Source organism: Oncorhynchus kisutch, linkage group LG1, assembly GCF_002021735.2.
Source record: "Oncorhynchus kisutch isolate 150728-3 linkage group LG1, Okis_V2, whole genome shotgun sequence".
Lineage (NCBI taxonomy): Eukaryota > Metazoa > Chordata > Actinopteri > Salmoniformes > Salmonidae > Oncorhynchus > Oncorhynchus kisutch.
In genome coordinates, this window is record NC_034174.2 from 47,514,589 (window position 1) to 47,586,623 (window position 72,035).

The following is a 72,035-nucleotide window of genomic DNA, read 5'->3' on the forward strand; positions in this document are numbered from 1 at the left end:
AAAATAAATCAGCTAAGACCTCAGAAAAGAAATTGTAGACCTCCACAAGTCTGGTTCATCCTTGGGAGCAATTTCCAAACACCTGAAGGTACCACGTTCATCTGTACAAACAATAGTACGCAAGTTAAAACGCGTTCTGTCTCCTAGAGATGAACGTACTTTGGTGCGAAATGTGCAAATCAATCCCAGAACAACATCAAAGGACCTTGTGAAGATGCTGGATGAAACAGGTACAAAGTATCTATATCCACAGTAAAACGAGTCCTATATCGACATAACCTGAAAGGCCACTCAGCAAGGAAGAAGCCACTGCTCCAAAATCGCCATAAAAAAGCCAGACTATGGTTTGCAACTGCACATGGGGACAAAGATCTTACTTTTTGGAGAAATGTCCTCTGGTGTGATGAAACAAAAATAGAACTGTTTGGCCATAATGACCATGTTTTTGTTTGGAGGAAAAAGGGGGAGGCTTGCAAGCCGAAGAACACCATCCCAACCGTGAAGCACGGGGGTGGCAGCATCATGTTGTGGGGGTGCTTTGCTGCAGGAGGGACTGGTGCACTTCACAAAATAGATGGCATCATGAGGTAGGGAAATTATGTGAATATATTAAATCAACATCTCAAAACATCAGTCAGGAAGTTAAAGCTTGGTCGCAAATGGCTCTTCCAAATGAACAATGACCCCAAGTATACTTCCAAAGTTGTGGCAAAATGGCAACAAAGTCAAGGTATCGGACTGGCCATCACAAAGCCCTGACCTCAATCCCATAGAAAATTTGTGGGCAGAACTGAAAAAGCGTGTGCGAGCAAGGAGGCCTACAAGCCTGACTCAGTTACACCAGCTCTGTCAGGAGGAATGGGCCAAAATTCACCCAACTTGTTGTGGGAAGCTTGTGGAAGGCTACCCGAAACGTTTGACACAAGTTAAACAATTTAAAGGCAATGCTACCAAATACTAATTGAATATATGTAAACTTCTGGCACACTGGGAATGTGATGAAAGAAATAAAAGCTGAAATAAATCATTCTCTCTGCTATTGTTCTGACATTTCATATTCTTAAAATAAAGTGGTGATCCTAACTGACCTAAGACAGGGAATTTCTACTAGGATTAAATATCAGGAATTGTGAAAAACTGAGTTTAAATGTATTTGGCTGAAGTGAATGTAAACTTCCGACTTCAACTGTACATCACATGCGATTTGTAATAAGACTTTGCAATTAATATGATCAAAGGTTAATAAACTGAATATTTGAATACCGTTTAACATTATAGTAAAACCATGTGCAATAACTTTGTAAAATTAATGGATTCACATACTTAAATTACAATGCAATTGTAACAACGTGTGTGTAGGTGGCAGGGAAGTCAGGCGCAGGAGAATCGAACTTGGTATAAATGGAGTCATTTAATAAACTATAACAAAACTCCAAAACCAAAATACAAAATAAATAAAAGTGGGTACAAGAACCCGTCGCGCACCAATACATAATACACGAACATACAAACAAACAATCCCAGACAAGGACATGAGGGGAAACAGAGGGTTAAATACACAACATGTAATTAATGGGATTGGAACCAGGTGTGAAGGAATACAAGACAAAACCAATGGAAAATTATAAATAGATCAGTGATGGCTAGAAGGTTGACGACGTCGACCACCGAACACCGCCCAAACAAGGAGAGGGACCGACATCGGCAGAAGTCGTGACAGCAATACTGACATTAACAAAACCTAATTCTAGGCATATAAATCCTAAGGTTAACTTACAAGACAAAGCATGAGCAAAGAGATGCCTACTAGACCAGAGTCCTAGAAGCCTGGGAAATGAGAATTGATCAACTTTCCTCCATAGACTGGAAACAGGATAAGAGAGAGGACAAAGGAATTTAATTCCATCCATAACATCTTCAGGTGAAACTCTTTCAACCCACAACCAACCATCATAGACCAATCAAACGATACCAAGTTTAGCGTGACCTGACCACCAAGCCCAATCTCCACAGGGTGTGACAGCATAGATTCTAAAGGTTTGTGTGGGGGATGAGACCAATTCCAGAGACGACCATAAAACTCTTGCATAGAGTCATTTAGAGTTCACCCTTTATAGATACAAGTTACTACATAGACCATACATCCATATAGATAGCATCAGAGTTATCCTCAGTGAACACATTTCAGACAGATACCAAACATGGATACTATAGTATTATTATATCACACATTCAATAGTCAGTCCTCTGTATACTGTAACAGAGAGCATAACATTTTGGCTCCTCATAAGGGAAATGGCTGTCTAGTCCTTAGGCATTGTCCTTTGTGCTTTCCTTGTGTTCCTGGCCATTTGCCATGCGGACCCAGAGGTGAAGGCATTGTCCTTTGTGCTTTCCTTGTGTTCCTGGCCATTTGCCATGCGGACCCAGAGGTGAAGGCATTGTCCTTTGTGCTTTCCTTGGGTTCCTGGCCATTTGCCATGCGGACCCAGAGGTGAAAGCATTGTCCTTTGTGCTTTCCTTGTGTTCCTGGCCATTTGCCATGCGGACCCAGAGGTGAAGGCATTGTCCTTTGTGCTTTCCTTGGGTTCCTGGCCATTTGCCATGCGGACCCAGAGGTGAAAGCATTGTCCTTTGTGCTTTCCTTGGGTTCCTGGCCATTTGCCATGCGGACCCAGAGGTGAAGGCATTGTCCTTTGTGCTTTCCTTGTGTTCCTGGCCATTTGCCATGCGGACCCAGAGGTGAAGGCATTGTCCTTTGTGCTTTCCTTGGGTTCCTGGCCATTTGCCATGCGGACCCAGAGGTGAAGGCATTGTCCTTTGTGCTTTCCTTGTGTTCCTGGCCATTTGCCATGCGGACCCAGAGGTGAAGGCATTGTCCTTTGTGCTTTCCTTGTGTTCCTGGCCATTTGCCATGCGGACCCAGAGGTGAAGGCATTGTCCTTTGTGCTTTCCTTGGGTTCCTGGCCATTTGCCATGCGGACCCAGAGGTGAAGGCATTGTCCTTTGTGCTTTCCTTGTGTTCCTGGCCATTTGCCATGCGGACCCAGAGGTGAAGGCATTGTCCTTTGTGCTTTCCTTGTGTTCCTGGCCATTTGCCATGCGGACCCAGAGGTGAAGGCATTGTCCTTTGTGCTTTCCTTGGGTTCCGGACCATTTGCCATGCGGACCCAGAGGTGAAGGCATTGTCCTTTGTGCTTTCCTTGGGTTCCGGACCATTTGCCATGCGGACCCAGAGGTGAAGGCATTGTCCTTTGTGCTTTCCTTGGGTTCCGGACCATTTGCCATGCGGACCCAGAGGATGAAGGCATTGTCCTTTGTGCTTTCCTTGGGTTCCGGACCATTTGCCATGCGGACCCAGAGGTGAAGGCATTGTCCTTTGTGCTTTCCTGGGGTTCCTGGCCATTTGCCATGCGGACCCAGAGGTGATAGAGAGCACATAAATTAGGGCAGAGCCTACAATGGTAAGAAAGATAGCAAACTAAATATATAAAAACTAGCTAACAAAGGAAATGACAGTGTAAAAATGATAGTTATACAAAGTCAAACATTTCTTAAAAGTATAAACATTACTGTGATTAAATAGTTAGTAACTTATGGCGAAAAAATGCAACAAAACATGAAAAGCATAAAACCATTAAATACAGTTGGAATGTAGTTAGAACTCTCCAACTGTTTCCATCAAACAGAAAAACAAAAAGTTGGATAAATATGTTTAGATTGTTGATATTGCACTATATACTGAACAAAAATATAAATGCAACATGTAAAGTGTTGGTCCCATGTTTCATGAGCTGAAATAAAAGATCCCAGAAATGTTCCATACGCACAAAAATATTATTTCTCTCAAATTTGATGCACAAATTTGTTTACATCCCTGTTAGTGAGCATTTCTCCTTTGCCAAGATAATCCATCCACCTGACAGGTGTGGCATATCAAAAACTGATTAAACAGCATGTTCATTACACAGGTGCACCTTGTTCTGGGGAAAATAAAAGGCCACTCTAAAATGTGCAGTTTTGTCACACCACACAATGTCACAGATGTCTCAAATTTTGAGGGAGCATGCAATTGACATGCTGACTGCAGGAATGTCCACTAGGGCTGTTGCCAGATAATTGAATGTTCATTTCTCTACCATAAGCCGGCTCTAATGTTGTTTTAAATAATTTGTCAGTACGTCCAACCGGCCTGTACCCTCGCCAGCCCAGGACTTCCACATCCGGCTTCTTTACCTGTGGGATCTGAGGAGTATTTATTTCTGTAATAAAGCCCTTTTGACTCGAAAAACTCATTTTGATTGGCTGGGCCTGGCTCCCCAGTGGGTGGGCCTATGCCCTCCCAGACCCACCCATGGCTGCGCCCCTGCCCAGTGATGTGAATTCCATAGATTAGGGCCTAATGAATTTATTTATATGGACTGATTTCCTTATCTGAACTGTAACTCAGTAAAATCGTTGAAATTGTTGCATGTTGCGTTTCTATTTTTCTTCAGTATAGTTGTTTAAGGTCATACAAAGGCAGAGTGCAGTATCTGCATTTTATGGGTCATAGGTCAAATCAGTGGTTGATATGCATAACACATTACTTCATAATAAGATAATACATCAGTGCATTATCACATACTGTATCTACCTACAACATGCTGAATTTGGCTGGACAGCAAATACACTTTAAGACATTTTTCTCAGTTTCACTGTTTGCATAGTTACTGCTCATTGCCTTTGTAGGGCATCATAGTGAAAGCCATATTAGGGGAGCAGCTCATCTTATTCCCTATATAGTGCACTACTTTTTACCAGATCCCTATTTTTAAATAGGGTGCCCTTTGGCCCTCTTACCTGCTTTATTCGTCACATATTTACTTTCTGTGTTAATCATTCACTTGCTGTGTTTTTTATTAATGTTAGCACACGCTCTTTCTGTTTCTCTTTCTAGAAGACGAATGTCCCGCGAGCTCACTGCAATAAAATAATCATGCTGTTCACTGATGGAGGAGAGGATCGAGCTCAGGACATCTTTGAGCAGTACAATTGGCCCAACAAAACGGTCTGTTTCTCAGAAACAAAACACACACACACAAAACATTTCAATCACTATTTCATTGGTAACTTCATTATTCCTTATTTATTGATGACTTCATTCTTGGAATCCATAAAGGCATCACCAGGGCTTAAAACATTCCTGCTTATTTCCTCCTGATTACAGGAATCTTCCAAATGGGATTTCTGGTCAAAGGACACCACAATTGACATCACAGTTGGCCGTGTATCTCTGTGTTAATGTCCCAGAATAAAGATGAATGTGTTCTTTGAATTCTCTTTCTCCTAAGGTGCGGGTCTTTACATTCTCTGTGGGGCAGCACAACTATGATGTCACACCCTTGCAATGGATTGCGTGTGCCAATAAAGGTGAGTGGGATCTGTGCAGGGGCTATTTTTCCTAACCAGCATCAGTGAAGATCCCTCTTAACTTGTCCAAAAATAGATGCCATAGGGGATTGTAACAAAATGGCCGTTTTCATTTCCTTGTGCCCTAATAAACATGACACTTGTTTGCTTAAGAGAAATTACTGTAGCCTTTCAGTTTATAACCCCTAGCCTAGGTTATAAGCACCTGATACACAACATCCATCTTCACTCTCCCTCATCTGTGCCATAATTGTGAGCTCTGTTTCTCCTCCTATCTCTCTTTTTATCCCCCTCTCTCTCTCTCTCTCTCTCTCTCTCTCTCTCTCTCTCTCTCCTCTCCAACTCTCTCTCTAGGTTTCTATTTTGAGATCCGCTCCATCTGTGCCATAAGGATTAACACCCAGGTGGGTTTGTCTAGTGCCTCTTACACAGCTGATCCTGGGTCAGCCAGTTCTCCTCCTGGCACTGCTTCCTGGAATTGTTGTTGTTTGCCGGAGACTGACTCTACTGTAGCGTATATATTATTACCCTGAGGTTATTACTCTGAAGTGTTTTCACTTACAGCTGGATGACAGGCAAAGATATCAAGTTAGACAAACTCCACTGAGCATCTTTCCATCAGCAACAGCACGTAGTCATGTGAAATACTTTTCAGTTTCCTGTGTAACATCAGCATGGAGGCGTCCCCAAATGGTACCCTATTTTCTACATAGTGCACTACTTTTAACCAGAGCACTGTGTGCCCTGGTCCAAAGTAGTGCACTATAACGGGAATACAGTGCCATTTGGGACAATAGCTACAGAATGTGTAACATCAGAATTGCTACACAGCTGATGCCTGACTGTTTGCTATTCCTGTGTGTTGTTACCAGGAGTACCTGGATGTGCTGGGCCGCCCCATGGTCCTGGCAGGCAGCCGTGCCAAGCAGGTTCAGTGGACCAATGTCTATCAGGATGCCTTGGTGAGGTCACCTAGCTCTGAACATTCAGCTATATCTAATCTATAGCCTGAAAGTCAGTCTGTTTGTGCAATCATGCCAACTTCATTGCAGTCAGTCGCTGTTTGGTATGACATTGAGTGACAAAGAGTTGGCATAATAGCACAAACAGACTGGCACTCATGCTAATTCATCTACATTGGGCTTAAAGGGCTTTGGGTTTGTCTTTGCCACTCAATCACAACAAACAAGGAAAGTAGCTCGCCATTTCTTTGACATTACCAATTAGCGAGAGGCTATGTATTTAGTTAGTTACATCACAGTATCACAGCCTAGTATCATAGCAGCGTAGCCTATAATGACATGTAGCTGTTTGATGGTTGACAGCCCAAGAAGAAACTAGTCGGATGTAATCCATATCCTGGCCATCTGCCCAAGATTGTTGAACAACTTTCTGGAAGCCCATTTTCTCTAGAGTAGCTACTAGCCACATGTCTTGTCTGGGGAAGAGGTTCCAGTGGGCAAGTTCGTTTTGCGCAGTGGTGGAAAAAGTAGGCTACCCAATTTTTATACATGAGTAAAAGTAAAGATACCCTTGATAGAAAATGACTCAAGTAAAAATGAAAGTCACCCAGCAAAATACTACTTGAGTAAAAGTCTAAAAGTAATTGGTTTTAAATATACTTAAGTATAAAAAGTAAATGTAATTGCTAAAATATAAAATGTATCAAAAGTAAAAGTAAAAGTTGAATTTCACATTCTTTATATTAAGCAAACCAGAGGCACCATTTTCTTGTTTTTAAAATTTACGGATAGCCAGGCTCACACTCCAACACTCAGACATCATTTACAAATGAAGCATTTTTGTTTAGTGAGACCACCAGATCAGAGGCAGTAGGCATGACCAGGGATGTTCTCTTGATAAGTGCGTGAATTGGACCATTTTCCTGTCCTGATAAGCATTTGAAATGTAATGTAAGTACTTTTGGGTGTTAGGGAAAATATATGGAGTAAAAAGTACATACATTTCTTTAGGAATGTAGTGGATTAAAAGTAAAAGTTGTCAAAAATATAAATAGTCAAGTACAGATAGCCCAAAAAAATGACTTAAGTAGTACTTTAAAGTATTTTTACTTAAGTACTTTACACCAATGGTTTTGAGTGTCCCGGGTGGGCGGGGTTTGCTCATTTTCGACCATTCCATTGGTCCTCCTAAGGAGAGTTCTCTGTCCACCCAGGGCACCGGGACATACAAAGCGAACTCGCCCAGTATTTTCAACAAAATTATGGTGGCACCATGTGTTAAAAGGCAAAAGGGGGCAAGAAATGTTGACAGAATTATAATCCAAACCAAACCAAACCCTCAAGTAATCACTTACCAAACTCAAATTTGGACGAGACTGACTTCATGACCAAAATTATCCTATTTACACCTTGTAGTCAATTTTGACACTATAATTAATGTTTCTGACTCATATCGATGCCACATAGGCTGTTTTAAAACCAGAGAAGTTGATTCTAAGGGGCAGTTGACCCTGCAGTATATACACATAGTCCACTGACAGAGACATACCATTGAGTGCTGTCACGCCTGCTTCCACTGCTCTCCCCTGGCACTCGAGGGCGCCAAGCTCCTCAGTATTAGGCACTCCTGCCATCATCATTACACACACCTGCCGTCCCCCCATCATGCACATCAGCGATTGTTGGACTCACCTGGACAAAATCATCTTTGTCATTACGTTCCCTATATCTGTCTGGTTCCCCGCTCTGTTCCCTGCTTCTGCATTGATTGTCATACGTCCTTGTTTACCCATGTGCTAATGCTGGTCCTGTTTTGTTCTATGTCTATTCCCGATTCAATGTTTGACTCCCCGTACCTGCTTCTCATCTCCGGCATCGACCCTGACAAGTGTTCTGAAGGTGGATGATAATATATCCACATCTGATTTCTAAGCATTACAATCTCCTGTAATCATATAGTCAGTTGCCATTGCTCAATGTAGACACATTGGGGCGGTTTCCTAGACACAGATTAAGCCTAGGCCTGGATTATGATGTCTTATGTTGGTAGTGTGGGGGAGGACTATTAGGGAAAACACTTAAAGTTTTGTTCTTCTGTTTCTCTTGTTTCTATATAGGGTCTGGGACTTGTTTTTACTGGGACCATGCCTGTTTTTAATCTCACCGTGGATGGAAACTCACAGGTGCAGTCATTTAAAACAGTTCACGTTGATCTAATCGACAATCTTTCTTTAATGAATCACAATTTCTTGGGTGTTTTTTTTACTGGTTGTTTTCTCCACAGAATCAGCTCATATTAGGTGTCATGGGGGTGGACGTGCATCTGGACGAAATCAAAAAGCTGACGCCCCGATACAACGTCAGTATACAGCATCACATCTTACTTCACGCACGCTTGCATGCATACAAGTAATAATTTATTCTCTGCTCCGTACCTTTGCAGCTTGGAGCCAATGGGTACATATACGCCATTGACCCAAATGGATACCTTCTCCTGCATCCAAACCTTCACCCAAAGGTTATGTATACTTTATTCCCCCACTGAAAGATCACTGTGCAGTTTATAGGCAGCATTGTAAATAGATTGTAGATTTCGATTTTATACAAAGTGAATGTGGTTGGATGTAGGTTGGATATAGAATCTAGTGTGTACTGCTTATTGCATGTCATTCCAATTAGCTGAGATAAGACTGCCACTGCATGTATTAAACTGAAAATAGAATGCAACTGAAATGTATTCAACTGAATGTGTTACTGTAAAACATGGGGATGCTGTGATATCCCTAATGTGACCGGTGCTTTTTCGCAACAGCTGCTCGACCTACCAGAGCCTGTAACACTTGACTTCCTTGATGCTGAGGTGGAGGACAGCTCCAAACAGGAAGTGAGTATAATGACATGCACTGTGCCATAAACTATATACACTGAGTATACAAAACATTAAGAACACCTGGGCCCAGATTCACAAAACACTTCTTACGCAAGAACTTAAGAAGTTTCTTAAGAAAAAAAAAAAGAAGTTCATAAGATAGTTTGTAAAATCAATTCCTCAACAATATTTTAAGATTCAATAATTTTCTTACGAACTTCTCAAATATCTTCTTAAGAATCTTCTTAAGATGTGTGTTGCTAGGCAACCAATTTAGCTAGCTATCTAGCTACGAATGGCAATCATGTTAGCTGAGATTACTTTTCTAAAACATGTTCTTGGGTTAGACCATAGAGATGCGACAGCGTATTTAAATAAATAATAATAATAATTTCACCTTTATTTAACCAGGTAAGCTAGTTGAGAACAAGTTATCATTTACAACTGCGACCTGGCCAAGATAAAGCAAAGCAGTTCGACACATACAGCAACACAGAGTTACACATGGAATAAACAAACATACAGTCAATAATACAGTAGAAAAAGTCTATATACAGTGTGTGCAAATGAGGTAGGACAAGGGAGGTAAAGGCAATAAATAGGCTATAGTGGCGAAATAATTACAATATAGCAATTAAACACTGAACACTGCGTAGGTAACATACTATCTCTACATTCCAGATCCGCAAACATATGATTGATGGCAGACCGGGTGACATGCAGATTAAGACGCTTGTAAAATCAATTGATGAGGCAAGTGTGTATATGTGTGTGTGTATTTGTTAATTACTTCACACCTAGGCAATATATCAGGTATACTTCACTTCACACTTAATTCACAGTAATGACTTTGTCAGCCCCAGTAACCCAACAGCCATGATCATGTGTGGTTGATCAACACACTTACGTGTAAGCGTACACGCAAACCTATTTTAATATGTGGCTTTTCCCCCTTCATTGCAGCGATACATAGATGAGGGAGTTCGGAGTTACACCTGGACACCCATCAATGGTACAGACTACAGGTGAGGAGGCAGGAGATGGAGGTGTGGGTTGAAGGGTAGAGGATTAGTAATTGTAACCATAGCAATAGGATATGAACTGCTGAAGATGACAAGTTTGAGAGTGTAGGTGGACGGACTCTATACCATAGCTGCTTAATGGCGGTAGTGTCTTCTATTGAGCCTCAGACTTTGATTACTTTCCTTTGTTTTCTGTTGGGGATGCTGCCCCTTGTAGTCTGGGCCTGGTACTGCCGCCCTACGGTGAATACTACATCCAGGCAGACCTGAGTGATGTGATGCTGCAGCTCCAGTGTGAGTATCACTGCCCACCCAGAAAGCCGCTGTCTCCCTTTAGCTCAGGTCCAGGGCGTTATGTGCGGCTTGATGACACTGATCCCGATGACATGGGCGGTTGATTACTTTTTCTGTCTGTTGCAGATCTGCAATCTTTGCTGCCCAGCTCCTTTGAATCAGGGGGACACGTGTTCCTGGCTCCCAGGTACAGAGATGTGTGTGTGTGTGTGTGTGTGTGTGTGTGTGTGTGTGTGTGTGTGTGTGTGTGAGAGAGAGTGTTTTGTGTGTGTAATCTCATCTCTGTCTAACCATCCTTATTTTAGGGAATACTGCAAGCGTCTGCACATCTCTGACAACAACACACAGTTCCTGGAGAACTTCCTATCTCTCATGGTGGAGATCACACCAGAATCTGAAGACTGTGAGTTTCTCTTCTTTATGTCAATGAGTTTGTAGAGTGGTTAGGGCCATGCCATTCACCATACTACACCAGCTTTGAACTGCTGAAGATGACATGGAAGTATACAAAAAGCACATTTTTTCACCTATGATATTTTATCAAGCCTGACGGGTTACATTAACTGTGTGTGTTCACAGGTGATCAAGGCCTCATTCACAACCTGATCTTGGATTCTGGAATCATCTGGCAGCTAGCATCTAGAGTGTGGAAGAACAAGGATATCCAAACGTGAGTGAAATCAACAAATAATTGCCCTATTTCATTGATATTAAAACCAATTCACTTGAATAATAACAATATGTGAAACGTCTGAGTGAATTAAATTACTTTTTGCTTCAGGTATGGTTTCCTGGCATTATTTGCAGCCACAGATGGAGGTATAACCCGGGTCTTCCCCAACTCGTGAGTGTGTCTTTGAGTAGTTACAGATATCACTCTGGCTAATAAAATATACTGTGTTTGTTTGTTTGTTAATAATTGCATGCCTTTCCTGTCTATGAGCATTATGGCAGTTGAATGTGAGTATGCTTGAATACTTACGCATTACTCAAGCAATACTGTTGAATACTCAAGCAATTACTTGAGCAATACTGCTTGAATACTCAACCAATACTGCTTGAATGTGAGTTGTCCTGTGCTTCCCAGGGCTGCTGAGTCGTGGGATGAGGACCCTGAGCCCTTCAACTCGAACTATTACCGCCGCAGCCTTGACAACAAGGGCTATATGTTCAGAGCTCCACCCAGAGCCTGTGAGTAACACACACTGATATACGCTACACTGATATACGCTACTCGTACTGAAGAGCTCAGTGACTTTCAACGTGGCACCATCATAGGATGCCACATTTCCAGTTCATAAAATGTCTGCCCTACTAGAGCTGCTTTGGTAAACTGTAAATTATGTTATTGTGAAGATGAAATGTCTAGGAGCAACAACGGCTCAGTCGCGAGGTGGTAGGCCACACAAACTCACAGAATGGGACCACCGAGTGCTGAAGCGAGTAGCGCGTAAAAATCGTCTGTCCACGTTTGCAACACTCATTACTGTGTTCCAAACTGCCTCTGGAAGCAACGTCAGCACAATAACTGTTCGTTGGGAGCTTCATGAAATTGGTTTTCATGGCTGAACAGCTGCACACAAGCCTAAGCGCAATGCAATGCATTGGCTGGAATGGTGTAAAGCTCGCCGCCATTGGACTTTGGAGCAGTGGGAACGCGTTCTCTGGAGTGATGAATCACGCTTCATCTGGCAGTCCGACGGATGAATCTGGGTTTGGCAGATGCCAGGAGAATGCTACCTGCCCGAATGCATAGTGCCAACTGTAAAGTTTGGTGGAGGAGGATTAATGTCTGGGGCTGCTTTTCATGGTTCGGGCTAGGCCCCTTAGTTCCATTGAAGGGAAATATTAACGCTACAGCATACAATGACATTCTAGACGATTCTTGCTTCCAACTTTGTGGCAACAGTTTGGGAGCAGGCTCTTTCATTTTTCAGCATGACAATGCCCCTGTGCACAAACCGAGGTCCATACTGAAATGGTTTGTCGACGTCGGTATAGAAGAACATAACTGGTCTGCACAGAGCCCTGACCTCAACCCCATCTAATACCTTTGGGATGAATTGGAAAGCCGACTGTGAGCCAGGCCAAATCGCCCAACATCAGTGCCCGACCTCACTAATGCTCATGTGGCTGAATGGATGCAAATCCCTGCAGCAATGTTCCAACATCTAGTGGAAAGCCTTTCCAGGAAGGTGGGGGCTGTTATAGCAGCAAAGGAGGGACCAACTCTATTTTAATGCCCATGATTTTGTAATGAGATGTTCGACGAGCAGGTGTCCACATACCTTTGACCATGTAGTGTATATGACCTTGGAGATAAAGTCAGGTTTTTAGATAGCAAGCATGTTGTAGGCATTTAAAGACATTTCACTCATATAACATGAAAATATGTGATTCACACATTTTGTTTTACCTGTCAGGATATCACAGATCAAATCACTGCTTTCTGTTTGCATGAACTTTGACCCTGTTAACCTTTGTCATAGCCATGGATGATCCAGTGACCTCGGAGAACGGCACCATCGGAATCCTGGTCAGCACTGCCGTGGAGGTCAACCTGGGAGGCAAGAACCTGAAACCGGCAGGTACAGCTGTTTTGGTTATGAATAAAGTAATTGGAGGAGGTGTTATCTGTTAATGTCAATGTTCCCTAGCGTGGCAAAATTCCAGGAACTTTTCCCAAATTCCCAGGAAATCTGGAATCCTCCAACCAGGATTTCTGGAAAACCTAGGAATTTAGGGGGAAGTAACTGGAATTTTGCAACTCTAATGGCCTCAGATCCTGGTTGCTTTGTCCTGCTCCATCGTCTTAAAGTAGAAGTTCACCCAAAATCCCACAACACCCAAGTGATTCCATAAATTGAAACTAGTTCAGTGGATGTTGCCCTCTCCCTCCCCTGTAGTGCTGTACTGCTGTACTGAAACAGCTGAAAAAATGGGTCATGTTACTCATGAAGTTGCTGGATGCAGGCCTCGCTCTGATCCGTTGCCAGTATGGGCGAATGTTTTGTTTTGTTGAAAGCGTATGGCCGAATGAGCTATTTTTGTCAAAAGTACTATCGGTTTTGAGTCAGGGAATGTGTACTTTTCCATCTAAAACATTTGCTATTATTTTATGTAATTATTTTACGAAGGAGACTGCCACAGCAGCGGAGATGAGTAACAACTGCGCATGTGCGCCCTCGTGGGGAAGGACCCTGCTACAAAGGAACGTTACGATATGCCTTTATATGGAGCTTGATGTCACAGATTCATTTTTGGGGGGCAAGAGAAGGTGGTAGTGCGAAAGTTGATAGAGCATATCACAGGTAAAATTAGTTACGCAAAATGGAAAAGAGATGGCAGCTAGAGCAAGCTGGTGTTCGGTCCAGCGTTGCCAACTTAGCGACTTTGTCGCTATATTTAGAGTATTCACACCCCTCTAGCAACACATTTTCAAAAAAGCAAATAGAGACAAATCTAGCGACTTTTTCTGGTGTTATTGGAGACTAAGACTCAGACGTGAAAGCACGTATCGATCGTTCTTAGTCTTCTCAACGAGCAGCGGGTTCTGCCGTGGGCCCCACCCCGTCCCAAAGCACTCACAGGCGGCCCATTCCTCACGCAGCAGTACCTCCCAGCTGCAGTCAGAGCAGGAGATGTTCACCCCTCCACGCCTAGACTGCAAATGAATCGCGCATGCGGGAGGCCGCCGCTGGCTGATCCCACCCTGGCTTACATTCAGGATGGGATGTAAATGTAAAATGTTCTTTGTCTAAAATAAATCACTGCACAAAAATAAATCACTGCATTTGACTCACACAGCCTCAGTCACTTACTCACCTTGTCCACTGTGTGTGTGCCTCTCTGTGACATAAGCTAAACATTTAGCTGGCTAGCTCATCATGTCTCAGTCTAAACTGTATACTCAAAAATACAGAAAGGAGTGGGAATTAAACCCTGAATTCAAAGGCTGATTGAAGCCGTTTATTGGAGTTGATATACAGGCATACGGCCTACCTGTATTGTAAGGCTGATTTCTACGCCAAACATAGTGATGTAAAAACACATAACAACTCAAAAACATACTCAAAAGGCAAAGCCTTATAACAGTTCCACCAAAACAAGCTGCCATTTATGGTTAAAATATTTACTCTGCAAAAAAGGCTGGGGCCACCATGGCATTAGCTATCGCTGAACACTGTTCCATGCTGGCATGTGATCACATTGGAGAAGCATGTAGAGCTGCATTCTCATACTCCACTGCTGCTACCCACTTCAAAATGCACAGGACAAAGTGCACAGAAATGATTAATGGTGTTCTAGCACCATACTCTCTGAAAACGTTGGTCGCAGATGTGGTTGACCAGCGTTTCAGCCTCCTCAATGAGTCCACGGATGTAAGTGTTTAAGTACCTGGGGGTTGTGATAAGGTACTTTAGTGACACCAAGCAGACAATTGTATCAACATTTCTGGGGCTTGTTGGAGGGAGGAGATGCCAAATCTATAGCCCGTGCTGTTGTGGCTTTCCTCGAGAAGTGTTGTCTTAAAAAAGAGAAACTCCTGGGGATAGGGACTGACAATGCCTCTGTTATGACGGGGATTAACAATGGGGTCCATAAAGTGCTGAAGGAGGCATATGGCCTCAAATATCTGGTTCTTATTCGCTGTGTGTGCAACTGTCTGCAGCTTGCTCATTTGTAGTTCTCAACATATTTAGGGTGTTTTTTACTCACTTTTTACATTATTCCTTTCTCCTACAGCGTCCATTACAATTACATGCACATGGCCAATTATGCAAATTAAGCGATTAAGTCATTTAGCGACTTTTAGGACAGCCCATAGCTACTTTCCTTACTGAGGAGTTGGCAACACTGGTTCGGTCCCTGGTGTCACTTTATATAGGAAATTGGGTGAAGAAGGCACAAAATGTCACTGTTTTCCATTAGAAGATACGGAGAGATGCTGAAGATGGTTAGTAGCAATTCAAATAGTAAATGTGACTCACCGCCTCAATTCGGTATTATGTAGCAACATTTTAAATTGTGTTTTTTACATTTAATACGATGTAAATACTCCTGCCGCCAACCTTGCGTCGCTGCATGTGTGTAGCAAGCACTTCAGCAACAATGCATATGAATGCATATGAGATATGCAATCTGAAACGATGGGGACAAACAACTGAAGGATACTGAAAGATACAGCTGTTGCTACTGTATTTCCATGGACTGGATCTGGCGCAGTGCCAAAATACAAAGATGTATTTGAGAAGAGAAAGCGACAAAGCAAGCGTGCAGAGGTAGGTAGCCTGATTCTTGACGTTCAATGTGTTCTTATTGTGTTATTACCATTGCACCATATCATGTAGACATATAGGCCTAGGAGCTCTACAGGTTAGCATATGTGCTCCATGTATTTATGACAGTTGTGTCACCTTACATTGCAGAATAGGATATCCTCAAAACATTGTGATAAATTAAAATAGGCTATATAGTGTTTTGGGCTAATGTGAAAAAATAAACCCACTAACGGTCCCGCTCATAGAGGTTTATGTTAAACGATCATTCAGGCTCATCATCATCGGCGCCCCTCAAATGAAATGAAATCCAATTTTATATTTAGAAGATGTTATTGCAGGTGTAGCTAAATACTTGTGTTCCTAGCGCCAACAGTGCAGTAGTATCTAACAATTCACAACAATACACACAAATCTAAAAGTAAGAGAAATGGAATTAAGAAATATATAAATATTAGGATGAGCAATGTCGGAGTGGGATTGACCAAAATACATCAGAATAGAATACAGTATATAGATTAGTAAAGCAGTATGTAAACATTATTACTGTGACTAATGTTCCATTATTAAAGTGACCAGTGATTGCTTGTCTATGTTCAACCGGTTTTCCCCATTAAGCAGCGAGTCGGAGTCAGAGGCCGAGCCTTCTCTTGTCTCTACTCCTCTCGTTACGGGGTCTGAGACGCCGAAGCTTCCCACCATTAGCTCTGACAAATTGAAAACTCTAGTCATTGGTGACTCCATTACCCGCAGTATTAGACTTAAAACGAATCATCCAGCGATCATACACTGTTTACCAGGGGGCAGGGCTACCGACGTTAAGGCTAATCTGAAGATGGTGCTGGCTTAAGCTAAAACTGGCGAGTGTAGAGAGTATAGAGATATTGTTATCCACGTCGGCACCAACGATGTTAGAAGGAAACAGTCAGAGATCACCAAGCGCAACATAGCTTCAGCGTGTAAATCAGCTAGAAAGATGTGTCGGCATCGAGTAATTGTCTCTGGCCCCCAGGGCTCTAACTCCTCTAGCTCCACAATGAAATAGGGTGCAGGCCAGGCAGCAGGCTGTTAGCCAGCCTGCCAACATAGTGGAGTCTGCCACTAGCACAGTCAGTGTAGTCAGTTCAGCTATCCCCATTGAGACCGTGTCTGTGCCTCGACCTAGGTTGGGCAAAACTAAACATGGAGGTGTTCGCCTTAGCAATCTCACTAGGATAAAGACCTCCTCCATTCCTGTCATTATTGAAAGAGATCATGAAACCTCACATCTCAAAATAGGGCTACTTAATGTTAGATCCCTTACTTCAAAGGCAATTATAGTCAATGAACTAATCACTGATCATAATCTTGATGTGATTGGCCTGACTGAAACATGGCTTAAGCCTGATGAATTTACTGTGTTAAATGAGGCCTCACATCCTGGCTACACTAGTGACCATATCCCCCGTGCATCCCGCAAAGGCGGAGGTGTTGCAAACATTTACGATAGCAAATTTCAATTTACAAAAAAAAATGGCGTTTTCGTCTTTTGAGGTTCTAGTCATGAAATCTATGCAGCCTACTCAATCACTTTTTATAGCTACTGTTTACAGGCCTCCTGGGCCATATACAGCGTTCCTCATTGAGTTCCCTGAATTCCTATCGGACCTTGTAGTCATAGCAGATAACATTCTAATCTTTGGTGACTTTAATATTCACATGGAAAAGACCACAGACCCACTCCAAAAGGCTTTAGGAGCCATCATCGACTCAGTGGGTTTTGTCCAACATGTCTCTGGACCCACTCACTGTCACAGTCATACGCTGGACCTAGTTTTGTCCCATGGAATAAATGTGGTGGATCTTAATGTTTTTCCTCATAATCCTGGACTATCGGACCACCATTTTATTAAATTTGCAATTGCAACAAATAATCTGCTCAGACCCCAACCAAGGAACATCAAAAGACATGCTATAAATTCACAGACAACACAAGATTCCTTGATGTCCTTCCAGACTCCCTCTGTCTACCCAAGGACGCCAGAGGACAAAAATCAGTTAAGCACCTAACTGAGGAACTCAATTGAACCTTGCGCAATACCCTAGATGCGGTTGCACCCCTAAAAACTAAAAACAATTCTCATAAGAAACTAGCAGATTTTAAGTGATGTGTACGCTGAGGAATTTGAAGCTTGCCTCCTTCTCCACTGCGGTCCCGTCGATGTGGATAGGTGCGTGGTTCCCTCTGATGTTTCCTGAAGTCCACAATCAGCTCCTTCGTTTTGTTGATGTTGAGGGAGAGGTTATTTTCCTGGCACCACTCCACCAGGGCCCTCACCTCCTCCCTGTAGGCTGTCTTGTCCTTTTTGGTAATCAGGCCTACTACTGTTGTGTCGTCTGCAAACTTGATGATTTGAATCTGAGGCGTGCGTGGTCACGCAGTCAAGGGTGAACAGGGAGTACAGGAGGGAGCTGAGCATGCACCCTTGTGGGGCCCCTGTGTTGAGGATCAGCGAAGTGGAGGTATTGTTTCTACCTTCACCACCTGGAGGCGGCCTGTCAGGAAGTCCAGGACCCTGCTTAATGATGAGCTTGGAGGGTGCAATGGTGTTGAAGGCTGCGCTGTAGCCAATGAACAGCATTCTTACGTAGGTGTTCCTCTTGTCCAGATGGAATAGGGCAGTGTGCAGTGAGATAGCGATTGCATCGTCTGTGGATCTATTTGGACAGTAAGCAAATTGAAGTGGGTCTAGAGTGTCAGGTAAGGTAGAGGTGATATGATCTTTAACTAGCCTCTCAAAGCACTTCATGGTGACAGAAGTGAGTGCCACGGGGCAATAGCCATTTCGTTCAGTTACCTTTGCCTTCTTTGGTACTTGAAGCAAGTGGGGACAGCGGACTGGGATAGGGAGTGATTGAATATGTCTGTATACACTCCAGCCAGCTGGTCTGTGTATGCTCTGAGGACGTGGCTAGAGATTCCTTCAGGGCCGGCAGCCATGCGAGGGTTAACACGCTTAAATGTCTTGCTCACATCGGCCACGGAGAACAAGAGCCCACAGTCCTTCAGGAGCGAGCTGCGCTCAAAGCGGGCGAAGAAGAAACTACCTCCAGTAGTTTTCTTCACCACTCACAAGTATTTTGTCATCAGACATATTTGTAGGGTGTTGTTTACTCTGTATAACTAATGTGTAACGCTATCTTCACTTCTCAGACATTTATTTAGGGCATATCAGAACGTTTCGAAGCAGCAGGGATTCCCTGAGAATGCACATGCGCAGTTGTTACCCATCTCCACTGCTGTGGCAGTTGGCTACATAAAAGAATGTTTTTAAATCATCACAAGTGTTTTGGGTGGAAAAGTACACATTTCCTGACTCAAAACAGATAGTACTTTTGACAAAAATAACTAATTTGGCTGTACGCTTTCAATAAAACAATGAATTTGTCCACACTTTGCGGATTTCTGAATCATGAATTCACTGGCAACGGGAGCAGAGCGAGGCCTCCTCCTTTAATGGGCTCTCTCTTACTCTTCTGTTATCTCTATCTTTCATGCTCTGGTCTCATGGTTTTGTTTGAACTCTCCTGATGACCAGTGGTGGGGGTGAAGCTAGACTTGGAAGCATGGGTAGACAAGTTCAAGATCTTGGCCAGCAACGTGTCTGACAGTCGTCAGGGCTCGCAAAAGGTACAGTATGAAAGGCTGGGTAAAAAATGATCAGTCCTCTATGTGACTGCTGTCAAGTGACTTGAACAGATCCAGTCTAACGTTATTATGTTATGGTGACTCTGACTTCCTTTGTACAGTGTGGGCCATCCAGAAGTTGTGAGATGGACTGCGAAGTCAACACTGATGTAAGAATTCATCTCCTTTCACATAGCCCTAGCCCAGGAAGAGTAGCTGCTGCTTTTGCAACAGCTAATGGGGTTCCTAATAAAAATACCAAATACCAAAATTGTACAAACTGCTGTCACAGTACCCAACCAGACACAACCTACACACACATACAGTTTGACTAGTTCATGTCAACCAAGCGTCTGGGGAATTATGGCATGATTTGTTTGTGTGTGTGTCCAGTGCTGGTCTGTGTGACAGAGAGAATAAGAGAGAGTGTGAGAGTCTGTCTGTATGTGCCTGTCAGTAGTGATATAATAATCCAATACAATTCCCTGTCTCTAGGACTTACTCTGCTATCTGATTGACGATGGTGGCTTCCTGGTGATGTCCAACCAGAGGGATCACTGGAAAAAGGTATGGAGGGTAAACGTCAGTAGGTACCAACCATGTCAACTTACACAATCTCTAAATGGTCAAATAGCACAATAATGTTGATTATCGAAGATATTGAGAGATTCTTTGAAAGCTGTATGTTACAATTATAGCATTTAGTCTGTATTATTTGACTCCCATTAGTTTTAATAGGTGCAGACCAGTCACAAAGCCTTACCCTTGTTTTTTGCTATAGCTCAGTGTGCAAATAATACAGACGGATTGTTATCAAATATATTGAATGATAGATCTGTGTATTAAAGATATGGAGGTCTGACAAAGAACTTTTCTACCTGCCTGTCAGTTATCCCAGTATCTTTCTGTTCTAGGTGGGCCTTTTCTTTGGTGATGTGGACCCCTATCTTATGCACGCGCTGTATAACAACTCCATCTATGCCCGCCGGCAGTCCTTTCAGTACCAGTCAGCATGTGAGCCAGTCAGCAGCAGCCACACAGGGGCAGCACCCAGGGGCATCTTTGTGGTGAGAGTTCAAGGACCAGGGCAGTCTTACCTTACCTTACTTACCTTATTTAATCTCCAGGGTCCATATTTGTGAAGTGTTTCAGAATAGGAGTGCTGATCTAGGATCAGTTTAGCATTTTCCAGGGGGTTCTGATCCTAGATCTGCACTCTTACTCTGAGACGTTTTACGGGTGGATACAGGCCCAGAGAAAACGACTAACTATTCCACGTAGCCTATCAAAGATGCAGCTACCACAACATTGTTTATGCTCTCAGATCTACACAGACTCTTAGAAAAAAGGGTTCTTCAAAGGGTTCTCCTATGGGTACAGCCAAAGAACCCCTTTCGGTTCTAGATAGCACCTTTTTTTCTAAGAGTGTAGGGGGGCTAAAGGTTGTTTCTGGAAGGGGCTATCAACTTCAATCTCATAAGGCTCTGGTCAAAAGTAGTGCACTATAGGGAACAGCGTTTGGGACTTACTTATTCTAAATCTTTCAGTGAGTAATGGCTTCTCCTTGTGTTTTCTTTTCTTCTCCTGTCCTCCTCGTCCCCAATGTGTTGTGTCTAGCCCTCCATCGCAGACATGCTCAGTCTGGCCTGGTGGACATCGGCGGCAGCATGGTGAGACTATCTCTATTTTAGCACAGATCACATGACCTAAAGAACAAGTTGTATGAAACGTAACCCTTTAAAGAGATAATCTGGGATTAGTACATACATTTTTGGAATGATACAGCCATAGATTCTTGGAGAATATAACTTAGAAATAGTTCAACTTTCTTACTCCATCACAACCCAAAATAAAACCTTGTTTAACAATATAATGAATAAACGAGTACTGTGTAACTTCAAAATAGGAATATAATTTTGATCTAATGCATGGTCAGTCCTTGCATCCATAGCTCCGTGTTTGAATTTGAGAGTAGTTAGATTTCTCCAGCTCCATCCCTCAGCTGTTTACCAAAACGTTGTTGTTGATTGCCCCCGCAGAAATCTCATTAGGCTAATAAAAAAATCCCCATAAGAATCTGTCAGTTTAAGCTAGAGATATGTTTTTGGCATTGGATGCGTCTCAATCCACCGCATCTGCCTATTTCGCACTTCCGCATCTGCGGTGAAAGGTGACAGAGCTAGAGCGGTGTTTATCAGACCATGAGACACCACAAAAATCGGTCTTCTCACAGAATCGTCTGTAGTGTACAAACTATTATGACCCCTCTATGGAAAGATGAGACTCTCAAGAACACGATGATGGTGTTCTCCTCTCACAAGCGTCTTGGGACTTGTCTAAAATCAGTACAGCTGATCTGCTAACTTTTGGCTGTAGTGTCCGAACAGTTTGAGCTACACACTAATATGACGCCTCTGTGGAAAGGTGAGACTAACGAACATGTACATGTCGGTTGTTTTGCTCTAGGATGCCTATAGGCCTCACAAGACTTGTTGAAGGTCTCCCAGTACCAGTTGAAAAAATGAATGGAAGTATACAGTGCATTCGGAAAGTATTCAGACACCTTTCCTTTTTCCACATTTTGTTATGTTACACCCTTATTCTAAAATGGATATCAATCTACACACAATATGCCATAATGACAAAGCCGGAAAAAGAAATAAAAAGTGCAAATTTATTAACAATAAAGAACAGAAATACCTCATTTACATACGTATTCAGACCCTTTGCTATGGGACTCGAAATTGAGCTCAGTTGCATCCTGTTTTCATTTATCATCCTTGAGATGTTGCTACAAGTTGATTGGAGTCCACCTGTGGTAAGTTCAATTGATTGATCATGATTTGGAAAGGCACACACCTGTCTATGTAAGGTCTCACAGTTGGCAGTGCAAAAACCAAGCCATGGGGTTGAAGGAATTGTATGTAGAGCTTGAGACAGGATTGTGCTGAGGCAAGAGTCTTCCAAGCTGGCCGCCTGTCCAAACTGAGTAATTGGGGGAGAAGGAGTTGGTCAGGGAGGTGACCAAGAACCTGATGGTCACCCTAACAGAGCTCCAGAGTTACTCTGTGGAGATGGGAGAACCTTCCAGAAGGATAACCATCTCTGCAGCACTCTACCAATCAGGCCTTTATGGTAGAGTGGTCAGACGGAAGCCACCCCTCAGTAAAAGGCACATGACAGCCCGCTTGGAGTTTGCCAAAAGGCACCTGAAGGACTATGACAATGAGAAACAAGATTCTCTGTTCTGATGAAACCAAGATTGAACTCTTTGGCCTGTATGCCAAGCGTCATATCTAGAGGATACCTGGCACCATCCCTATGGAGAAACGTGGTAGCAGCATCATGCTGTGGGGAGACTAGTCAGGATTGAGGGAAAGATGAACAGAGCAAAGTACAGAGAGATCCTCTTGGTGAACCTATCCCTTTAGCGGGATAATTTTCATCAACTTCCGTAGAATTGCAAGCACCAAATTCAAATTAAATTACAAAAAATATTTAATTTTCATGAAATCACCAGTGCAATATAGCAAAACACAGCTTAGTTTGTTGTTACTCCACCACCCACAAAACACAAAGGAAAACAGGCTACCTAAATATGGTTCTCAATCAGGGACAACGATTGACAGCTGCCTCTGAGTGAGAACCATATCAGGCCAAACACAGAAATAGAAAAACTAACATAGACAACCCACCCAATTCACGCCCTGACCATACTAAAACAAAAGACAAAACAAAGGAACTAAGGTCAGAACGTGACAACCAAGCATTTATGTAAGAACATCTCTCTCAGTAGACCAAAATTTACTACACCTAGTAGCAAAGTAGATTGGTCACAGAAGTCAGAAAAGCAATAAAATGAATCGCTTACCTTTGGTAATCTTTGGATGTTTGCACTCACGAGACTCCCAGTTACACATTAAATGTTCCTTTTGTTCCATAAAGATTATTTTTATATCCAAAATATCTCCATTTGGTTGGCACGTTATTTTCAGAAATCCACAGGCTCGAGCGGTCACAGCGGGGCAGACAAAAATTCCAAATAGTATCCGTAAAGTTTGTGAGAAACATGTCAAACGTTTTTATAATCAATCCTCAAGTTGTTTTATTTAATAAATAATCGATAATATGTCAACCGGACTGTAGCTTCTTCTGTTGCGTATGAAAAACGCTGCTGGAACCCTGCCATCCTCTGACGCGATCTGATCTTTCTCGCTCATTTTTTTAAATAAAAGCCTGAAACTATGTCTAAAGACTGTTCACACCATTGATGAAGCCATAGGAAAAGGAATTTGGTTGATATCCCTTTAAATGGAGGGAAGGCATAGAATGGAACAGAGAGCTTTCAGGAAAAACGGCACTTCTCCTCAGGTTTTCGCCTGCAATATCAGTTCTGTTATACTCACAGACAATATTTTGACAGTTTTGGAAACTTTAGAGTGTTTTCTATCCTAATCTGACAATTATATACATATTCTAGATTCTGGGCATGAGAAATAGGCAGTTTCATTTGGGTACGTTTTTTATCCAAAAATCAAAATACTGCCCCCCAAGAGGTTTTAAAACCTGCTCCAGAGCGCTTAGACTGGGGCGAAGGTTCACCTTCCAAAAGGAAATCAACCCTAAGCACACAGCCAAGACAACGCAGGAGTGGCTTCGGGGCAAGTCTCTTAATGTCCTTGAGTGGCCCAGCCAGAGCCCGGACATGAACCCGGTTGAACATTTCTGGAGAGACCTGAAAATAGCTGTGCAGCGACACGCCCCCATCCAACCTGACAGAGCTTGAGAGCATCTGCAGAGAAGAATGGGAGAAACTCTCCAAAAACAGGTGTGCCAAGCTTGTAGCGTCATACTCAAGAAGACTCGAGGCTGTAATCGCTGCCAAAGGTGCTTCAACAAAGTACTGAGTAAAGGGTCTGGAATACTTATGTAAATATGATTTCAGTTTTTTATCTTTTACAAATTTTGCTAAAATGTAGATATATTTTTTTTTGCTTTGTCATTACGGAGTAATGTGTGTAGATTGATGAGAGGAAATATGAGGGGACCAACTGTTGTTCCATGTAGTGAATCTGTTATTCAATGCGTTTGATGGGCCAATGGCAGTAGGGACAACAATTTTTTTCATAAAATATTTTTTTCTGATATTTTTGGGACACTTAAAAAAAAAAAAAAGGTAGATAGCAAAATTATCCTTGGTAGTAGAACCCCCCCCCCCAGACAGGGTTTAGAGGTATCAAGTCAGGTTTATGTCAGAGAGATGTCCTGTCTATTACTGTGATATTACCCTATGGCTCAGCTTCCCTCTCACTGTGTGTTGTTACCTGATTCATCTGTATCAGGTCTGTAGTCCAGCAGCTGCTCTATGGACTGGCCTACAACAGTTGGCTCTACACAGGTTGGTGCACATTTCTTATTATTGTGCTGTATGTGTGCCTTTCTCCAAAGCTGACATGTTAGGGGAATATGTTTCCATATGCTATGGGAAAGTAGTTGGTGTACACGGGACAGCACATTGCCAGGGCTGTCTTGTTGGAAATGGAGCTCACTGTGTTTTTACATATACACATGAACACTCCCAGTACATGTCACATGTATGAAGCTGGCTCCCCACTGTAGACAAAGGTTCAATCCCCGCGTCCACCTTTCCCACTCTTTCTCCCACGTGCCTGTATCCCCCTCTCATTTCACAACTGTCAAATAAAGTGTTGTGATACCCTAAACAAACAAAAAAACATTTCTGGGTGTTTCATTCCTCCTTTGTTGCAGGTGATGTTCTGGCAGATGGGTTTGACCAGAAGGAGAGCAGCTGTGTGACCATCCAAAGCCAGTTCTACTTCACCAACACCACCAACTCATACAATGTGCTGCAGGACTGTGGGAACTGCTCCAGGTGTGTGTACTCATGCATGTTTTATGCGTGTGTGTGTGTGTGTATGTTTGTACAAATACGTGACCTCTTTTCCTCTGTTGTAGGTTATTTCATGCTAAGAGGATAGAGAACACCAACCTGTTGTTTGTGGTGGCTGAGACACTGCCCTGTAGCTCCTGTGAGATTGAGAGACTGACCCAGGTCAAAACGGAGTGTATCCTTAATTTGGTCACCAGGACTGCAACGTCTACAAATCTGAAGAAAGGCTGTCCACAAACGAGGGCATGATCTCCTGCATGTTACAAAAACCTAATGTATTGACTTATTAGATAATATAGCTAGCTGTAGCCTACATTTTGTAAATAAGTGAATCACTGGGTGTTATCGTATCCATTTAGAAGACTCTATATAGGCCCAAAGTGTCACTGCATTTCCTTGTTGACCCTCTGACCTTAACCCAGGCCAACAGTCCAGGAGGAGGATCCCTGTGAGGTGTTGAACTCTGCACGCTACCGGAGAGGCCCAACCGAATGCTGGGACTACAACATCTGGGTAAGGAGTTCTCTAGTACCCCAGACATACTGTGTCCCCCAGTTGGCACTCTTTTCCTTATATACAGTAATGCACTACTTTTGACCAGAGTCCTATGGGCCCTGGTCAAAAGTAGTGCCCTGTAAAGGGAATAGGGTGCCATTTGGGACACAACTGTGGTCTCTTGTGCATCACTTCCTATTGTTATTATTTGATATATATTATATAGGTGGTTGTTCTCTAGTCCTCTCAGTCTGCGTCTTCTCTTTATTTCTCTCTTCTAGGAGAACACATCGGAGTGTGGGAGAGGCCATTCCCTACAATCTTCAATAGGAATCCTTTTCTCTATCCAGCTGATCCTGACTCTTCTCTCTCTCTGACACCTGGACTAGACCATTACCACAGTCATCATCCACTATCTCCTGACATCCATTCTTTTACTCTTCCCTTTGTTCTTCAACATTTCTTTATCTACTTCTGGTCGGGGATTGACCTCTGCCAAAACAAAAATAATTCTCATAATTCCAACTTCCTCTTTCCTCTCCCTTTCTCTAGTGTGATTTCCCTTAATCTCTCTCTCTGCATTGCCATTGCATGTCTCATATGACAGGCCACTTGAAAAGAAGAGAGTTTCTCTTATTTTGATGACAGTAAATTGCCCCAAGTGTGAGATATGGAGAAAAAAAATGAATCATCCATATCCTTTAAAAAGAATCACTTCATTTGAATGTGTGATAAAGGGATGTTATGACAAATATTTTATTGACTTAGATGTTAGTTAGCATCAATGCTAAATATGTTCTAAAAGTGCTTCCAAAAGCCAAATAAGAAGTGATTGAGAGATTTTAAATTGTAACAAAAGTACAGTGGACCGTTGCTATCAACTGATACAGTACATTTTGTTTTTGTGAATTTTACATGAACATATAGTAAATATATAAATAAAAAAAGACGTAAAATATATTCCAAAGATGTATTTTTGTTCATATATATATATATATATATATATATATATGTATATATACACACAGTACCAGTCAAAAGTTGACACACCTACTCATTCCAGGGTTTTTCTTTATTTTTACTATTTTCTACATTGAAGAATAAAGTAGCCACCCTTTGCCTTGATGACAGCTTTGCATTCCAGGGCTTTGCATTCCAGAGTGTGCAAAGCTGTCTTTGAGGCAAAAGGTGGCTACTTTGAAGAATCTCAAATATAAAATCTATTTTGATCTGTTCAACACTTTTTGGGTTACTACATGTCTCCATATGTGTTAATTCATAGTTTTGATGTCTTCACTATTATTCTACAATGTAAAGAATAGTAAAAATAAAGGAAAACTCTGGAATGATTAGGTGTGTCCAAACTTTTGACTGGTACTATATATAAATATATATATATATATGAATAATACATGTATTGAATTAGATGTATGAACAAACATGCATAGCCTATATGTCAAATGTTATACTCCATTTAAGTTATACTCCATTTGGATGGTTGAAGATGACCTACTGAAGCTTTACCTTGCATCTTGTGCAATGATTTGTCTATGTGATCTGAAAAGCTCATGCATTTGTGTATGCTAACTTCTGGAGAATGTAGCTTATGTATGGGCAGCTTTCAGTGTAAACATTTGATGATGCCACTCTCCTATTCCCTTTGTTGATATTCCCTTCTAGTCCAAGCAGAGCTTTATAGCCCCTAGAAGCCTTTATGAAGAAACACATTTGGGTTATAGAAAAAGGAGTAATATTTTTGACACACTTTTTTTGATGAAATATTTGTAAAATGTTTTTTCTTTCATGTCATGCCTGGTGTTCCACCCAGCAGTGCCTTGGTGCACTCCTATTGGATGAGCGGGACTTTAGATCTCAGATCTGGACAGTAGACACTTCTGCTCCAGCCCTGGAGAAAGGCACACTCGACTCTATGGACAGTACTGACTGAAAGGACAGCCCTCAATGGATTGTGGGCCATGGGAAATGTTAAGCTGGACTGTGTGAGGTGAAGGGAGATAGGTGTAGTTTAGGATTACATTTCAGACTGCAAGGTATTAGGGATACAGCACAATTGAAACAGCGCCCAGTTACAGTACTTTCCCTTGTAATTTCCCCATGGACACAGAGGCACAGCCATCGTTCAGCCTGCTCCAGTCTGTTTGTGAAAAGGTGCAGTCAACCGTGTGACCAAGAGCTGATCATGGATAAAGGACAGCCTAGATAGCCTGCTTCCCCAGTGCTCAGTGTCATCTCCCTCTACCCTGTAGTTCAGTGGTGTACCGCAGTATCTCATGCAATTCTACACATTTTGCCATGAGGCTGAGAGAATTTTGCATTTTTAAAGCAAATTTCCTGTTATTCTATACATTTTGGCATGAGGCTGAGAGATAATGTTGCAGTTTTACAGCAAATTTCCTGTAAATCATTTTTTTTTTTACATGGCTTATCACATGTTCATATCGTATCTGGGGAGGGTGGGGGGACCATAGAGATCCTATTAAATTACTAGAGGGCGGTTAGGTCATTAACCCTCGAAGTTCCAGAATGGAGTGAAAATGGCTGCCATATTGGTCAGGGAGAAATCCAAACCAGTCTAAATGGAATGAAAGGCATAATCCTGATTTTACTTATGCATGAAATTAAAACAAAGGCATGTGATGTATCAGAAATTGTGTAATATAATTATTTTCAACCAAATATGTTATATAAACATAAAAACAGTTTATATGGGTTTTATGCACCTTTTCTGTATAAATAGCCACAAACATATATGTAACCAGACCATAAATGTCAACATTTTTGCTTTCTTGGAAATCTGAGAGTGCTATTATATGATACAATATAAGTACTTGTTGCATTTACAACTTGTCTAAGTCCTATCATCTACTGATTTCGGCCAGTGAATGGCTGTGGATTGACTACATTGTTTGAATGGAATATTGGCAGTAAAACTGTTTGGATAGCTAGCTAACAAATATACAGTGCAGATACATTTTACAAATCCATTATTTTACACAATATCTTATCACAGCACTGGCAAACCATAGTTGACCAACTCCCTAACCAAAATGGCTGACCTTTAACCCATTCTAGTATTCTAATTCCTAATTCTATGGGGGCGACTTCCAACCCACGGGAATTTCCATACTCTGTAGGAATACCAGATACCAGCTCACCTTTCCTACTGACCTCACTGTATACATGAGACATCCAGGAAGTGACTTGCCATCAGCCAATCAGATATGACGAGTCACTCAATTACAATGACTGTTAGAATACAGTATTAGCAGTAGTACAGTTGAACTTTTTTGCTGCAATTCTCATGTAGAGCCTTTGTTAAATAGACTGAAGAACACTCAGTTTGGACCATGTTTTTTTTATTATTATTTATATATTATTCAAGACAGACTAGACAAAAACCTGATTGTACAAAACATAAAATAATTGTCTCTTCAAGAATGTGTTTACAAAAGTAAATTAACAAACAAAAATTGTATACATCGAAGCTGCACACCTCAACCCAGTACCCATCCCAGACCATGGGCATTTTAAAGACGAGCATTTTATCTGGGCTTTTCATGATTGATTTGGGGGAATTAAATATTGAAAACAACTCTGTCCACATTATAGGAGAACTATTGCTCTTTATACAGTGTGCTATTAACTCTGAAGTCAGTGTTTTAGTTTGGTACGTTTAATTTTTGATATACTTATTGCATGATTTTATGGAACATTTCCAGATTGATGTATAAACTAGTAATAAAAAGTATTTGACATTTCTTTACAGGTGAACGTGAGTAGCCTAAGCACTCTCCCACTCCGTGAGGATTTCCCAATGGGTGCCACCTTACACTTAACTCTGGTCCAGGGCGTCATTCAGCTTTGAGATCGCAGCCAAACAATGTTCTGGACCAGAGTTACCTTACACTATGAGTGTTGTGAGAATCTGATAGGCATGTGGGGGTTTTGGTCGATGACCTCTGATTGACCTTTGAGTATGCTTCATATTACCTGTTATAAATTAGGTAATAGCATTGATTGTGAGAATGAACTCAGTGGGCAGTTTGTTTATTGCAAAATTTAAAGAACGTTGAATGTTTTAGAAAAATATGGGGGATGGGCATTTTAACTTCTGTTTATTCAAAAAAGCCCGTAACAGCTTTCCTATCGTTTTATTTATTAGGCTATGAAATAATATGAATGTTTAATGTCTTTCTGTACTTTTGGTTTGGTTTGCTGCTATTGTTGTTGTTTGCTTGGGACAGCGTTTCCTCTCCTTGTGCGCAGTCGTCCATGTCACCTCGTGTTTTGTACAGATGACTCAAAGCAGTCAACGGAAGAAGGCCAACTTTGTACAACATTTTGTCTGCTACATGAAAAAAGATTATCTCTAAATGTTTATATATGATATTTGGTGATTAAATTATATTGATATTTTTCACTTCAGCTCTTTCTGATTTGTGTTCCTTTGATTTAATGCTATTGTGGTGTGCAGTGTATTGGATAACTTCTGTTTTATAGTACTGTGAGTTTTATGACTAACCTCCACAATTGAAATATTACACACACACACACATACACACACACACACACACATACACACACACATACACACAGTGTACAAAACATTAAGGACACCTTCCTAATATTAAGTTATTAAGTTGCACCCCCCCCCCCCCCCCCCCCTCATTTCCCTTAGAACAGCAAGGTGTCAAAAGCATTTGACAGTGATGCTGGTCCATGTTGACTCCAATGCTTCCCACAGTTGTGTCAAGTTGGCTGGATGTCCTTTTGGTGGTGGACCATTCTTGATACACACGGGAAACTGTTGAGCATGAAAAATACAGCAGCATTGCAGTTCTTGACAAAAACCGGTGCGCATGGCACCTACTACCAGAACCCATTCAAAGGCACTTACTGTAAATAGTTAGTCTTGCCCATTGACCCTCTGAATGGCACACATGCACCATCGGTCTCAATTGTCTCGAGGCTTAAAAATCATTCTTTAATCTGTCTCCTCCCCTTCAGCTACACTGATTGACGTGGATTGAATAAGTGACATCAATAAGAGATGATAGCTTTCACATGGATTCACCTGGGCAGTCTATGTCATGGAAAGAGCAAGTGTCCTTAATGTTTTGTATACTCAGTGCATACATACATACATACATACATACATACATACATACATACATACATACTCTCAGAATGGCAGACTAAGGCCTAGTTTTCTGTGACATTTTAGAGGCAGAAAGTATGAATAGGAAGGCCCCACTCACACACCCAAGAAAAAGTTTTACTTACACTCACACATGGAGCACAAAGAAGAACGAACAGAGAAAAATTGACGTTGCCTTAGAAAATAAGAAAAAGAAGAAGAAATTCCTTGGGACTGGAATTTATTAAAATAATAATTAAAGGTTAAATATGTTGAATGTTAAAGGTTGACTTAAGTAATATAGTAAAATGGTTAAGGATGAGATGTTGGTTTTAAGGTACAGTATATTTGGACTATGTCTATTAGGCTTGAAGGATAAGGTCTTAGGTTGATAGTGATATGTTAGAATGTAGAAATAAGAGGATGGTGGGATGTTGGATGTTTAAGATCCGGTAATAGAGTTAGGTTAGAGTTAGATTAGAATTGAGTGAAATTAGAATAGTAAAGGGAATAATAAGTGTTAATGTTTCAAACTAGTAATGGTGATGATATGTAGCTAAAAGTATATTAAGGGTGCAAGATTGACTGAAAACAACCCCAGCCAGACTGTTAGGAGGCAGGAAATCCTGTGGATGTGGGGGGGAGGAGCTTGTGGTTTTTGAAAGCCTAGGGTGACGGTAAAAGTGGGGGTTAGTGGGTGGCTGAAAAAATAGTTTGCAGATGCAAGTGCAAAAATAGGTGTTAGGCAGAAAATAATGATAGATAGGGGTGTGGCTAGGACCACAGATACAGTGCATTCGGAAAGAATTCAGACCCCTTCTCCAACTTCTGTCTGAAGTCATATTCTGCAATTTCTTTCAGTTCTGGCACAGGAGGTTGTAGGTCACACACTTGCCTGTATAGCCTCTCCGAAAAAATGTGGCTCTACACCCCCATGTTGCTGTCACACAGAAGACAATCAGTAAATATTGGGGGGGGGGAGCTTGTGGTTTTAGAAAGCCTAGGGTGATGTACAAATGGGGGTTAGTGGGTGGCTGAAAAATAGTTTGCAGGTGCAATTGCAAAAATAGGTGTTAGGCAGATAATAATGATAGATTGGGGTGGGGCTAGGACCACAGATACAGTGCATTTGGAAAGTATTCAGACCCCCCAAAATGTCCCAGATTTTGTTGTTACAGCCTTATTTTAAAATGGATTAAAGACAAACATTTCCTCATACCTACATTATCCCATAACAAGAGCTGTCTTGGGGGTGTGGTTTGAGGTGGGTCTTTCTTTGGGTTTGTGTTTGCCAATCAATCACAACAAACAATGCAAGTAGCTAGCCATTTCGAGTTGAAACATTGAAAGCAAGCTGGCAACATGCATCAAACATGTCGTCAGGTTTGCTTGATTAGGAGCTAGCTAGTTAACTAGCAGGGATAAAACCTTTATTCAGGTTCAACGATAGCTATGCAAATCTATCTCTGACATGACCAATAAGCGAGAGGCTATGTATTTAGCGAGGTACATCACAGTATCACAGCCTAGTATCATAGCAGCGTGGCCTATAATGACATGTAGCTGTTTGACGGTTATCCTAGCCATCTGCCCAAAATTGTTGAACAACTTTCTGGAAGCCCATTTTCTCTAGAGTAGCTACTAACCACACGTCTTGTCTGGGGAAGAGGTTCCAGTGGGCGAGTTCGTTTTGTGCAGTGGTGGAAAAAGTAGACTACCCAATTTTTATACATGAGTAAAAGTAAAGATACCTTGATAGAAAAGTAAACGTCTAAAAGTAATTGGTTTTAAATATATATATACTTATGTACAAAAATTAAATGCAATTGCTAAATATAAAATGTATCAAAAGTAATAGTAGAAATCATTTCACATTCTTTATATTAAGCAAACCAGACGGCACCATTTTCTTGTCTTTCATATTTACGGATAGCCAGGCTCACACTCCAACACTCAGACATCATTTACAAAATGAGGCATTTTTGTTTAGTGAGACCACCAGATCAGTGGCAGTAGGCATGACCAGGGATGTTCTCTTGATAAATGTGTGAATTGGACCATTTTCCTGTCCTGCTACTTTTGGTTTGGTTTGCTGCTATTGTTGTTGTTTGCTTGGGACAGCGTTTCCTCTCCTTGTGCGCAGTCATCCATGTCACCTCGTGTTTTGTACAGATGACTCAAAGCAGTCAACGGAAGAAGGCCAACTTTGTACAACTGCTACATGAAAAAAAATATCTCTAAATGTTTATATATTGTCAGGATTTGGCCAGGGTTGTTCTGGTTTTTTCCACTAGATGCCCCCATTGTGCTTTTGGACCCTTTTGTTTTCCCTTGTTCCCAGTTATTATTTGCACTTGTGCCTCGTTTCCCTTGAATGTATTTAAACCCTTAGTTTTCCTCAGTTCTTTGCTCTGTGTTTAAATGTTTACCACCCAGCCCCAGCGATGCTGTGAACATTTGTTGCTCCAGTTGGATGCTCTTGTGGTACTCTGATTTTGTTCTTATTTATTCATTTTTGATTATCTTTTGAGGCTTTTTCTGCTCTACCACCTTGTGGATTTACCTTTTGACTTGGAGGATTACCTTTGTTCTCTTGGAATTACTTTTGACGTTGTGGATTTATATTTTTGCCTGAAGAACTTTCCTTTTTACTTTATTAAAACACCGTCTCAAGTATTGCTGTGTCTGCCTCATCTTCTGGGTTCTGCTGACTATTATGGGCTTTGTTTGCTAAGTGACTGTTTCTCACACCGGAGACCCGGGTTTGTAACCGAGTCTTGACATATATGATATTTGGTGATTAAATTATATTGATATTTTTCTCTTCAGCTCTTTCTGATTTGTGTTCCTTTGATTTAATGCTATTGTGGTGTGCAGTGTATTGGATAACTTCTGTTTTATAGTACTGTGAGTTTTATGACTAACCTCCACAATTGAAATATTATACACATACACACACACACACACACAGGTCGAGAGCCATGCATCCTCATAAACAAAACCCAACCAAGCCGCACTGCTTCTTGACACAATGCACATCTAACAGTACACCTGGCGACCTGGTCAGTGTGCACTGCGCCCGGCCTGACACATACGATACATTTATTAAACATAAGAATGAGTGTGAGTTTTTGTCACAACCTGGCTCATGGGAAGTGACAAAGAGCTCTTATAGGACCAGGGCACAAATAATAATATAATAATAATAATACATAATTTTGCTCTTTATTTAACCATCTTACATATAAAACCTTATTTGTTCATCGAAAATTGTGAATAACTCACCACAGGTTAATGATAAGAAATCTGGCAGTGGCTTCTGATTAAATTCAATTTTCACAGAAATGCATGTTGCAATTACGATGAGGCTCTTGTTTAGAAATCGGTAAGTGGACTGGAGGCAGGGCATGAAAGGGATAACGAATCCAGTTGTTTGTGTCATCTGTTTCGGGAAAGTAGCTTCGTAATTGCGCACCCAACTCACTCAGGTGCTTCGCTATATCACAGTTGACATTGTCTGTAAACATGAGTTCATTTACACACAAAAAAAATCATACAATGATGGAAAGACCTGTGTGTTGTCCTTGTTAATGCAGACAAAGAAGAGCTCCAACTCCTTAATCATAGCCTCAATTTTGTCCTGCACATTGAATATAGTTGCGGAGAGTCGCTGTAATCCTCGATTCAGATTATTCAGGTGAGAAAAAACATCACCCAGATAGGCCAGTGGTGTGAGAAACTCGTCATCATGCAAGCAGTCAGACAAGTGAAAATTATGGTCAGTAAAGAAAACTTTAAGTTCCTCTCTCAATTAAAAAAAACATGTCTATACTTTGCCCCTTAATAACCAGCGCACTTCTGTATGTTGTAAAAGCGTTACATGGTTGCTGCCCATGTCATTGCATTGTGCAGAAAATACATAAGAGTTCAGGGGCCTTGCTTTAACAAAGTTAACATCACTAGGGTAGGGGGCAGCATTTGGAATTTTGGATGAAAAGTGTGCCCAAATTAAACTGCCTGCTACTCAGGCCCATAAGCTAGGATATGCATGTAGTAGAAAACACTCTAAAGTTTCCAAAACTGTTAAAATAATGTATGTGAGTATAACAGAACTGATATGGCAGGCAAAAACCTGAGGAAAATCCAACCAGGAAGTACTATTATTTTGAAAGGCTGTTTTTCCATTGAAAGCCTATCCACCATACAAATACTTAGGACCCAGTTCACGATCTCTATGGCTTCCTCAACATGTGACCAGTCTTTAGGCACGTGATTTCTTGTTTACCTTTTCCATTGACAAAGCTTTTGTCCGGTTGAAATATTATTGATTATTTTTGACAAAAACAACCTGATGATTGATTTTAAACATCGTTTGACATGTTTCTACTATATTTTATTTTACTTTTTTGACTTTCCATCTTGGTGTTGAGAGCGCGCGTTGTGCCTTTGGATTTCTGAACTAAACGCACCAACAAAACTGAGGTATTTGGACATAAAGATGAGCTTTATCGAACAAACAAACATTTGTTGTCTAACATGGAGACCTGGGAGTGCCACCAGATGAAGATCATCAAAGGTAAGTGATTAATTTTAATGCTACCTCTGACTTTTGTGACACTCACTCTCTTAGAAAATGGCTGTATGGGTTTCTGTGTCTAGGCGCTGACCTAACATAATCGCATAAGTGTGCTTTCGCCATAAAGCCTTTTTGAAATCTGACACAGCGGTTGCATTAAGGAGAAGTTTATCTGTATTCGTATGTTTAACACTTGTATCTTTTATCAATGTTTATGACTATTAACCATTTTCACTGTAGTGTCCAAAACCTCTTTCAAGCTGTCAGGCATTCCCTTGGCAGCAAGAGCCTCTCGGTGGATGCTACAGTGTACCCAAGTAATGTCATGAGCAACTGCTTGCACGCGCATTACTACTCCAATATGTCTCCCTTTCATGGCTTTTGCATCATCGGTACAGATACCAACATGAACAGCAACAACGTTTGGCTACATACGGACCGTTAGTGGAATTCCTGCGAGAGAGTAATGGTTAATGAGATTGGATGTTAATTATTTGACGAGGCTACCTGTATTTGACATTATGTTGTTATTTCGCTGAACACTAGATGGTTTCATTTTATTTTTGGCAGTGAAAAGAGGCTACTCAGGCGAGAAAAAAACTTCACCCAAATGTATAGCCCCGTTGGGAAATATAAATTGACTGTTTGAAAGTGTGAAGATTATTATTTTATTTTTAAATCACATTTTTATTTGGCGTACCCCAGACGGCATTGCGCGTACCCCTGGGTGTACACGTACCCCAGTTTGGGAATACCTGGGCTACATCATCGAATGACTGATATTCATTCATAAACAAATACAGAGGTACAGTGGGGCAAAAAAGTATTTAGTCAGCCACCAATTGTGCAAGTTCTCCCACTTAAAAAGATGAGAGAGGCCTGTAATTTTCATCATAGGTACACTTCAACTATGACAGACAAAATGAGAAGGAAAAAATCCAGAAAATCACATTATAGGATTTTTTATGAATTTATTTGCAAATTATGGTGGAAAATAAGTATTTGGTCAATAACAAAAGTTTATCTCAATACTTTGTTATATACCCGTTGTTGGCAATGACAGAGGTCAAACATTTTCTGTAAGTCTTCACAAGGTTTTCACACCCTAACCCTAACCCTAACAGAGTTTTTACATTGGGCATGATGTAAAAACTCTTGGTTGCATCGTATAGTATGCATGACCATACTGTAAGCTGTTTACATAGCTGGAACTTAGCTAGCTGAATTTCATTTACTTAAATGGGCAATAACTTATCCTTGGTAACGTTAGCAGATGTAATTATATTTTAGAGCTCACCAACTTTGACAGTTCTCTATGAAAATTTATGCTAGAGCTACTGTAACGTTTCTGTACCATTACCATGCTATCTAGCTAGCTAGCTTGCCATACAGCTAAGCTAAGCAGCAACTATAGCTACAAGTTAGCAGTTGCTATTTAAATCATACTGTTGGAAAACAAGTTGGATCTGGTTAATATCACCATTGCAGTATAAGTCATGTTTTTCATTTTACCTTGTGGTATGAATTGATGATAGTCCAGGAGAAAGTTGGTTGGTTCTGTCTTGATCCTGCACTAACTGGATGTCTCTCTTTTTTTCAAGGTGGTTCGCTGAGTCAACCAATAGACTTGCACCCCTCCATCTTTTCAATGCTACTGGATGTGTCCTTCTTTCAAAGAAGGGGAAGATATACATGATTGGCTTACGAAACATGGACAACTGGATGGTGATTGGACATGTTTGACAGACTTATGTGAGTTAGGAGGCTTTTAAAAACAATTACCTGCACTCCAGATAGCCAAATCAGCCAATAGATGGTGCGGGCATACTAGAACACATCCATCTGTTTAAATCATCATGACAAAGTATATATTTTGATTAGATGTGCACAATCTAAACAGTTCACCAAATTATTTGTCGTGTCTTTGGCTGTGCCAGATTAAGTGATATGACATGCTATTCTATAAAATAATTTTTCTGTAATTAATATTACCTGATTAAGCTAATAAGGTAAATGTAATTAACTAGAAAGTCGAGGCACCACGAAAGAATGTTTATAGAGCTGTTATCTTCCGAATAAACTCTTAAAGGCCTAGTAATCTTTTACATCAATAGTAGTCAATATTTAATTGTCACCTTATTTAGTCTCATCTGAAAGTTGTTAATTCTTGGTTCTTCACGAACTCTGGCTAACAAATTGAATCAGCAATACAAAATTTGGTTTAATTATTTATTTAGTAAATAATCACACAGAATTACATCTACACAGAATGGATCATACATTGATTATAAATTATGTCATAAAGGAAAACGTCCACAAGCGCACATGTCAAGGGAAGAAAACCAAGTATCCTGGCAGATTACAACTTGTTCAGAATGAGTCTGACGTAGTCAGGTAATTTTCAGGTCAATGCCTGGAGGTCAGTCAGAATTGGTGTCGAGGGAGTCTGTAGTGGTTTTACTACCAGTCACTGTCTTCTACTATTGTAGTGGCGGTAGGTATGAAGAAGTCTACTTCATAGCTATGTTATCCACGGAGGAGCTAACCTCACGACAGAAGTACTCTCTAAGCACGGAACCAGTTGTACGCAGTGTGATCATGGTTCATGACTTCTAATAACTTTTCTCCTGAACTGATGGTTCTATTTATTAGTGACAAGTGTGTTAACCATTGGAAGAGTGCAATGGAGATTCCCTTCCCCGTATTGCACTCTGAGTGACTCCTATGTGTTGGATCCTGTATTTTACATTATAGCCATTACCATATATATGATTGAATATTATCTGCTGTTGGCTTGTGTGGATGTATGTATGTGTTATGCAACATAGCTGACTTGAAACATTGTTAAAAGTATCAGGGCCATGGGACTTTGTCATGATGGAAAAATACAGAGAAGAATGAAGACAGGAACTGTTCAAATTAGTTGGGAGGGGGGCACATTCAGAGCGGGGTGTTGCGAGAACAAGCGGTCTTTTGTTAGATAACAGGAGCCAGGTGCGAGATAACGGTATGGAGCATGAGAGCCTGGATGTTCTTCACAAGCAACATTTACATCTATCAACAGAAGCGGCAAGAGGCGGGGACCCGCCTGAGCGCCTGCAATAGGCTGAGCAAGTTTAAACCACGCCCAGTCTCTACTGTGATAGGCCAACAGACGGGTTGGAACTGTCTATCACAGTATAAAGAATACTGTTTACATACATCTGTTCAGTTCTCTGTTCTGCCCTGTGTGGTATTACAGTGAGCCCGTATATACGAAAGTTGCATTTGCCATTTATTACTTAGCTAATAAAAAATACATAGTATACAATCGGTGACTCATTGTTATATTTATCCAGATACCAGATTTGAATTTACCAGTCACTGTCTTCTACTATTGTAGTGGCGGTAGGTATGAAGAAGTCTACTTCATAGCTATGTTATCCACGGAGGAGCTAACCTCATGACAGAAGTACTCTCTAAGCACGGAACCAGTTGTACGCAGTGTGATCATGGTTCATGACTTCTAATAACTTTTCTCCTGAACTGATGGTTCTATTTATTAGTGACATGTGTGTTAACCATTGGAAGAGTGCAATGGAGATTCCCTTCCCCGTATTGCACTCTGAGTGACTCCTATGCCACTATTATCAATAGCAATTTAAATTGTGAGGTTACTAATCCTCTTACTGAGTGTTGCTGTACTGACTGTGGTATTGGTACTGGTACTCAAGGGGACCAGTTGTCCTACCAATTTATTCTGAAATGTTATCCTACAGGAATACGTGATTAGAGCATTTTAGTGGCTACTGTTAGAGTTGCGTCAATTCGAATCTGGTATCAGGATAAGTATGACATTGAGTCACCGATTGTATACTATGTATTTTTTTTAGCTAAGCAATAAGTGGTAAATGCAATTTTCATATATACGGGCTCTCTGTCCCACCTCGCAGGGCATATAGAGAACTGACTTGTTCTTGACAAAGATATTATAAATATACCCTGACAGAAATAGTTCCTGCTTCCGAGCCGGCCTGTCAGAGTAGAGACTGGGCGTGGTTTAGACTCACCCAGCCTATCGTTGATTGTTGTCTTACGAGCTGGTACCAGCCCCCGGGCGCTCCAGTTGATAGATGTAACTTGCTGTGTCGAGTATCTATGCGCTCATTCCCTAGATACCGTTATCACATATTTGGTTTCTGTTATTGTTAAGTTTGAGTTCTAACAAAAAACATTCTGTGGTTTGCTACACTACGTTCTGTATGTGTCCGTTTTTATGTTATTCTGTATTTTTCCATCATGAGAAAGGCCCATGGCCCTGAAACTGTTAACAATGTTTCAAGTCAGCTATGTTGCATAACACCTACATACATCCACACAAGCCAACAGCAGATAATATTCAATCACATATATGGTAACGGGCTATAGTGCATAACACAGAAACCTCATACTACTAAACATGGAAAGGAATGATTATTGTTGCCATTTGTTTTGGAGGTGGACAAGTCCACTGGACTTCCTTTACGACCAGTGTGGTACACACCTCAGTACTATCTTAGATGTGTTCTAAGATAATCCCCGTCTAGGGGCCTGTCTGCTCTTCACTGTTCTCATAGGGGAGTATACAACTAGATTTGATTTATGCTCTGGCGGCCTCGTACGGTGTTGTCCGTAGTCTCGACCCCCCCCCCCCCCCCCCGGCCTCATCATGGGTCTGGGATACTATTCCCCCCCTTTGAGTCTCAGGACACCCGAGACTTTGTACCCGAGGCGCAAACTAAAAGTTCGGACCCTATGTACGAGTTGTCAGTGGCTGCATTATTATGAGAATGGCTGTAACCTTTCAACCCAATCTCCTTGTTTTGTGCTGCAAAACGCTCAGTGGCTGTCGAGACCTGTCAGTCACCACCAAGTCCGCGTGTGGTAATCTCTTCAGTACCTGCGAACTGAGACAAGGATATCGGTCTGTGATATCGCAAAGTGTTTCACCAGTGGGAGTCATCGGGTCAGTTGCTGGACTGACGACATTAGTGTCATTGTAAGGGGTGACACTCCCCCACAAAGCGGAAGGTGTATCATCGGAAGCGGAGTATACTCTGCGCATCAATGCTTTTCTTTCTGAGACGGCCGCAGTGCTTGCGGAAGTCTCCAAGGGGCAAGAGAAGTTCATCTCAACTACATCAATGGGAGTAACTGATCCATCAAGTCTGCTCCAAGTAGCAGGGGTACAGATTCAAGGCTGATAACAGACACAGGGTGAACGAGCAATACGTCCTGGAAGTGTAGTTTCAGCGTGACTCTCAGCGTGACTCTCAATGTGAGAGGCGAGGTAGTCTGAGTGAACCCTCGAAGTGTAGTGTTGCATCTTTCCACTTTTAACCAACGTTTAGTTGGCTTCAAGAGATGAGAGATAATGTCGCACCCGAATCAATTAGCGTATGACAAGTTAACCAGTCCTTCAGGACCGTTTCCAGGTATGAGCGTTTAGATTTGTGTTTAGTGGACATATTCCTCACAAAGTGGAGTGGTCGTTCGCAACGAGGTGATGTGCCATTTCTGTTCAATGTGGAAGCAGATCGACTTTTCAGATTTTGAGTGGACTTGGCTTTAGTGAAGCGTTTTACCTTTTCTTCGCAACCTTTGTATTAGAGTAAATAGACAAAGCCCGTGGGCTTGTTTCTTGATCAGGCGGGCCCTAGATAGGGTCTCGAATGAGAGCAGGAGAAATTTTAATTTTACCGTCCTTGCTATGGGTGTTAATTCCTGCAGACCTGGTGTTCGGTAATTCCCTGTTTAGTCCTTGTGACTTATCTTTTACCCTTTTCTCAAATGTTTCTCGCTTTAGTTCTTCACGTAGTGGAACTTCTGGAGAACATTGGTCTACGTTTTGATTATCCTTCTACCCTTTGTTACCCTTGTGCTCTGACACTTTTTGTGGGTTGGGTGCAGGAACGTAGCGAACAGGTCGATTGTAGCGGTAGTCGTTTTGATGGCGACGTACTTTACACTTATTTCGACCGCGGTGGTTATTAGATTTGTGGTTTTGTGGTAGAAACCGTTGTTGTGTGTCATCTCTTAACGCTCCAATACCTGATAATGCACCCTCTAACTGGAGTGAGTTCTCCTGGTCAAACTTCAAAACCGAGTGGTCAGGGCTCTTACCGTTGTGAACTTTTGATGCCTCAAAAGCTGTGCTTGCAAGCACTCTGAGTTGTAAGATAGGCAAGCCAACGTGGGCTGCAGGGCCCAAGTATGTAATGAAGGTGGGATACATGTTCAACAGAAACATTTGTTTGAATGGTAACAGTTCTTACATTCCTGTTTCAGTGAGTAGGCCAAAGTAAGCTGAACTATGTCAGCTAGGAACGGCTCGGTATCGTTTGGCTGACCTGGAACAGGGTCAAAGGTGGGGAAATTCTTGACTAGTTTGTCAAGCGGTCAGAGAGGGTTGACTTCATCCTGTGGGGAAATTGGGCCCGAAAGGCCAAGAGGAGAAGCCAAGCTTTGGCTTTGTTGGCCAATATTACTCAGTGCCGGATGGCCAAGAGGAGATGACTGAGGGACACTTGAGGGAGGCGATGTCTGAAACCTATCGTCTTCACTCCTTTGAGTACCGGACTCCGGTTGCTTGGATGGATAGTCACGTTGTAGAGCGTGGCCATTCTGAACTTCCTCCAGATGGCACCTAAGGGTGGTATTCTGCTGCATTGCACTTGCTCCTTTCGGTGTCAGACTAATCTGTCATGGTTTGCAGATAGAGGTTTTGATTACGGAGCGAGAAATTTAGTGATGACATTTCTTCCGCTTGCTTAGAAATCAATATTTCCATCTTCATCACCCGAGTTCTCTCATCATTCATTTGGTCAGCGACTTCAATGAGTTCTGCTGATTTGTCATCCAACTTAGTCATTGTGTTCATTAACTGATCATCTTTGTCTGCATAATTTGGAGTTGAACATTGTTACCTTGAGTAACGTTCAACAAAACTGCCTGCATGTTATCAAATTGCGTGCTCCTGTTTGTAGATAACTCGACAGATTTATATAGTTTGGAGTAGACATCATCGTATTTAGTTTTGGCTAAATCGAGTTGTTCCTGGAGACAACGATTTTGTTGAAGAGTTTGTGTTCGTTCATTGTCATAAGTATTTGCAATTACTTTTAATTGTTCAGATTTCAAACGCAGTTCCTCGACTAGCAGAATGTTTTCAATTCTTTCATTGTTTTCATGCTTTTGTCAATAGTTGCTCAGTTCTCTTCACCTGTCCCCTCATGTTAGCCATGTCTTGCACGTGCTTCAGCTGTGCACTGTCGTATTGGACCGATGCCAATCTTTGATGGCGATACATAAGGGCTAAAGTGGAGAGAACCGTCACAAAGCCTGTGTTTGATGGTTGATTTTGGAGAGCGTTCGCTAATGGCATAATTAGGGTTGGTATCGCTGCTGAGGTCAGAGATCAATCCTTTTATGGGTGGAGGTTCACTAATTAGCGGAGGAGTGTTGACCAGCTCCTCTGATAGCTTGCACATTATTAGAAACATTTAGGGGAAAAGTTCATACCTGGATAGCTATCTGGGAATTCAACTTTAATTGACCTGAGAAGTTAGTTCATCCAGGTTAATATGGGAAGTTTAAAATTGTCTCATTTGATTGGAAGAAATTAAGGTAGGTTCAGCAATTTAATTTATTAAATTGAATGAGACGATAATCCATACAATCTCCATTGATTGGATATCATAAATGTAAACAGTAGTTCAGATGTTAGGGTACATTCACCACTATGGTACACTTCTCCCTAAGGCCGAAGCCACATGGGATTGCCGCTGGAGGCGGGGTTACTGAATGTGTTTTGCAAAAACCACATTTTTACTGATTGATCCATTTTAATGATAAATCAAACCTGTGTAGGCTATTTGGGAATTAAACTTTAATTAACCTGAGAGGTTTCTTCATCTAAGTTAATGTGGAAAATGTTTACAATGTCTCATTTAGAAAAACACATCAATTTGGATATTCTTTAAAAGATCCACTTGAGAATATAAATTTGGCAATTTTACTTATAGTTATATAATATAATTGAAGTAACGACTTGAGTGTCACCTGTCACCGGAGCGGGACTTCCGTTCCTCAAGGTGGAGGAATTTCAACGTGGCCCAAGAAAACAAGCTTGGCAAGGGAAAGGTTTTACTCATAACATATTATGTTCAAACCCTTTTCGGGCATTATTTGATGATGTTTTAACCGGAACTCGCGGCAAACAACTAAACGCACTGTGGTCTACTCGCGTGGAAACGCGAGAGACACAGAGAGATACTTATCGCTGGTCAAGCTAATATCTACTCAATATCAATCGGCTGGCTTCTGACCGAGCCTATCCGCATTTAAAACGCGCAAGGCAGAAATAGCCCTGCGTTTGGCCAAACGCTCTATTTCTCAGTTATCTATAATTAGCTTTATCAGCCCTCATACAGAACTGTATAGCTTACACTACCCACTGACTACGTCAGAGAACTCTTAAAGACCTAGTAATCTTTTACATCAATAGCAGTCAATATTTAATCGTCACCTTATTTAGTCTCATCTGAAAGTTGTAAATTCTTTGTTATCTTCACGAACCCTGGCTAACAAGTTGAATCAGCAATACAACATTTGGTTTAATTATTTATTTACTAAATACCTAAATAATCACACAGAATTACATCTACACAGAATGGATCATACATTTATTACAAATTAGGTCATAAAGGAAAACGTCCCTAGCGGACGGAACAGACATGACAGCTGGTTACACAAAGAAAGGGGGGTTGGGTTTGAGTGTAAGAGCGGGAAGACTGAGGAACAAAAAAGGTTTTGTGTCTATCGGGCCGTAGGCTGCAATGCTATCGTTAATACAGTATCTTATGCATTCTAAATAACCAACCATTTAAAAAAGGAGAATGCAATAAATATTTACACTGAGCTGCACTTCGGTAGATTGGTCATCAATAGAAGGTAGGGTAGGTCCAGCATGGATCTCTGGTCCTCTTAAGAATATTTCTGGTGGTAATCTGGATACGTTATAGTATCGTTGTGTGTGTTAGATTGGATACGTCATCCGTCCTTTCCTGGCCCACGTTTACAGCGACTGCTGCTTACTCAACGGCTAGGAGGTATCACCTCTGGAGTGAATAAGAGTTCAAAGTTCATACCAAGTTGCCATAATTTTAAGCTCATGCAATATTCTGGCTGGTATAGTCTAAATTCATCCTTTCGGTGTGTTGACTGTCATCTTCACGTTGAAATTAGATGCTAATTTCGTTAGGTTATTATCTGAGCCCTTTTAACATAGGACCGTCGCCCTAACGTCCTCGGAACAGAAAGTTACCTTTTTCGTCAAGGGGCTTATATTATATAGGATTGGGAGAGAGGGCCGTGTTTCATAGTTTACAACCAGTGTCTGTTCACATGGGCGGGGGCACTGAGTTGAGCATAGTTCACTCATGAAAACCAATTTTCTCATTTAGGAGCTAAAATTACATTTAATCTTTTCACAAATAGTTTCACATTTAAACATTTTAAATTGCACAACAATTCCATGTGAATCTGATAACTAGAATGTGTAGACTTTCCAAGATACAGTTTATGTCGTTCTATCATCAGTAATCATGTCTGAGACGCCAACTGAACTGACATCATATTTTCAATTGGTTGGATTACCGAAATATGGTTCCGTTTCCCATCTTTTGATGTCACCAGACTCTCTCTCAATGTTAACAAAGGCTTTACTAAAATGACATCGGTAGAGTAGAGAGAGGAAAAGGGGGAAATGTATTTATGGGGGTCATAAACCTCCCGCATCAGGCCAACATCATGACATATTCAACTAAGTTTCTCCTTCAAGTACCATCTCGCAATGCTCACGTGTGTCTGTGGGAAAAGTTAGTCACAAACGTGGGAAAAGTTAGTTGTTGCCATAAGCAACGTGCTCTGCACTAGCTTTGGGCAGATAGGAACTGCAAGTTGTACTCTCCTAAATAGATAGTGGAGTTTGTTCAGGTGATTTTACAGCTAGCTAACTACTTCATCCTGATATTGAGGTTGGTAGTTTTGTGTGTAGCTACTATGCTAGCTACCTAGCTAGCTAGCCAGCCCAAAGAGAGAGCATTGAATTCAGGGTTTTGTAGTCGACTTGAGCTGAGGTAGATGTTCACATGTTGCTACCAACCTTGTTGTAAGAACAAAAGGAAACATTTGTCCACATAAAATAATGTTTTCACATATTAGTGTTATTTAACACTTTAACACTGTTCATAATAGGAATAAGTTGTTTGGGGTGGATTATCCCTTTAATCTTTGGAATGTTTTGAGCATATCATGCAAAAACAAAGACACATTTCCTTAGAAAAATGTAACAATGATTGACATTGTCCTTGGTTCATCCACCCAGGACTCATCCATGAACATTGAGGAATATACATTACAGGCTTCATTAGGAAAAGTGTTGGTAATGTTGTACCCACAATAACAATCTGGATCAGTGGAGGCTGATTAGAGGACTTCGATAAAAAACCTAGGAGGCTGGTAGGACTCACCCCCTTCCATAGACATACATGGTAATTATGACCACTTCCAGAGGGCGTCCTCCAACCAATCTAAGATTTTGCAGTATGAACTGACATGTTGTCCATCCAATCATAGATGTAGGATCAGAGAATGAACCTAGTGTGTTGTATTGGGATTGTGCCACAGCATTATGGGGGTTCTATGTGTTGAGAAGCTTGGTGACATTGTTAGATAGAGATTAAGAGTGAAGAGTGATAGTTAAGCATTTTTGGGACATTATTAAATTCAAATTCGTTTTTTCAAATTACAGGAGATGGAGGAAGTATATTATACATTGTTTTCTTGGGTTTAGAACTTTATTTTTGTGTCCAGTTAGTGCAATTTTTTTCATTTGCCTTACTAACTTCAGTAGCTAGCTAACTGTTAGCTATTAGCGCCAAAGTGCAGTTTTCTCCGCCAGAATGGTAGAATGGCCAACACTGCAGAAAATGTTGTGGACATTTTGTTGAAGAACCCCTTTCATTCTCTGGGATACACGGAAAAGGTGTGAATTAAAAGTAAGGGTTGAATTCTGCCTGACATCAGTTTCATGAAGAAGGGTGAAAAGGTGAGGGCGTTCAATACCAACTGGTATCAAATGTATTAGTGATGGGTCGTTCCTCTCTCTCCTCGGCTCTAAGAGTCGGCTCTTGTACGTGAATGTTGGGAGAAGCTCGCATATCAGAAGAGCCAAATCTATTTAGAAAAATATTTAAAAAATAAGATATGAATAATCAAAATATTTAATTGAATAGAATTAACTCATTCAAAGAACGAAAAAAATCATTAAAATAATATAAGCCTAAATGCTCAAGCGAACACACATTCGATCTGACTGTCTGCTCAGACTAACAGTCTCACCTGTTGTTCCTGTCAATCAGACACACAGTGTCAACCAATGAACCAAATATGCGTGAGGGAGGGCCGAGCCAACTCACTCACAGACACACTTAGCAGCCGAGGAGAGAGAGGAACGACAGCTGTGAAAACAACAGCTGGAAAATTAGTTGGAAGCACAGTAGCATTTGGATGCATTTTAATAATGTAGACAATGTAAGAGCACAGTGTAGAATTTGCCAAAACAAAATCTCATTTGAAGCCGGTTCTACGCACAACCTACACCGGCATATGCAAACTCTGCACCCAACTGTGAAGCTAGCTGTAGCGGAGCTTCGAGAAACTAGCGGGCCTGCTAGTGATAGTGGTGTAGCCAGCACCTCCACACGTGGAGATTTATCCACTCAGTCAAGTAGGCCTACTCCGCGACCCACAGCAGACAGTCTTCTATGAACCAGTTTATGCCAAAGTCTATGTCTGTAGCAAAACATGACCAAATTGATATTGCATTGGCTAAAATGATTGCCACCGATTTCCAGCCATTTTCAATCGTGGAGTACAGTTTTAGAAATTATAGCAATAGTCTAAATCCAATGTACACAATTCCAAGCAGGAAACCCCTTTCAAAATCACTTATTCCACAACTGTAAGAGAGCACAGAGGCTTCAGTGCGGGAAAGAGTCCAAAAAGCTACTGCAGTTTGCCTTACCACTGACTGCTGGGCATCAACGGTAGTCACTTCATTGAAGATTTTTCGATGCCTAGCTGTCTTCTGGACTGCTTTGAGTTCAGCGACAGACACACCTCAGAGAACTTGGCAGAGGAACTGTTGAGAGTGGCCAGAGAATGGCAAGTAGATGGAAAGTGGTCTGTTGTGTTAGCGACAATGCAGCTAACATAACCAAAGCCATAAACATTTTCAAATGCATCCATCATCCATGTCTTGCCCACACAATCAACCTGATTGTAAGATATGCTCTGAAGGTGATGAAGCCCACTGTGGACAATGTGAAAGCAGCTGTGGAATACTTCCACAGGAGCACAGTAGGTGCTGAAAAACAAAAGTCTACACAACGCCAGATAGCGATGTCTGAGCCGAAGCCTAAACAAGACTGCACTACAAGGTATAATTCAACATTTTATATGTTGATGAGGTTTCTTTAGTCAAAGGATGCCATCATCTCTACCCTGGCCATTGTCAATGCACCTGTTGATTCTCTGACCAATGGGGAATGATAGGTAACCACAGGACATGTGACAGAGTTGATGGACACCCTACATTCATCAATGGGCAGAAAGTTCCACAGAATAGAATATAATCACGTGCTATCAGAAACCGCTGCACTTGACCCCAGGTTTAAGAAGTTAGCCTTCAGTGATGCCAAAGCAATTGATGAGGCTCTTCAAAGAATAACCTCAGTAGCAGGGAGGGTAAGCCCCCTCAGTCAGCTGGCTCAGGCACCAGGGCAACAGGAAGAAGATGGAGCAGATGGAGCAGAAGCACCAGCAGTAGTGCCACAAACGTCTGCTATTTGGATGCTGTTTGACGAGAGAGAAACTGGGGATGCAGCACGAAGGAATCCCTTAACAGATGCCATAATGGAACCCCTCCTCCAAAGAGCTGCAGATCCTCTGAGTTGGTGGAAGAACAAAGCCTCCGTCTACCCACGGCTTACTAAAGTCATGACAGGGAAACTCTGAATAGTGTCGACTCCAAACAATTACTGAGAGAAGAAACCGCATCAGCCCCTCGAAAGTGATGCAGCTTGCATTTCTGAATGCAAATTTCTCATAAAAGCAAAATATGTATGTGTGCTGCTGGTTATAACATGGCAATTAAGAATAGAGAGCAGTTCAATGTTTTAAGTGTGATGCTGCAGTTTTGCAAATGGTTATTTATTTTTCTTTGATATGGTGCAATATTCTATTATTATGTTGTTCAGATTATATTAGTTTTGAATTGTTACATTTATATGCACTTTGTTTGTATACATAAAAAAAGTTATACTTTAAATTGACATTTTTAATAGCATTCTTTTTCATAACAAAACAATGCATTTTTAAATACATTGTGGTTAAGGTAGAGTACGATTTCATTTAATAATTTAATTAGAAGTGTTTTAACACCAATCATAGTCAAACTATCGCAAACTGTTTGACTTGAAAGAATTCTAAACAGATTTTTTTTAAAGAGCCGTTTGGGAGCCAAAAGAGCCGTGTTTGCATCTTTTACTCTCGGTTTTGTACACCAGCTTCAAACAGTAGTGATGGTATGTTTGATACCGATGTGGTATTCGGGTGCAGAGACGCAGAGTGAGGGACAGCATGATTCGTGTTAACCCGAGGGCGGCTGCCCTCAGAGCCATGTCGCAGAGGCTACATAGAAGGTCCTGTGTTCCTGGACCAAACTCGTTATGGCACCTTGATGGAAACCACAAACTGATAAGGTAGATGTATCTTTGTGATAGATACAATTATCTATATCACTGGTGAGAAGTTGTACATTGTAACATCTCAAATTGTTCATCAACTTGTTCATCAACAACTAACAGTTCAGTTTAGCAAGCAATGGCCCAATATGTCAATCATGTCGATACTAATTGTTTTATTGTGTTTCTGCTACTTCTGTAATCGATAGAATATCTGCATCATGAAATTAACAAACATACTTATATTGAGGACATACTGAGGCAAAAACGGTTGGAACAAAGTATTTGTGTCTAAGGGTGAACAACAGGAGAGTCTGTCCTCTTGACCCATTAACTTGACTCATTAACATTGTTCCACAGTTTGGATGTTAATTTAATATATGGTCTGCTGCTTTGTTATATACTGCAGGAACCTGATGGAGCGTCTAAGTGGTAAAGGAGGATGGTGATGTTTGTATATTTCATGTGTTCAGCTTTTGTATCAACCCGTGCTGTGTTTTCTGATTTAGGTGGAGGATAGTCATACATGGTGGCATTGATGGGTTGCAGCCGCCGTGTTTCTCCATACTTCCAGCAACAATCGCAGCAGTACTGTATTGGATTGCTTCATGAATGCTGTCTCCAGATATGGCGTTCCCTCCAGAGTTAGGACGGACCATGGAGGAGAAAACAACACTGTCTGCTTGTTGAATGTAATACATATTGAAAATATTATTTTTTTAAATAGAGCTACATGCATTTTTTAAATGTCGTCTTGACCTACACATTGATTACATTCTATAGTGAGTGATGCATGTGGCTACATTTTTTTTCTGTAAATCATTTTCAGAACGCAATCACATTATGTTGGATAGCTTTATTGCTTTCTCCATGTTTTTGAAATGTATAAGCCTTTAAATGACCTTTTACAGACTACTTCTACAAACGAGGCTACACTTGTGGCAGCACCTATTCCTGTGGCACCCCATCTTCTGCACTTCTTGTGGCCCCCCTCCACCTATACCACTTTCTGTGGCCCCTCCACCATTCCCCGAGGCTTATCGTCCACCTTCACCACACTCTTCTGTTGGTGTTGGTGATGACAATGAGTAAGTCATCCCTGTAAATAATTAAATGTCTTGTTATTACAGATGAATTGTGGGAAGTATCTGAGCTTTGTTATTCTGAATGTCTCTTTTAGTGTTGACCTCCAAACACTGCTGAAGTTAATGAGATGCCAACCAAATGAATGTGATGATGGACAATGTTTATGATTGTGCAATGAGAGGCTTTAAGAGAGCCCGCTTTAATCCGGAGGCAAAAATATACATGGTTTTTAGGGATGCTGACGGAAAAGGGGCAGCTGATGAGGGTGGTCTCTCAAGAGAATTTCTCTGGCTGCTAATGAGTGCCATCCATTCCTCTGCAATATTTGAGGGACCTGATTGACAAAAATGTCTTTCTTGCAACTCTCAAGGTGAGTTACACTTTTAAAAGCAAAAAAAAGACACGTTTGTTTATGGCAATATATATGACTTTAGTAAGACATTTGATTTTTGAATGTAATGTGTCCTTTATTTACTGATTGCCTTCTGTGTGACAGCAACATGGGGGTGTAGAGCCACATTTTTTCGGAGAGGCTATACAGGCAAGTGTGTGACCTACAACCTCCTGTGCCAGAACTGAAAGAAATTGCAGAATATGACTTCAGACAGAAGTTGGAGAAGGGGTCTGAATTCTTTCCGAATGCACTGTATCTGTGGTCCTAGCCACACCCCTATCTATCATTATTTTCTGCCTAACACCTATTTTTGCACTTGCATCTGCAAACTATTTTTTCAGCCACCCACTAACCCCCACTTTTACCGTCACCCTAGGCTTTCAAAAACCACAAGCTCCTCCCCCCCACATCCACAGGATTTCCTGCCTCCTAACAGTCTGGCTGGGGTTGTTTTCAGTCAATCTTGCACCCTTAATATACTTTTAGCTACATATCATCACCATTACTAGTTTGAAACATTAACACTTATTATTCCCTTTACTATTCTAATTTCACTCAATTCTAATCTAACTCTAACCTAACTCTATTACCGGATCTTAAACATCCAACATCCCACCATCCTCTTATTTCTACATTCTAACATATCACTATCAACCTAAGACCTTATCCTCCAAGCCTAATAGACATAGTCCAAATATACTGTACCTTAAAACCAACATCTCATCCTTAACCATTTTACTATATTACTTAAGTCAACCTTTAACATTCAACATATTTAACCTTTAATTATTATTTTAATAAATTCCAGTCCCAATGAATTTCTTCTTCTTTTTCTTATTTTCTAAGGCAACGTCAATTTTTCTCTGTTCGTTCTTCTTTGTGCTCCATGTGTGAGTGTAAGTAAAACTTTTTCTTGGGTGTGTGAGTGGGGCCTTCCTATTCATACTTTCTGCCTCTAAAATGTCACAGAAAACTAGGCCTTAGTCTGCCATTCTGAGAGTATGTATGTATGTATGTATGTATGTATGTATGTATGCACTGAGTATACAAAACATTAAGGACACTTGCTCTTTCAATGACATAGACTGCCCAGATGAAGCCATGTGGAAGCTATCATCTCTTATTGATGTCACTTATTAAATCCACTTCAATCAGTGTAGCTGAAGGGGAGGAGACAGATTAAAGGACTTTTAAGCCTTGAGACAATTGAGACGGATTGTGTATGTGTGCCATTCAGAGGGTCAATGGGCAAGACTAACTCTAAGTGCCTTTGAATGGGTTCTGGTAGTAGGTTGTCGTCAAGAACTGCAACGCTGCTGTATTTTTCACGCTCAACCGTTTCCAGTGTGTATCAAGAATGGTCCACCACCCAACTTGACACAACTGTAAAAAGCATTGGAGTCAACATGGACCAGCATGCTGGGGGGGTGCATCTTAATATTAGGAAGGTGTCCTTAATGTTTTGTACACTGTGTGTGTATAATATTTCAATTGTGGAGGTTAGTTATAAAACACACAGTACTATAAAACAGAAGTTATCAAATACACTGCACACCACAATAGCATTAAATCAAAGGAACACAAATCAGAAAGAGCTGAAGTGAAAAATATCCCCAAATATCATGTATAAACATTTAGAGATACATTTTTTTATTGTAGCTGACAAATGTTGTACAAAGTTGGCCTTCTTCCGTTGACTGCTTTGAGTCATCTGTACAAAACACGAGGTGACATGGATGACTGCGCACAAGGAGAGGAAACGCTGTCCCAAGCAAACAACAATAGCAGCAAACCAAACCAAAAGTAGCAGGACAGAAAAATGGTCCAATTCACACATTTATCAAGAGAACATCCTAGGTCATGCCTACTGCCACTGATCTGGTGGTCTCACTAAACAAAAATGCCTCATTTTGTAAATGATGTCTGAGTGTTGGAGTGTGAGCCTGGCTATCCGTAAATATGAAAGACAAGAAAATGGTGCCGTCTGGTTTGCTTAATATAAAGAATGTGAAATGATTTCTACTATTACTTTTGATACATTTTATATTTAGCAATTGCATTTACTTTTTGTACATGTATATATACACACACTTAAAACCAATTACTTTTAGACTTTTACTCAAGTAGTCTTTTGCTGGGTGACTTTCATTTTTACTTGAGTCATTTTCTCTCAAGGTATCTTTACTTTTACTCATGTATAAAAATTGGGTAGTCTACTTTTTCCACCACTGCGCAATACAAACTCGCCCACGAGTGGTTAGTAGCTACTCGAGAAAATGGGCTTCCAGAAAGTTGTTCAACAATCTTGGGCAGATGGTCAGGATATGGATTAGTCAGTGTCAGGTAAACAACAATTCCAGGAAGCAGTGCCAGGAGAACTGGCTGACCCAGGATCAGCAGTGTAAGAGGCACTAGTGTTAATCCTTATGGTACAGATGGAGCTGAACTCAAAATAGAAACCTAGAGGGAGAGCAGAGATAGAGTTGGAGAGGAGAGAGGGATAAAAAGAGTCTGATTTCGGTCTAAATTTTGACCAAATGTGTAGTTACTGCTGTTTGCAATCGAACGGCATTATATGCTCAGCCTTTTCTTATCCCCAGGTGCACATATGTTAACTAACGCACAGGGTGATTTAGAGGAAGGCAAGGTTGATACTGTAACTGTAAAGTATATTTAACTAATAAGGCAAGAGGGGGTGTGGTATACGGCCAATATACCACGGCTAAGGGCTGTTTTTAGGCACGATGCATCGCGGAGTCATTGAGAGCCACTCGTAAATGTTCTGCTGGTTGGCCTGTTATCTGTAATGAAATGTCCTTCATGTGTTTGCGCAAAGCACAAAATAGCAAGCGCACACAGTTTCTTTGGAAAATGTCCTTGTCTATTTAATAGTAGAAGCCCTAAAGAATTGGGCATCACTTGTACAGAATGCGGTCGTTCAGAGTGTTGAGCCTGAAGTCATTTACGTTTAGTAGCTGATTGAAGGCAAAGTGGAAACCAGACTTGTAGTCTGTGGTGCCTTTAGCTTGCATGAGCTTTACAGCCTCTTTGAAGATCTTCTTGTTGCGAACGTTGGCCTGGACCAGGTGTTTGAAGCAAGGGACCACTGCCTCTGCCTTTCATTAAACTGAAACAAGAAAGGAGAGAGAAAGACAGCAGAAGTGGGATTGAGGAACGTAAAGTATTTTAATGTCCAGATACACTAAATGACCAAAAGTATGTGGACACCTGCTCGTCGAACATCTCATTCCAAAATCATGGGCATTAATATGGAGTTGGTCCCCCCTTTGTTGTTATAACAGCCTCAACTCTTCTTGGAAGGTTTTCCACTAGATGTTGGAATATTGCAGTGGGAACTTGCTTCCATTCAGCTACAAGAGCACTAGTGAGGTCGGCACTGATGTTGGGCGATTAGGCCTGGCTCGCAATCTGCGTTCCAATTCATCCCAAAGCTGTTTGATGGGGTTGACATTTGGGCTCTGTGCAGGCCAGTCAAGTTCTTCCACACCAATCTCGACAAACCATTTCTGTATGGACCTCTGTTTGTGCACAGGGGCATGGTCATGCTGAAACAGGAAATGGCCTTCCCCAAACTGTTGCCACAAAGTTGGAAGCACAGAATCATCCAGATTGTTTATTGTATGCTGTAGTGTTAAGATTTCCCTTCACTGGAACTAAGGGGCCTAGCCCAAACAATGAAAAACAGCCCAGACCATTATTCCTCCTCCACCAAACTTTATAGTTTGCACTATACATTGGGGCAGGTAGTGTTCTCCTGGCATCCGCCAAACTCAGATTTGTCCGTCGGACTGCCACATCCATCACTCCAGAGAACGCGTTTCCACTGCTCCAGAGTCCAATGGCGGCGAGCTTTACACCACTCCAACCGATGCTTGGCATGGCACATGGTGATCTTAGGCTTGTGTGCGGCTGCTCGGCCATTGAAACCCATTTCATGAAGCTCACAGACAAACTTATGATTCCAGATCTTTGGTAAATTACCGTTAGCCTTGCAACTCTAGGCCAACTTGTCGTCATCCATGTTATACAGTTGAAGTCGGAAGTTTACATACACTTAGGTTGGAGTCATTAACTCGTTTTTCAACCACTCCACAAATCTCTTGTTAGTAAACGACAGTTTTGGCAAGTCTGTTAGGACATCTACTATGTGCATGACACAAGTCATTTTCCAACAATTGTTTACAGACAGATTATTTCACTTATAATTCAATGTATCACAATTCCAGTGGGTCAGAAGTTTACATACACAAAGTTGACTGTGCCTTTAAACAGCTTGGAAAATTCCAGAAAATGATGACATGGCTTTAGAAGTTTCTGATAGGCTAATTGACATAATTTGAGTCAATTGGAGGTGTGCCTGTGGATGTATTTCAATGCTTACCTTCCAGCTCAGTGCCTCTTTGCTTGACATCATGGGAAAATCAAAAGAAATCAGCCAAGACCTCAGAAAAACAATTGTAGACCTCCACCTCTGCAATTTCCAAACACCTGAAGGTACCAAGTTCATCTATACAAAATATAGAATGCAAGTATAAACACCATGGGACCAAGCAGCAGTCATACACATTCTGTCTCCTAGAGATGAACGTACCTTGGTGCGAAAAGTGCAAATCAATCCCAGAAAAACAGCAAAGGACCTTGTGAAGATGCTGGAGGAAACCGGTAAAAAAGTATCTGTATCCACAGTAAAACAAATCCTAGATCGACATAACCTGAAAGGCCGTTCAGCAAAGATCTTACTTTTTGGAGAATTATCCTCTGGTCTGATGAAACAAAAATGGAACTGTTTGGCCATAATGACCATCGTTATGTTTGGAGGAAAAAGGGGGTAGGCTTGCAAGCCGAAGAACACCATCCCAACCGAAGCACGAGGGTGGCAGCATCATGTTATGGAGGTGCTTTGCTGCAGGAGGGACTGGTGCACTTCACAAAATAGATGGCATCATGAGGCAGGAAAATTCTATGGATATATTGAAGCAACATCTCAAGACGTCAGTCAGGAAGTTACATCTTGGTCGCAAATGGCTCTTCGAAATCGACAATGACACCAAGCATACTTCCAAAGTTGTGGCAAAATGGTTTAAGGACAACAAAGTCAAGGTTTTGTAGTGGCCATCACAAAGCCCTGACCTCAATCCTATAGAAAATCTGTGGGCAGAACTGAAAAAGCGAGTGCAAGCAAGGAGGCCTACAAACCTGACTGAATTACACCAGCTCTGTCAGGAGGAATGGGCCAAAATTCCCCCAACTTATTGTGGGAAGCATGTGGAAGGCTACCCAAAACGTTTGAAGTTAAACAATTTAAAGGCAATGCTACCAAATACTAATTGAGTGTATGTAAACTCTTGACCCACTGGGAATGCGATGAAAGAAATAAAAGCTGAAATAAATAATTCTCTATTATTCTGACATTTCACATTCTTAAAATGAAGTGATGATCCTAACTGACCTAAAACAGGGAAGTTTTACTTGGATTAAATGTCAGGAATTGTGAAACTGCATTTAAATGTGTTTGGCTAAGGTGTGTGTGAACTTCAACTGTATATCTGTTTTGTTTTGCTCTCTACCAGGAGTAGAACATGACGTATTATGATTCCAAGGCAGAGCTAGACTGTGAGTAGAAAGTGAAAAGCTAATTTCTACACATCCTCTCTCATTTTTTGATAAAGCTTTTGAAGTCTGCTGAAGAATGAAGTGGTAGTAATATTGTGTGTGTTTGTGTGTGCGCGTGTATCTACGTGTGTACGCGTGTATCTACGTGTGTACATGTGTTAGCAGTACTCCCTGCAAGATGGTGATGGGGAAACAGTGAGCCCTCCACTACAGGTGGAGTTTGTGTATGACCCTAACTTAAAAAAATAAGGTCAACTACTCCTTCACAGCCGTTCAGATCCCCACATACATCTACAAAGGAGGTGAGTTTCGCATTAGTGCAATGGACAGTGAATATCTTGTTATTATGTTATTTAGCAGTCATTTGCTGCTCAGTTGAGACTACGGCCCTGTACACACTTAGGTAGTACAACTGATGTACAACACATTTGACACAATGGTTGTGAAACAACTAATATTTTGGCAGAGTTTGTCTCCTCAATAATGTTTGTGGTAATTTTTTGGGTGCAGAAAAACTTCATACCATGTTTTGTATGCTTTGTGTGTGAAAAGGGCTAGAGTGTTTTTCAATCTTAATTTTAGACAGATGGAAGTATTAGGTTTACAAGTTAGTAGAGGGGAGAACATCAGTGCTTGACTTGGACTCAATAGGTACCGGTACTGTTTACCGGTGCCAGTACTGTTTATATTTAGGTGCAGGGGCTCCACAATTCTTTTGAGCTAATATTCTATAAGAGGAGCTCAAGCAGCACAAAATTTGGGGTGCTTGTACTCCTCTCCATGGAGCTCCTGCCCATGTCAAACACTGGAGAACAGGTATGTTAAACAAGTGGAGGTATTATGCGCTTAAGAGACTGCAACACTACAGCCGCACCATGCTCCTTCACAGGTACAGAGCCTATAAAATGCCTAAGAGCCTACACCCCCCTAAACTTTTTTGTTGTGTTAAAAAGTGTGAATGAAATAGATTTAGTTGCATTTTTTTTGGCATTGATCTTCACAAAATACTTTATTGTAAAAGTCAAAAGAAAATTCTACACAATTTGACAAATTTAATACAAATTAAATAACACAAATATAGTCGTTAAGTATTCATGCCCTTTGTTTAGGCAAGTCTAAATTAGTTCAGAAGTAAAAAAAATTGCCTAACAAATAACATACAGTGCCTTGCGAAAGTATTCGGCCCCCTTGAACCTTTTGCCACATTTCAAACATAAAGATATAAAACTGTATTTTTTTTGTGAAGAATCAACAAGTGGGACACAATCATGAAGTGGAACGACATTTATTGGATATTTCAAACTTTTTTGACAAATCAAAAACTGAAAAATTGGGCGTGCAAAATTATTCAGCCCCTTTACTTTCAGTGCAGCAAACTCTCCAGAAGTTCAGTGAGGATCTCTGAATGATCCAATGTTGACCTAAATGACTAATGATGATAAATACAATCCACCTGTGTGTAATCAAGTCTCCGTATAAATGCACCTGCACTGTGATAGTCTCAGAGGTCCGTTAAAAGCGCAGAGAGCATCATGAAGAACAAGGAACACACCAGGCAGGTCCGAGATACTGTTGTGAAGAAGTTTAAAGCCGGATTTGGATACAATAAGATTACCCAATCCACAATAATTGAGAATTTCAATAAGCATTTTTCTACGGCTGGCCATGCTTTCCACCTGGCTACCCCAGTCAACAGCTCTGAACCCCCCACAGCAACTTGCCCAAGCCTCCCCCATTTGTCCTTCACCCAAATCCAGATAGCTGATGTTCTGAAAGAGCTGCAAAATCTGGACCCACTCTTTCTAAAATGATCCGCCGAAACTCTAGACCCAAATTGCTACAGACCTATATCTATCCTACCCTGCATGTCTAAGGTCTTTGAATGCCAAGTTAATGAACAGATCACCCTCCATGTCGAATCCCACTGTACCTTCTCCACTATGCAATCTGGTTTCCGAGCTGGTTATGGGTGCACCTCAGCCACACTCAAGGTCCTAAATGATATCATAACAGCCATCGATAAGAGACAATACAGTGCAACTGTCTTCATCGACCTGGCAAAGGCCTTCGACTATGTCAATCACCACATTCTTATCGACAGACTCAACAGCCTTCTCAAATGACTGCCTCGCTTGGTTCACCAACTACTTCTCAGACAGAGTTCAGTGTGTCAAATCAGAGGGCCTGTTGTCCGGACCTCTGACAGACTCTATGGGGGTGCCAAGGGTTCAATTCTCAGGCTGACTCCTTTCTCTGTATACATCAATGATGTCGCTCTTACTGCTTTTGATTCTCTGATCCACCTCTACGCAGATGACACCATTATGTATACTTCTGGCCCTTCTTTGGACACTGTGTTAACTAACCTCCAGATGTGCTTCAATGCCATACATCTCTCCTTCCGTGGCCTCCAACTGCTCTTAAATGCAAGTAAAACTAAATGCATGCTCTTCAACTGATCGCTGCCCGCACCTGCCCGCATGTCCAGCATCACTACTCTGGACGGTTCTGACTTAGGTATTTGTAGTTGTCCAAATATTCTAAGTGCCTGGTTAGACTGTAAACTCTCCTTCCAGGCTCACATTAAGCATCCTACAAAATTAAATATATAATCAGCTTCCTATTTCGCAACAAAGCATCCTTCACTCATGCTGCCAAACATACCCTCGTAAAACTGACTATCCTACCGATCCTTGACTTTGGCGATGTCATTTACAAAATAGCCTCCAACACTCTACTCAGCAAATTGAATGCAGTCTATCACAATGCCATCCGTTTTTTCACCAAAGCCCCATATAATACCCACCACTGCAACCTGTATGCTCTCATTGACTGGCCCTCGCTTCATATTCTTCGCCAAACCCACTGGCTCCAGGGCATCTATAAGTCTTTGGTAGGTAAAGCCCCTCCTTATCTCAGCTCACTGGTCACCATAGCAGCACCCACCCGTAGCACGCGCTCCAGCAGGTATATTTCACTGGTCACCCCAAAGCCAAATGCTCCTTTGGCCTCCTTTCCTTCCAGTTCTCTGCTGCAAAAGACTGGAACGAATTACAAAAATCACTGAAGCTGGAGACTCATATCTCCCTCACTAACTTTAAGCACCAGCTGTCAGAGCAGCTCACAGATCACTGCACCTGTAGATAGCCCATCTGTAAATAGCCCATCCAACTACCTTATCCCCATACTGATACACATTCTTTTGCTCCTTTGCACCCTAGTATCTCTACTTGTACATTCCTCTTCTGCACATCTATCACTCCAGTGTTTAATTGCTAAATTGTAATTATATCGCCACAATGGCCTATTTATTGCCTTACCTCCCTTATCTTACCTCATTTTCACACACTGTGTATATACTTTTTTTCTATTGTGTTATTGACTGTATGTTTGTTCATTCCATGTGTAACTCTGTGTTGTTTGCGTCCCACTGCTTTGCTTTATCTTGGCCAGGTCACAGTTGTGAATGAGAACTTGTTCTCAACTAGCCTACCTGGTTAAATAAAGGTTAAATAAAAAACTACAACAATATGTAACTTACCACCAGAGCAGAGCTTCTCAAAGTAAAATTTTCTTCACCTCAAACAACAAGTAAACAAAGTCTGTTTTTAGATCCATTGAGAATGACAATAGTTCCTCAATGTAGCCTATTTGAAAAATCTTTCCAGCTCTCTTTTGATAACCACTCAGCGTGAAAGTGAAAAAGGCCTACCTGATTACTTATTATCCCTGATGCAAATAGAGGGCCCAGAATATTTTATCCAATGTTGCAAGTTACTAGTGTGAGCTTCATGCTGGACCCAAAAGTTAATAGTTGATACAATGTTTCAAGTTCCTTGCAGACAAGCCATGTGAAGCGATTTGTGATTTATATGATATTTGCTTTTAGCAGGATATTATCTACCTGCAGGCTGCAAGGTTTTTATTTGTTGTCTTTATGTAGGCTATTTTTACATAGTTGTCAATGGCAATAGAAGTTTTAGAATTTTGATTAACCACATGTTAATGATTTTGAGATATAAAGACTTTATTGTAAATTAATTGAAACTGTTCCACGAAAATGTGCATATGAAAATTATAACTGGCACACAGATCGGTATAAATGGTAAGAAAATTGGCACTCCAAATGGAAAAGGTTGCCTGGTGTAGCCTATTACCTACCGGCAACTTGAGGATCGTAACAGCAGAATCTGCGAATGCCAGCTGTCATGACTACTCCTGCTCCCTCCCTCCGGAGCTCGACGTCGCCGGTCTACTAACCACCGGTCCTGGCAACCCACATTGTGCACACCTGGCAACCATTGTGCACATCTGCTCCCCATCATTACACACATCTGGACGTCATCACCACCCTGATTACTCTCCCTTCATATAGCCCTTAGTAGCCTCTGTCATCAGGCAGTATTGTTTTTTTGGTTACATTTAGTATGCATTTCCTGTTTTGTATTATCGTCATGTTTATTATTATTAAACTCACCTTCTGCACCTGCTTCCTGACTCCCTGCGCTGTGGAATAATCAATCAGAGATGCAGTAGGCCTATATACAAATAATTGCCATAAATGGATCTGTGCTGTTCACTTTGAACTAGACTGTGTTTACAGCATGAGCAATCACGAAGCTGCTGAAGTTACAATGCTTGTGATGTAGAATATCAGAATCCAATTTCAAAATAATTTAGAGTGTTACGTTCTCCAGATTATGTGTTGTAGTTTGTGTATTTACATGTGATTATTTTAGGAAATGGCTTCCTGAAATCCCTCAAGCAGCTGATTGGTCGACTCCAGGGCTAATTGGAGAGCTGACCCCGCCCCCTCGTCAAGACGCAGCTGTCTACAATTACCATTCCTTCTGAAGCTATATAAAAGCCAGTGTTCTGTTCAGGAGGAAGATCTTTTTTGGAGAGAGATTTTGCTAGAGAGATTTTGCTAGAGAGATTTTGCTAGAGAGATTTTGCTAGAGAGATTTTGCTAGAGAGATTTTGCTAGAGAGATTTTGCTAGAGAGATTTTGCTAGAGAGATTTTGCTAGAGAGATTTTGCTAGAGAGATTTTGCTAGAGAGATTTTGCTAGAGAGATTTTGCTAGAGAGATTTTGCTAGAGAGATTTTGCTAGAGAGATTTTGCTGGAGGTAGGGATTGCTGAGATTGATTGTGATAGAGGTTGATTTTGCTGGGAGTACATTGCTGGAAAGTGGTATGTTCTGTGAGTTTCTTGCTCAGAAAGAGTTTATTTGATGTCCTTTGTTTCTTAGTTTGTTTGTGAAATTGTTTTATATTCTATTTCATTTGTTCCCAGGGGGGAAGGGGAAGGCACCTTGGGAGTGTTTAGGCAAGAGACCCGCGGGCATACATATACCCGTAGCATATTTGCTGTCTAGGCACACTAGGTAAGACCTGGGCGGACCACCCCTTGTATTTTGGTTAGGGCACCAGGTGGTGCTAAATTAGGTAAGTAGTGGGTAGGCAGGTAAGATAGGAGAGGGGGCTTTGAGATTTACTTTCTTTGCTTTGGTTCCGTCCATCCCCTTTTCCCCATATTACCGTGTAAAGGAATAAAGTCCTTGTAAACGGTACCACATTCTGCCTGTTGTCATCCTTACTCGCACCTACAGTCCATACCTTTTTCGCTTCACGGAGAGTTTAGTTGTAGCAGGGTGTTGCGTTCCCTCTTCATAGAGGCGTGTGTAACAAGAGTCACAGTTGAACATTTGCGGATTGATACACTGGATAAAAGCAGTACTTGTTTCAATATGTGAGAAATGGGAGGTGTGGCAAGTGAGCGTGAGAAGAGGGTCAAGTACATGTGTCTCATGCCCAATGCGTGAGAGTTGGCAGCACTGTTAACATTAATGGTGTTTTATGCAACCAGGCCCAGAGCCATGGAGCAGAGCCATGGAGCAACCCTTGAAAAAGCCCTGTCACTGAAGCTTGGACTTGGTGACAACCAGATGGCCTGCTGTGGTGGAACAGAGTGAGCATGTGGGTTGCTAGGGGAGAAGAAGGGGGGGGCAAAGGTGGTGGAGAGCATTGTAGGTCAGGAGGAGGATCTTGTATTCAATCTAGTGGGAGACAGTGGAGTTCAGGGGCGGCAGGGTAGCCTAGTGGTTAGTGTTGGACTAGTAACCGCAAGTTCAAATCCCCGAGCTGACAATGTACAAATCTGTCATTCTGCCCCTGAACAGGCAGTTAACCCACTGTTCCTAGGCCGTCATTGAAAATAATGGCCCAAGTCAGTTAAGTTTGTGTTTAACTGACTTGCCTAAATAAAGGTTTTAAAAAAACCGGGGTGATGTGCTGCCAGACTTAGTGTGGGTGAGAAGTCAGGCTGCAGAGTTCTGAACCATTTGAAGCTTAGAGGGAGCTTATGTTGAAGCCTGAGAGTAAAGTAGTCGAGACGGGAGATGGGAGGAGACCTGACTTTAGCAATGTTGCAGAGGTTAAATAATAAGGATTTGACAGTCTGCTGGATGTGGTGGTCAAAGGAAGGGGTGGAGTCCAGGATGGTGCCAAGGTTGTGCGCCTGGGGGGAGGAAGAGACAGTGGTGTGGTCAATGGTGAGAGTGCCAACTTTGGTGAGGATGGATTTGGTGCCTATGAGGAGGAGTTCCGTTTTAACACTGAGTTTTGTTGCACCCAAGTTTTTATTGCAGAGGCATGATTCAATGTGGGTCAGAGGTGGGTTGAGGAGGGATTTGGTGCCTAGGTAGATCTGGGTGTCATCAGCATAGCAGTGAAAGTTAAGGTTGAAGTGACAGAGGATCTGACCAAAGGGGGATGTAGATGATGAATATTAAGAGGCCCAGCACAGAGCCTTGGGGCACACCCAGTGTAACTGCAGTGAGTCTGAGATGTGGCCATTGGGGGAGATGTAGGAGGTCCGGTTGGTGTGGTAGGATTGTAGCCAGGAGACTACAGTGCCCTCAACACCCAGACCCTCCAGCCTGCTGAGTAGGATATGATGGCTCACAGTGTGAAAGGTGGCACCTAGATCAAGTCAGAATCAGGATGTTGAGGGCACCAGTATCAGCAGCGGTGAGGAGGTCATTGATGACTTTGAGGAGTGTATAATGATGATTGGGTGAACATTTACTGTTGATATAATCAATACATCAATAGGGGATGTGCTTAGTATCATGACCCCCTGCTGAATATTTTATACATTACAAATGCAGACAGTCTACTGGTAGGGTGTGTTACAGTCAAATCAAATCCAAATCAAATTGTATTTGTCACATACACATGGTTAGCAGATGTTAATGCAAGTGTAGTGAAATGCTTGTGCTTCTAGTTCCGTCAATGCAGTAATAACCAACGAGTAATCTAACCTAACAATTTCACAACAACTACCTTATACACACAAGTGGAAAGGGATGAAGAATATGTACATAAAGATATATGAATGAGTGATGGTACAGAACGGCATAGGCAAGATGCAGTAGATGGTATCGAGTACAGTATCTACATATGAGATGAGTAATGTAGGGTATGTAAACATTATATTAAGTGGTATTGTTTAAAGTGACTAGTCATACATTTTTTACATCAATTTTTCCATTATTAAAGTGGCTGGAGTTGAGTCAGTATGTTGGCAGCAGCCACTCAATGTTAGTGGTGGCTGTTTCACAGTCTGATGGCCTTGAGATAGAAGCTGTTTTTCAGTCTCTCGGTCCCTGCTTTGATGCACCTGTACTGACCTCGCCTTCTGGATGATGGTGGGGTGGACAGGGAGTGGCTCAGGTGGTTATTGTCCTTGATGATCTTTATGGTCTTCCTGTGACATCGAGTGGTGTAGGTGTCCTGGAAGGCAGGTAGTTTGCCCCCGGTGATGTGTTGTGCAGACCTCACTACCCTCTGGAGAGCCTTACGGTTGTGGGCGGAGCAGTTTCCGTACCAGGCGGTGATACAGCCCGACAGGATGCTCTTGATTGTGCATCTGTAAAAGTTTGAGTGGTTTTGGTGACAAGACAAATTTATTCAGCCTCCTGAGGTTGAAGAGGCTCTGCTGCGCCTTCTTCACCACGCTGTCTGTGTGGGTGGACCAATTCAGTTTGTCCGTGATGTGTACGCTGGAACTTACGCCGGAACTTAAAACTTACTTCCCTCTCCACTACTGTCCCGTCGATGTGGATAGGAGGGTGCTCCCTCTGCTGTTTCCTGAAGTCCACGATCATCTCCTTTGTTTTGTTGACGTTGAGTGTGAGGTTATTTTGCTGACACCACACTCCGAGGGCCCTCACCACCTCCCTGTAGGCCGTCTCGTCGTTGTTGGTAATCAAGCCTACCACTGTAGTGTCGTCTGCAAACTTGATGATTGAGTTGGAGGCGTGCATGGCCACGCAATCGTGGGTGAACAGGGAGTACAGGAGAGGGCTCATAATACACCCTTGTGGGGCCCCAGTGTTGAGGATCAGCAGGGTGGAGATGTTGTTACCTACCCTCACCACCTGGGACGGCCCGTCAGGAAGTCCAGTACCCAGTTGCACAGGGTGGGGTCGAGACCCAGGGTGGAATGACGAGTTTGGAGGGTACTATGGTGTTAAATACTGAGCTGTAGTCGATGAACAGCATTCTCACATAGGTATTCCTCTTGTCCAGATGGGTTAGGGCAGTGTGGAGTATGGTTGCGATTGCGTTGTCTGTGGACCTATTGGGGTGGTAAGCAAATTGGAGTGGGTCTAGGGTGTCAGGTAGGGTGGAGGTGATATGGTCCTTGACTAGTCTCTCAAAGCACTTCATGATGACGGAAGTGAGTGCTACGGGGCGGTAGTCGTTTAGCTCAGTTACCTTAGCTTTCTTGGGAACATGATCAAAGGTGTCCCTCTTGAAGCATGTGGGAACAGCAGACTGGGATAAGGATTGATTGAATATGTCTGTAAACACACCTGCGCATGCTCTGAGGCCGCGACTGGGGATGCCGTCTGGGTCTGCAGCCTTGCGAAGGTCAACACGTTTAAATGTTTTGCTCACGTCAGCTTCAGTGAAGGAGAGTTCGCAGGTTTCGGTAGCAGGCAGTGTCAGTGGCACTGTGTTGTCCTCAAAGCGAGCAAAGAAGTTGTTTAGTCTGTCTGGGAGCAAGACATCCTGGTTCGCGAGGAGCTGGTTTTCTTTTTGTAGTCCATGATTGACTGTAGACCCTGCCACCTACCTCTTGTGTCTGAGCCATTGAATTGCGACTCTACTTTGTCTCTATACTGTCGCTTAGCTTGTTTGATGGCCTTGCGGAGGGAATAGCTACACTGTTTGTATTCGGTTATGTTTCCGGTCACCTTGCCCTGGTTAAAAGCAGTGGTTTGCGCTTTCAGTTTCGCACAAATTCTGCCATCAATCCACGGTTTCTGGTTTGGGAATGTTTTAATAGTTGCTGTGGGTACGACATCGCCGATGCACTTGCAAATAAACTCGCTCACCGAATCAGCGTATTCGTCAATGTTGTTTGACGCAATGCGGAACATATCCCAATCCACGTGATCGAAGCAATCTGAAGCGGGTAATCAGATTGGTCGGACCAGCGTTGAACAGACCTGAGCGCAGGAGCATCCTGTTTTAGTTTATCTATAGGTTGGAAGCAACCAAATGGAGTCGTGGTCAGCATTTCCGAAAGGAGGGCGGGGGAGGGCCTTATATGCGTCACGGAGTGTTCGAATAAAAATAATCCAGGGTTTTACCAGCCCTAGTAGCACAATCGATATGCTGATAGAATTTAGGGAGTCTTGTTTTAAGATTAGCCCTGTTAAAATCCCCAGCTACAATGAATGCAGCCTCAGGATATGTGGTTTTCAGTTTACATAGTCAAATAAAGTTTATTCAGGGCCATCGATGTGTTTGCTTGGGGGGGAATATATACAGCTGTGATTATAATCAAAGAAAATTATCTTGGTAGATAATGCGGTCGACATTTGATTGTGAGGAATTCTAAGTCCGGTGAACAGAAGGACTTGAGTTCCTGTATGTTGTTATGATCACACCACGTCTCGTTAATCATAAGGAATACCCCTCGCCCCTCTTCTTACCAGAAAGATGTTTGTTTCTGTCGGCGCAATGCGTGAAGAAACCAGCTGGCTGTACCGACTCAGATAGCGTGTCTTGAGTGAGCCATGTTTCCGTGAAGCAAAGAACGTTACAGTCTCTGATGTCTCTCTGGAATGCTACCCTTGCTTGGATTTCATCAACCTTGTTGTCAAGAGACTTGACATTGGCGAGTAGTATGCTCGGGAGCGGGGTGCGATGTGCCCGTCTCCGGAACCTGACCAGAAGACCGCTTCGTCTGCCCCTTTTACGGTGTCGTTGTTTTGGTTTGCCGGCTGGGATCCGATCCATTGTCCTGGGTGGTGGGATCCGCTTCGGGAAAGTCGTATTCCTGGTCGTAATGATGGTGAGTTGACGTCTTATATCCAGTAGTTCCTCCCGATTGTATGTAATAAAACCTAAGATTACCTTGTGTACCAATGTAAGAAATAACACGTAAAAAAAACAAAATACTGCATAGATTCCTAGGAACGCGAAGCCAGTAGTGTTACCTTGATGTTCTGCTTCACTGGCCAGCATCTGCAGGTTCAGGTTAGACAACAGAGAAAACAAAGGTCCTGCCCTGTATTTTGAATAGTCCTAGTTGAATGGGTGGGATATTTAAACATAAAATGATATTCACATTATTTATAACAGGGCCTGCCATGTCAAATAATGTCCACCTCCAAATGGTTTCCACCCCTGGGTCACAACGGGATTCAATTAGCTGTTAGCGTCTGTTGCTAGTGCCGTTGCTAGAACCTGTCAAATCCTGACCGGCCTACGTAATGAACCAAAGCGTCTGTCGCTATGCTGGTTGCTATGCTGGTTGCTATGCTGGTTGCTATGCTGGTTGCTATGCTGGTTGCTATGCTGGTTGCTATGCTGGTTGCTATGCTGGTTGCTATGCTGGTTGCTATGCTGGTTGCTATGCTGGTTGCTATGCTGGTTGCTATGCTGGTTGCTATGCTGGTTGCTATGCTGGTTGCTATGCTGGTTGCTATGCTGGTTGCTATGCTGGTTGCTATGCTGGTTGCTATGCTGGTTGCTATGCTGGTTGCTATGCTGGTTGCTATGCTGGTTGCTATGCTGGTTGCTATGCTGGTTGCTATGCTGGTTGCTATGCTGGTTGCTATGCTGGTTGCTATGCTGGTTGCTATGCTGGTTGCTAACTCTATTCTACCTCATAGTGCTCGCGGAGGACGGAGGACATGGGTGGTTCTGGTTCCATTTCACCTCATAAGCGAATTTCTAAAGTAGCCTGGATGAACTCTATAGGTACTGGGAGTTTCAGGACAAATTAACCACACAAGTATGATGAGAAACATAATCATATTATGACAGCAGTTTGCATAATATAATACTACAAATATTTGTTAATAGTTCACTGACCTTCTCTCACTTGTAATGTCATTGATAAAAGATAAACAATTGTGTTCATAAATGGTCTGACTTAATAGAAATGTAATTGGTTTAGAAGACTATAAGAGCTGAGCGTTTGTCTTTCTGTCTAAACCACATAACCACCTGATGCTCTTATTTGTAAAATAAAAGTGAAAGCGTTATATTGAAAGTAAAACTATGGTCCCTCTATTACTATAATGGCCCCATTTACAAGAAATAGCTAGAGAAATAGGAGAGCTAGACAGTCCTCCTTACCTGAATTTCACTTTATATTGTGCAAGTATAAATAGGTGCTGGTGAAATCCTTTTTTCAGAACTATATCAGAGTCACGGCCTCAGGAGGAACTAGTACCAACAAGGTAAGTCTATTCAATTTTTTTTTTATACATTTTCATATCTTTTATAAACAATTTATTCTGATGATAGGAAAAATTGGTAAAGGAAAAATCAAATATAAAAAGCAATATAAATCATTGCTATACTGCAATGTTTGTAGAAGCTGTCTATAATTTGTGCACAAAGGAAATCTGTAACCTTGTCTTCTATTGTTCCTATACATCTTCTACATTATGGAGCAGTTTCCTAGACGTATATTAATAAACTATACAATAATTATACAAAAATAAATGTTTACTGAAACACAAATTTAATTGTAACTTCCACCTGTCTTTGCTTTAACAAACACCTGAAAAGCTGGTTTGGGAGGCATTTTGTGTTCCTAAATATACTGAACAAAAATATAAACGCAACATGTAAAGTATTGGTCCCATGTGTCATGAGCTGAAATAAAAGATCACAGAAATGTTCCATATGCACAAAGCTTATTTCTCTCAAATTTTGTGCACAAATTTGTTTACATTCCTGTTAGTGAGCATTTCTCCTTTGCCAAGATAATCCATCCACCTGACAGGTGTGGCATATCAAAAAGCTGATTAAACAGCATGATCATTACACAGGTGCACCTTGTGCTGGGGGGCAACAAAATGCCACTCTAAAATGTGAAGTGTGTCACATAACACAATGCCATAAGTTGAGGGAGCATGCAAATGGCATGCTGACTGCAGGAATGTCCACCAGAGCTGTCGCCAGAGGTTTGCATGTTAATTTCTCTACCATAAGTCACCTCCAACATCGTTTTAGAGAATTTGGCAGTGCGTCCAACTGGCTGTTAGTGTTTTTTTGTGAAATAAATAGAAGTCAAATTGCTGACTTACATCAAGTGCTTTGCATTTCTTGGCCAGTAGCTTCTCGATGTCTGAAGCTGCCTTCTCCACCATCTCATAAGGAGAATTCTTTACTAGGCTGAACTGCCTTCTTTTCTCATTGTAGATCTTCAAAAAGAGTTTTAAAAAATAGACATCAATTTGAGTGCAGTTAAAGGACAGTTCCACATATGTTGTACATGTACTGATTGTATTACTGCATTTACCATCATTTGCAACAGTTTCCGATCTTTGTGGACACCTACTTGTCAAACATTAAATTCCAAAATCATGGGCATTAATATGGCGTACTGCTTTGCTGCTATAACAGCCTCCACTCTTCTGGGAAGGTTTTCCACTAGATGTTGGAACATTGCTGCGGGGACTTGCTTAGTGAGCTCGGGCACTGATGTTGGGCGATTAGGCCTGGCTCGCAGTTGGCGTTCCAATTCATCCCAATGGTGTTCGATGGGGTTGAGGTAAGGGCTGGCAAGACAAGTTCTTCTACACCAATCTCGATAACCCATTTCTGTATGGATCTCGCTTTGTGCATGGGGGCATTATCATGCTGAAACAGGAAAGGGCCTTCCTCAAACTGTTGCCACAAAGCTGGAAGCACAGAATCGTCTAAAATGTCATTTTATGCTATAGCGTTAAGATTTCCCTTCACTGGAACTAAGGGGCCTAGCCCGAACCATGAAAAACAGCCCCAGACCATTATTCCTCCCTCACCAAACTTTACAGTTGGTACTATGCATTGGGGCAGGTAGCGTTCTCCTGGCATCCGACAAACACAGATTCGTCCGTTGGACTGCTAGATGGTGAAGGGTGATTGATCACTTCAGAGAATGTGTTTCCACTGCTCCAGCCGACGCTTGGCATTGCGCATGGCGATCTTAGGCTTGTGCACGACTGCTCGGCCATGGAAAACCATTTAATCAAGGTTCCAATGAACAGTTTTTGTGCTGATGTTGCTTCCAGAGGCAGTTTGGGACTCGGTATTGAGTGTGCAACCGAGGACAGATCATGTTAACACTCTTCAACACTCGTGGTCCCGTTCTGTGAGCTTGTGTGGCCTACCACTTTGCGGCTGAGCCGTTGTGGCTCCTAGATGCTTCCACTTCCCAATAACAGCACTTACAGTTGCCCAGGGCAGCTCTATCAGGGCAGAAATGTTACGAACTGACTTGTTGGAAAGGGGGAATCCTATGACGGTGCCACGTTGAAAGTCACTATTCTCTTCAGTATGGGCCATTCTACAGACAATGTTTGTCTATGGAGATCGCATGGCGACGTGCTCAATTTTATACACCTGTCAGCAACAGGTATGGCTGAAATAGCCGAATCCACTAATTTGAAGGGGTGCCCACAGACATCTGGCCATGTAGTGTAGCTACTAAGGCCATGACGATACCAATATCACAATATTCATTAGTAACGTGGCAAGGAAACAAAACGTGAAGTGGATTAAACTTCTTTAGGAAAACAGCCCTAATGTTTGAAACAAACATCATTATGTTGCCATCCAGAGTCACATGTATTTATTTATTTTTCAAGCTATAGCACACAATATCTTACATACAGCAGGTATTTAAAGGAAGATGCTTCCAAAGATGCTTGTTTCTGTCGGCGCGATGCTCGAGTGAGTCATGTTTCCGTGAAGCAAAGAACGTTACAGTCTCTGTCTCTCTGGAATGCTACCCTTGCTTGGATTTCATCAACCTTGTTATCAAGAGACTTGACATTGGCGAGTAGTATGCTCGGGAGCGGTGCGCGATGTGCGATTCGATCCATTGTCCTGGGTGGTGGGCAAAACACAGGATCCGCTTCGGGAAAGTCGTATTCCTGGTCGTAATGATGGTGAGTTGACGTCTTATATGCAGTAGTTCCTCCCAACTGTATGTAATAAAACCTAAGATTACCTTGTGTACCAATGTAAGAAATAACACAAAAAAAACTAAATAATGCATAGATTCCTAGGAACGCGAAGTGAGGCGGCCAGTAGTGTTACCTTGATGTTGTCGTGCCAGGGATGGTCTCACTGGACACGTTCTGCTTCACTGGCCAGCCTCTGCAGGTTCAGGTTAGACAACAGAGAAAACAAAAGTCCTGCCCTTTATTTTGAATAGTCCTAGTTGAATGGGTGGGATATTTTAAACAAAGGATATTCACATTATTTATAACAGGGCCTGCCTTGTCAAATAATGTCCACTGCCAAATGGTTTCCACCCCTGGGTCACAACGGGATTCAATTAGCTGTTAGCGTCTGTTGCTAGTGCCGTTGCTAGAACATGTCAAATCCTGACTGGCCTAAGTAATGAACCAAAGCGTCTGTCGCTATGCTGGTTGCTATTCTGGTTGCTATGCTGGTTGCTAGCACTATTCTACCTCATAGTGCTCGCGGAGGACGGAGGACATGGGTGGTTCTGGTTCCATTTCACCTCATAAGCGAATTTCTAAAGTAGCCTGGATGAACTTTATAGGTCCTGGGAGTTTCAGGATAAATTAACCACACAAGTATGATGAGAAACATAAGCATATTATGACAGCTGTTTGCATAATATAATACTACAAATATTTGTTAGTTCACTGACCTTCTCTCACTTGTAATGTCATTGATAAAATATAAACAATTGTGTTCATAAATGGTCTGACTTCATAGAAATGTGATTGGTTTAGAAGACTATAACAGCTGGCCGTTTGTCTTTCTGTCTAAACCACATAACCACCTGATGCTCTTATTTGTAAAATAAAAGTGAAAGCGTTATATTGAAAGTAAAACTATGGTCCCTCTATTACTATAATGGCCCCATTTACAAGAAATAGCTAGAGAAATAGG

General features: G+C 41.7%; 2 protein-coding genes and 1 long non-coding RNA gene across 6 annotated transcripts in view; all 3 read left to right on the forward strand.

Moving 5' to 3' along the window:
* The window catches only part of LOC109892502 (voltage-dependent calcium channel subunit alpha-2/delta-2), a 91,939-nt gene extending 61,582 nt beyond the window's left edge, over positions 1–30,357 (forward strand). For both annotated transcript variants that reach the window (XM_031825713.1, XM_031825707.1), the window contains exons 12-38: positions 4,940–5,050; positions 5,334–5,412; positions 5,767–5,816; positions 6,285–6,374; positions 8,492–8,557; positions 8,659–8,733; positions 8,818–8,892; positions 9,187–9,258; positions 9,925–9,996; positions 10,207–10,268; positions 10,483–10,559; positions 10,686–10,746; positions 10,865–10,962; positions 11,139–11,229; positions 11,341–11,403; positions 11,647–11,750; positions 13,049–13,147; positions 19,417–19,508; positions 19,628–19,675; positions 20,001–20,072; positions 20,420–20,572; positions 21,123–21,175; positions 24,848–24,903; positions 25,275–25,398; positions 25,482–25,591; positions 25,847–25,929; positions 26,193–30,357. In XM_031825713.1, coding sequence (XP_031681573.1) covers positions 4,940–5,050; positions 5,334–5,412; positions 5,767–5,816; positions 6,285–6,374; positions 8,492–8,557; positions 8,659–8,733; positions 8,818–8,892; positions 9,187–9,258; positions 9,925–9,996; positions 10,207–10,268; positions 10,483–10,559; positions 10,686–10,746; positions 10,865–10,962; positions 11,139–11,229; positions 11,341–11,403; positions 11,647–11,750; positions 13,049–13,147; positions 19,417–19,508; positions 19,628–19,675; positions 20,001–20,072; positions 20,420–20,572; positions 21,123–21,175; positions 24,848–24,903; positions 25,275–25,398; positions 25,482–25,591; positions 25,847–25,929; positions 26,193–26,288 — 2,232 coding nt within the window. In that variant the 3' untranslated portion in view covers positions 26,289–30,357. The remainder of the gene's footprint in view (positions 1–4,939; positions 5,051–5,333; positions 5,413–5,766; positions 5,817–6,284; positions 6,375–8,491; positions 8,558–8,658; positions 8,734–8,817; positions 8,893–9,186; positions 9,259–9,924; positions 9,997–10,206; positions 10,269–10,482; positions 10,560–10,685; positions 10,747–10,864; positions 10,963–11,138; positions 11,230–11,340; positions 11,404–11,646; positions 11,751–13,048; positions 13,148–19,416; positions 19,509–19,627; positions 19,676–20,000; positions 20,073–20,419; positions 20,573–21,122; positions 21,176–24,847; positions 24,904–25,274; positions 25,399–25,481; positions 25,592–25,846; positions 25,930–26,192) is intronic.
* A 2,560-nt stretch (positions 30,358–32,917) lies between these two features.
* On the forward strand, positions 32,918–51,769 carry LOC109892520 (uncharacterized). 2 transcript variants are annotated; one of them, XR_004210123.1, is made up of 6 exons: positions 32,918–33,865; positions 37,247–37,397; positions 49,981–50,163; positions 50,383–50,559; positions 50,791–50,927; positions 51,054–51,769. It is a non-coding gene; the product is annotated as an uncharacterized LOC109892520 (long non-coding RNA). The 2 variants fall into 2 exon arrangements; XR_002255639.2 differs by lacking the exons at positions 32,918–33,865; positions 37,247–37,397 and adding an exon at positions 48,348–49,489.
* Positions 51,770–68,222: 16,453 nt separating this feature from the next.
* Positions 68,223–72,035, forward strand: part of LOC109892496 (interferon-induced protein 44-like) — a 15,759-nt gene continuing 11,946 nt past the window's right edge. The window contains exon 1 of one of the 2 annotated variants that reach the window (XM_031825878.1): positions 68,223–68,353. The gene's annotated coding sequence lies outside the window, so the exon portion shown is untranslated. The remainder of the gene's footprint in view (positions 68,354–72,035) is intronic. The other variant, XM_020485072.2, reaches the window with a different exon arrangement.